This window comes from Rana temporaria, chromosome 8, assembly GCF_905171775.1.
Source record: "Rana temporaria chromosome 8, aRanTem1.1, whole genome shotgun sequence".
Lineage (NCBI taxonomy): Eukaryota > Metazoa > Chordata > Amphibia > Anura > Ranidae > Rana > Rana temporaria.
The window spans coordinates 170432264-170504352 of record NC_053496.1 but is presented as its reverse complement, the minus strand read 5'-3'; the positions used below and the strand labels follow the sequence as shown (position 1 = coordinate 170504352).

Here is a 72089-nt window from a genome sequence, read left to right as displayed (position 1 = left end):
AGAGACTCTGATGGGAACACAGATGTATGGGGTAGACTTTGGGCACACAGATGTATAGAAGAGACTCTGATGGGAACACAGATGTATGGGGTAGACTTTGGGCACACAGATGTATAGAAGAGACTCTGATGGGAACACAGATGTATGGGGTAGACTTTGGGCACACAGGTGTATGGGGAGACTCTGATGAGGACAAAATTGTGTAAGAAGACTGTGATGAGGACACAGATGTATGGGGGAGATTTTGGGGGCACAGATGTATGGGGGAGACTTTTGGGGCACAGATGTATGGGGGAGACTCTGATGGGGGCACAGATGTATGGGGGAGACTTTTGGGGCACAGATGTATGGGGGAGACTCTGATGGGGGCACAGATGTATGGGGGAGACTTTTGGGGCACAGATGTATAGGGGAGACTCTGATGGGGGCACAGATGTATGGGGAGACTCTGATGAGGACACAATTGTGTAAGGAGACTCTGATAGGGACACAGATATATGGGGGGAGACTTTGGGGACACAGATGTATGGGGGACACTCTGATGGGGGACACTCTGATGGGGACACAGATGTATGGGAGAGACTCTGGTGAGGACATAGATGTATGGGGGAGACTCTGATGGGGACACAGATGTATGGGGTAGACTTTGGGGACACAGATGTATAGAAGAGACTCTGATGGGAACACAGATGTATGGGGAAGACTTTGGGGACACAGGTGTATGGGGAGACTCTGATGAGGACACAATTGTGTAAGGAGACTCAGCTGGGAACAGAAATTGTAGGAAGACTGACGGGAACACAGATGTATGGTACGGTGGGAAATTCGAAGTGTTTAGCTCTGGTACACAAATTCTATTCTACATTATTTCATGGCTGAGGATTCATTTCTAAATAACTTTTTGTTTTTCGGCTCGCGAATATCTGTGAAATATATGATGCGGTCCTCGAAGTGAAAAGTTAAATTTTGCTGTTCCATATGTAGCGCCTGTGTACATTCGTACAGGTGCTATATTTAAATTTAGTGGGGGAATGAGAGAGTTATGTTGCTCTCATTCTGTGATTCTGTTAAATTTGGCTGTCGCCAAATCTGGATTGTTCTGTGGGTCAGTCTGTGCCCCAGAAATGCAGTTTCATCTCTGGGCGGCAGATGGAGCCAGAGGGGGTCCAGGCGGAGCCGCTTCTTCTCAGCAGCCAATTAGAGGAGTTTTCCCTCGCGGGGCATGGTGGGGAGGGGTTCTTTTCCGGGGGTTCCTCGTTCCAGGTGCGGCACCCACCTTTAGGGTGTGCGCACATCACGGCCCCACGACTATGGCCTACCAGGGGCCGCGTGCTACGCGGAGTTCCTGACTTTGGGCTCTCATAGCCTGGAGCAACTGATGCTGCCAGGGGACCCCAGTGACTTACTGGGTTCCCATACCTAATGAGAAGATCCCAAGCTGGGTGCTGTTCGGTGGGGGATCGGCCTGAGGAGAACCCGGAGGCAGGTGATCCAACAGGGCTTGAACAAACCATCGGGGATCTGGGTGACCGGACGCTGGCAGGTTGCATTCAGACTGTCAGTCGGTGACCCCAAAAGACATACTGGGAGGATTTGCTCTATCGTTCAAACTTTCAAGCACTAGGCCTGTGGCAGAGGCCTCACGTTAACATCCCAATTTAATTAGAGCCAAGTCGGTGGCAGAGACTTGTTCCTCCCAGAAGCTTTAAGTGGCGCTCTGGCTGCCAGGCCGGTGAGAGAGGTCTGTCCAGGGGCACTTCACCCACTCCGGCCGGAGTGGCGACGAGACGAACACAATTACAGAAGGCAGGACTGCCTTTACTATCTATAGCCTGACTCTGCGAAGTTGCTCTTCCTTCATCAACCTATCCTGTCGACCTCAAGTTGACATGTTGGTCGTGTTTGACCGAAGAATAAAGCATTGAAAACGTCAACCAACGGTTCTGGACATTCTGTTATTGCTCTCAACACTACAGTCACCCCTAGACACAGTGGGCTAGATTCAGAGAGAGTTACGCCAGCGTATCAGTAGATACGCCGCCGTAACTCTGAATCTACGCCGTCGTAAATTTAAGCGTATTCTGGAAACCAGATACGCTTAAATTAGGCTAGGATACGAGCGGCGTAAGTCTCTTACGCCGTCGTATCTTAGTTGCATATTTACGCTGGCCGCTAGGTGGCGCTTCTGTCATTTTCGGCGTAGAATATGCAAATGACCTCGATATGCCGATTCACAAATGTACGTACGCCCGGCGCTATTTTTTTACGTCAGGTTTTTTCGGCGTAAGGTTGCTCCTGCTATTATGAGGCGTACGCAATGTTAAGTATGGCCGTCGTTCCCGCGTAGAAATTTGAAAAAGTTACGTCGTTTCCGTAATTCGTCCGTGAATGGGGCTGGACATCATTTACGTTCACGCCAAAATCAATGACGTCCTTGCGGCGTACTTTGGAGCAATGCACACTGGGAAATTCCACGGACGGCGCATGCGCCGTTCGGGAAAAACGTCAATCACGTCGGGTCACAGTACATTTACATAAAACACGCACCCCCTGATCCAAATTTGAATTAGGCGGGCTTACGCCGGCCGATTTACGCTACGCCGCCGCAACTTACGGAGCAAGTGCTTTGAGAATGCAGCACTTGCCCGTCTAAGTTGCGGAGGCGTAACGTAAATTGGATACGTTACGCCGCCGCAAAGATACGCGGTTCTAGGTGAATCTAGCCCAGTATAGACGTAACTTAAATACGCCGATCCCAAATCTAACCAGCGGCTCCTCCGGGGGTAGCGATACACATAGAATAAAACACATCAGAAAGCTCCCGCCGGATATTCTATAAGGCCCCGTACACACGACAGAGAAACTCGACGTGCTTGGCACGTCGAGTTCCTCGTCGAGTTTTGGGATGAAGCCGCCGAGGAGCTCGGCGGGCCTCCTTCTCCCATAGAACAACGAGGACAACGAGAAAATAGAGAACATGTTCTCTATTTTCTCGTCGAGTTCCTCGGCGGCTCCATCGAGCCAAAAGTGTACACACGACAGAGATTCTCGGCAGAATCCGGGTTTTGACCGAGTTTCTCGGCGAATTCTGCCGAGAAACTCTGTCGTGTGTACGGGGCCTAAGAGATTCAACTTTGTGGCATCCCGACGTGTGATTTTCCTTTAGCATGTTAATGTGGTCATAGAATAGAAGTCAGTGGGCCAGATTCACAAAGGACTTACGGCGGCGTATCTCCACGAACGCCGTCGTAAGTCCGAATGTGAGCCATCCTATCTATGCGCCTGATTCTTAGAATCAGTTACGCATAGATTTGGCCAGGATTCGAGCGGCGTAAGTCTCCTACGCCGTCGTATCTTGGGTGCATATTTACGCTGGCCGCAAGGGGCGCTTCCGTAGATTTCCGCGTCAAATATGTAAATTAGGTAGATACGCGGATTAACAAATGTACTTGCGCCCGCTACGCTGTTTACGCTAGGCTTAAGTCCGGCGTAAAGTTACCCCTGCTATATGAGGCGCAGCCAATACAAAGTATGGCTGTCGGCAAGCGTATCTTTTTACGTCGTTTACGTAAGTCGTACGTGAATGGGGCTGTGCGTAGGTTACGTTCACGTCACAGGCATTGGGCCTGGCATATCTTTTTACGTCGTTTACGTAAGTCGTACGTGAATGGGGCTGTGCATAGGTTACGTTCACGTCACAGGCATTGGGCCTGGCGTTTCTTATGGAGTAAATTCGACGTGATACTGAGCGTGCGCGCATGCGCCGTTCGTTAGGCGCGTCATTTACGTGGGGTCACGATTCATTTACAGACAACACGCCCACCTCTTCCACATTTGAATTACGCGGGCTTACTCCGGCCCATTTACGATACGCCGCCGCAACTTACGGAGCAAGTGCTTTGTGAATACTGCACTTGCCCGTCTAAGTTGCGGAGGCGTAGCGTAAATAGGATACGCTACGCCCGCACAAAGATACGCCAGGATACGTGAATCTGGCCCACTGTGTCCTAAAAATACCCATTTTTGGTCCCGGTGAAATACAGTTTTTGTGTAATAATCAATGTTTTTTATGTAACGATAATAACTGTATCTTCTCCCAGGAGAGATGCCGATGAAGATGAAGTTGTAGAAGAAGAAAAAAGAGGTCTCTGGGAAACTATTAAGAATTTTGGGAAGAAGTTTACGCTGAATATATTGCATAATCTAAAATGTAAAATTGGTGGAGGATGCTAAGCCTGAATCGGAAGTCATCTGATGCTGAATATCATTTGGCTAAATCTTTAAAGTCTTATTGAAAAAAAAAAAAAATATTCACATACACTGTGTTTTCTTCTTTTTATATACTGTATATATTTTTATTTGATGATCCTATTGTAGTTGGGGGGAAAATATAGTCCTTAGAGAACTTTCCAGGGAATATAATCACTTCTCAACTTTCAATTGGATCCATCAGCCCCACCGATCCGGATAAATCCTCCAGTTTATCCAATCAAGATGAAAGCATACAGAATACACTATTAGCTGGATTCAGAAAGGGCGTCCTAACTATGCGGCGGCGTAGTGTATCGTGTTTACACTACGCCGCCGTAAGTTAGCGAGGCAAGTACATGGGGCCAAATCCTCAAAAGGGATACGCAGGCGGAACTGCTGTTCCGCCTGCGTATCCCTGTGCCTATCTTTGGAACTGATCCTCAGAAGCAGTTTTCCAAAGATAGGCAGAAGATCCGACATCTGTAAGAGACTTACACTGTCGGATCTTAGGATGCAGTACCGCATCCGCCGCTGGGGGCATTTCGTGTCGAAATGCCGCCTAGCGTATGCAAATGAGGACTTATGGAGATCCACAAAGCTTTTCAGCTTTGTGTTTTCTGCGTAAGTTTACGTTTGCATACATAAAATTTGTTCTGCTTTTACAAAGTGTAAACTAGTTACACCTTGTAAAAACAGACCTTTTTTTCGATCGCCGCAATTTTTTTAAAATTTTTAATTTTATTTTTCGGCGCGTAACTTTTTTTTTACCCGACGCAACTTTATTGTCCCGTCGCAATCCACAAAGCCCGGCGTAACGTAATTTCGCGCGCTGCCAGTCGGGAAAATTACGTCACGAGCATGCGCAGTACAGCCGGCGCGAGAGCGCGCCTCATTTAAATTGTCATCGCCCCCTGCAGAAGAGGACCGCCTTGCGCCGGAGACATTTAAGTTACACGGCCTGAAATTTCTAGGTAAGTGCTTTGTGGATCGGGCACTTAGGTAGAAATTTTAAGGCAGTGTAACTTAAATGGGAAAAGATAAGTTAGGCAGGATCTTTGAGGATTTGGCCCATGATTCACAAAGTACTTGCCTGCTAAGTTACGGCGGCGTAGCGTAAATCGGGCGGGCGTAATGGCGCCTAATTCAAATTGAGCTGAGGGGGCGTGTTTTATGGTAATGGGGGGTGACCTTACGTGATTGACATATTTTACGAACGGCGCATGCGCCGTCCGCCTACATATCCCAGTGTGCATTATGGCAAAGTACGCCGCACGGTCGTATTGGTTTCGACGTGGACGTAAATGACGTAAATCCCTATTCACGGACGACTTACGCAAACGACATAAAATTTTCGAATTTCGACGCGGGAACGACGGCCATACTTAACGGCCGGGCATACGTTCGTGAATAGGCGTATCTAGTGATTTACATATTCTACGCCGACCGCAATGGAAGCGCCACCTAGCGGTCAGCCTAAATATTGCAACCTAAGATATGACGGCGCAAGCCGTCATATCTTAGATAGGTTTAAGTGTATCTCTGTTTGAGAATGCACTTAAACTTAGGACAGCGCAAATTCCGAGTTAGGTCGGCGTATCTACTGATATGCCGGCCTGTTACTGAATCCAGCTATATATTCCCAAAAGTATTGGGACACCTGCCTTTACACACACGTCTTAGTCCGTAGGGTTCAATATTGAGTTGGCCCACCCTTTGCAGCTATAACAGCTTCAACTCTTCTGGGAAGGCTGTCCACAAGGTTTAGAAAAGTGTCTACGGAATGTTTGACCATTCTTCTAGAAGCGCACTTGTGAGGTCAGGCACTGATGTTGGGGAGAAGGCCTGGCTCACAGTATCCGCTTTAATTCATCCCAAAGGTGTTCTATCGGGTTGAGGTCGGGACTCTGTGGAGGCCAGTCATGTTCCTCTACCTCAAACTCACTCATCCATGTCTTTATGGACCTTGCTTTGTGCGCAGTCATGTTGGAACAGGAAGGGGCCGTCCCCAAACTGTTCCCACAAAGTTTGGAGCATGAAATTGTCCAGTATGCTGATGTCTCAAGAGTTCCCTTCACTGGAACTAAGGGACCAAGCCCAACCCATGAGAAAAAACCTCACATCCCAATCCCCCCTGCACCAAATGATTTGGACCAGTGCACAAAGCAAGGTCCATAAAGACATGGGTGAGCAAGTTTGGGGTGGAGGAACTTGACTGACCTCCACAGAGTCCTGACCTCAACCTGATTATTCATCCCAAAGGTCTTCTTAAGGTGTAAACACAGAGCTCCACGTCCTGTCAGGGAGAGGAGACTGATGCTGTGTCCCTACATAGGGACACAGCATCGGTCACCTCCCCCAGTCAGTCCCCTCCCCCCACAGTAAGAATCACTCCCAGGATCCACATTTAACCCCTTCCTCACCCCCTAGTGTTAACCCCTTCACTGCCAGTCACATTTATACAGTAATCAGGGCGTTTTTATAGCGCTGTTCGCTGTATTAATGTGAATGGTCCCAAAAATGTGTCTGATGTGTCCGCCATAATATCGCAGTCCTGACAAAATTCGCAGATCACCGTATTACTAGTAAAAAAATAACAATAAAAAAAAAATCAGAATTCTATCCCCTATTTTGTAGCCACTATAACTTTTGCGCAAACCAATCACTATACGCTTATTGCGATTTTTTTATTATTTTTTTTTACCAAAAATATGTAGAATACATATCGGCCTAAACTGAGAATTTTTTTTTTTTTTTTTAAATTGGATATTTATTATAGCAAAAAGTAAAAAATAGTGGGGTAGATTCACAGAGGAGATACGCCGTCGTATCTCTGAGTCTGGCCGGTCGTATCTATGCGCCTGATTCATAGAATCAGTTACGCATAGATTTCTATTAGATCCGACCGGCGTAAGTCTCTTACGCCGTCGGATCTTAACTGCATATTTACGCTGGCCGCATTTACGCTGGCCGCTAGGGGCGTGTACGCTGATTTACGCCTAGAATATGTAAATCAGCTAGATACGCGAATTCACGAACGTACGCCTGGCCGATGCAGTACATTTACGCCGTTTACGTTAGGCTTTTCCCGGCGTAAAGTTACCCCTGCTATATGAGGCGTATATGCGGCGCACCAATGTTAAGTATGGCCGTCGTTCCCGCGACGAAATTTGAAAAATTTGCGTCGTTTGCGTAAGTCGTCCGTGAATGGGGCTGGACGTCATTTACGTTGAAACCAATGACGTCTTTGCGGCGTACTTTAGAGCAATGCACACTGGGGAATTCCACGGACGGCGCATGCGCCATTCGTGTAAAACGTCAATCACGTCGGGTCAGGGTTAATTTACATAACACACGCCCACCTCTTCACAATTTGAATTAGGCGGGCTTACGCCGGCCTATTTACGCTACGCCGCCGCAACTTTCTTTTAAGAATACGGCACTTGCCTGTAAAAGTTGCGGAGGCGTAACGTAAATAGGATACGTTACGCCCGCACAAACATACGCCATTCTTCGTGAATCTACCCCAGTGTGTTTTTTTTTCAAAATTGACGCTTTTTTTGTTTATAGCGCAAAAAATAAAATCCGCAAAGGTGATCAAATACCACCAAAAGAAAGCTCTATTTGTGGGAAAAAAAGGACGTCAATTTTGTTTGGGAGGCACGTCGCACGACCGCGCAATTTTAATTCAAAGCGACGCAGTGCTCAAAGCTGAAATTTCGCCTGGGTAGGAAGGGGGTATATGTGCCCAGTAAGCAAGTGGTGGAGACAGAAGGCTGCTGGAGATCAAGGGAGAAAGGGCTTTGGGTAGCTGTGTGTACTACTGTGAGCCTGGGGGGACAGGGATCAGGACTGACAAAACAGGTATTTTTTAAGCACACAAATCAGCTAGACAGCAAAAAAAACAAAACAATTACATTAATAATAAATGACACTTTGTTGGATCTCAAACCTCTCAAGTGACAGAAGATCATTCAGGGGTCAAAGAAGGCCCCTTATCTTTTGCACGTGAGAAACAAGTCAAACTTGGTGGGACATCTCCACTTTGGAAATGTATCTGAAAGACGGTATTCTTAACAGAAGTCTGACATGGGAGGTAGCCCCTTAGGATATTCCCAATGAGTGAATGATTGGCATTTTTTAACCAAGCAGTTAGAGATTTATAGCTAGATTCAGGTACCTGGGTGCAAACTTGCGGCGGTGTAGCTTAGCCTGTTTAGGCTACGCCGCGTAAGTTAGCTAGGCAAGTAATGATGTACTTGCCTGCATATATACGGCGGCGTAGCCTAAAGCGGGCGGGCGTAAGGGCGCCGAATTCAAATGTGTTGGAGGGGGGCGTGTTTTATGGTAATGAGGCTTGACCTCACGGTTTTTACGTTTTTTTTTTTAATGCGCATGCGCCGGGCGCCTACATTTCCCAGTGCGCATTGCGGTTAAGTACGCCGCACTGGCCTATTGATTTCGACGTGGACGTAAATCCGGATTCACGGACGACTTACGAAAACAACGTAAAAAATTCAAATTTCGACGCGGGAACGGCGGCCATACTTGACATTACTATTCCAACTAGGGCCCAGCTCTAACTTTACGCGGCCTATCTCTTACGTAAACGGCGTAAAAGTACTGCGTCGGCCGGGCGTACGTTTGTGAATCGGCGTATCTCCTCATTTACATATTCTACGCCGACCGCAATGGAAGCGCCACCTAGCGGCCAGCCAAAATATTGCAATCTAAGATAGGACGGCGCAAGCCGTCTTATCTTAGATATGTTTAATCATATCTCTGTTTGAGTATACGCTTAAACATAAGTCAGCGTAGATTCTGAGTTAGGTCGACTTATCTACTGATAAGTCGGCCTAACTCTTACTGAATCTACCTAATACAGTCTTTGATATTAAAAAGGAAACAAAAGAAAATGGAAATATTAAATAATAAGATTGGGGATTTACAAAAGAAATTGGAAACCCATTCAGAAACAAACAGAAATAAAAGAATTGAATGAGTCATTGAAGAAAAAAAATTGATAAAGTAGATAAAGAAACACAAAAAAAAGAAAGTATAAATATTTAAGAGAGGTTTAGATGAAATTATGAATTACAAGTCTTATATTTGGTAATCGAATCTCTTGAATACGATGTCTGGGACTGAGGATAGCTCTACCAGTGACTCTGAGGTCCCCACCAGAAATACCTCTGGTACCACTCACCATAAAAGAGGGATGTACAATACAGTTCTAGAGGTGGGTTAATGGTTCGAGCAAAGCAAAAGTTCGGCCCAAACATCGCCTGTTTGCCTGTTCGGTGAACACCCAAATTTGCGAGGCAGGATGTATGCCTGCCCGGTGCCCCGCACTGCGCGCTCCAAAATGCATTCAAAGATTTGCCCAATCAGAGCACAGTTAACCACTTGCCGACCGTGGCAAAGGGGCTCGGCTGTATGGGGCGTGTTCTCGCCGCCAGGGGTGGAGCTCATGACCGTCGGATTTGACCCAGAACCAATTAATCTTTGGGTCCAGGCCAATGATTTATGGCCTGGACCTGCTGATCGGTTCTGGTGAATGAAATCTTCCCCTGCTTGTGTAAGGCATTCCTTTTCATTCCAGAGAGAGGAGAGAGAACATCTTACCGTGAGTTACGCCAACACTACACTAACACCAGTACACGGAGGTACACTTGTCACCCCCCAATCGCCCCCAGTTAACCCCTTCACTTCCTGTCACTGTGTCACCCAATGCAGTTGTCAGATTTTTCACTGATCACTGTACTGGTGTCATATGTGACACGAATCAGCGTTAGGGCAGTTAGTGGTAGGCCCAGGTATCTTTAAGGTACCCCCAAATAAAGGTTTTACCCCTTGATCACCCCCTGTCACCAGTGATTACCATATTAGTGTTACGGGTGACGCTGGTTAGTTAGCTTTTTTTTTTTAGCGCCAGGGTACCCGCCGTATATTACCTTAGTAAAGGTATAACCCCCTGATCACCCGACGGGAGATATCAGTTAGGTTTTAGCATCAGTCAGGGTCTGCGTCACCCCAGGCAGCGTCAGATTAGAGCCAGTAGTGCTAACACCCATGCACACACCATACACCTCCCTTAGTATTATAGTGTCTCAACGGATCAATATCTGATCTGATCAGATCTATACTAGCGTCCCCAATAATTTAGGGTTCCCAAAAATGCACTGTTAGCGGGATCAGCCCATATACCTGCTAGCACCTGTTTTTAGCCCCTCCGCCCAGCCCACCCAAGTGCAGTATCAATCGGTCCCTTAGAAAACACTAAACACATAACTACAGCATTTGCAGAGTCAGGCCTGATCCCTGCGAACGCTAACAGTTTTTTTGGTAGCGTTTGAATCAGTCTTTGACTGTCAGGTGCTCCTTTTCCTGTGAGTCTCACTAGTGTACCAGTAAATTTAGAGGCCAAAATGTCCAATCGAAGGTACACTAGTGAAGAGGCCTACACGTTTATGAGCATGACAGATAGTGAAGAGGAAGTCACCCATCTGTCAGATTCAGACTCAGAATATGATCCAGTAGACAGCAGCGGAAGCCTGACAAATAGCTCTAATGACGGAGTTGTTGTCCCTGCCAAGGTCAGGTGTACCTGACCCCGTTCTTCTGCTGTTGTTGAGGTGCAAGAACCGCAGGGCTCTCGTATGGAGCAGAGAGCCAGTAATAGTGTCGCTCATCCTTCTGATGAACTGACAAGCACCACCAACCTAGTACATCCTGGTCTTAGTCAAACCAGCACTGCAGTGTCATGTGGTGAAGTGGTGAGTCCCATAAGTGCAGTTCAAGCTGGTGAGGTGGCTAGCATAACTAGTTGAGCCCATAGTGCCCTTTCTGCTGCATTTGGCAATCCAAATTGGGAGCCCACCACTTCTGCAGAACCCGTACTTCCCCCATTCACTGGCCAACCCGGAATTCAGGTGGAAACAGTTGATTTTTACGTCACTTGATGTTTATTCACGGTTTTTCACTGAAGATCTCTATAGATCTATTGTGGGCCAAAGCAATTTGTATGCTGGTCAATTCATCGCCGCTAATCCCCAGTTGACCCTTGCTAGAGATTGGAAACCTATTACGGTTTCTGAATTTAAGACCTTCCTGGGCCTATCCCTCCTCATGGGCATTACTAAAAAGTTTGAGTTGCCATCATATTGGTCCACTTACCCAATTCACCATATGCCAGTGTTATCTGCCTCCATGACCAGGACACAATACGAGCAGATCTTGCGGTTCATGTATTTCAATGACAATGAACTCTCTTGTCCACGGGATGACCCTGAATACGATCGGCTCTACAAAATTTGGCCCCTTGTAAACCACTTCAACCAACAGTTTGCAGCCTTGTTTACTCCCAATAAATCTGTCTGCATTGATGAGTCCCTGATTAAGTTTTATGGCCACTTGTCATTCAAACAGTATCTTCCCAGCAAGCGTGCCAGATATGGGGTCAAGATGTATAAGCTCTGTGACAGGGCAACAGGCTATACATATAGTTTTATGGTTTACGAGGGAAGAGATAGTTAGGTAGAGCGGGAGAACTACCCAGACTACATAGGGAGCGCTGCTAAGATTGTGTGGGACTTGGTGTCACCCTTATTTGGAAAGGGGTACCACTTGTATGTAGACAATTATTACACAAGCGTGGCACTCTTTAGTCACTTGTTTGATCATGGAATTGGCGCATGTGGCTTATCCCAGGGGCTTTTAGATTCCCATTTTAGGCTGGGGAGGAGAGAGCCTGCTTGAAGTGTAATAATTTGGTCGCTGTGAAGTGGAGGGATAATAACACGACAGTCCAAATTCCTATGGTGACTGGTGTTGTGGAAAAAACCCCTCTGTGTCCACGAATATAACCTTAATATGGGAGGGGTGGACCTCAACGACCAGTTGTTGGCACTGTACTTAATTGCCCCTAAGGCCAGATGCTGGTACAAAAAAGTGTCTGTACACTTATTCCAATTAGCTCTACTGAACGCTTATGTGCTATACAAAGCTTCAGGATGAACTGGATCCTTCCTTAAAATCCAGGAAGAGATCATCACAGCCCTTCTGTTTCCAGACAGTGCTGTGGCCCAACTTCCCAATGTAAATGCAGTGAGCCGGCTGCATGGGAGGCATTTTCTGTATGTCTTCTCTGGTACCCCTACCAATCAATCACCCCAAAGAGGATGTCGTGTTTGAAGCAAGCGCAGATTTAGCCGTACCACCCGCTATTATTGTCCCTCCTGTCCTGAACATCCTGGTCTTTGCATTGGTGAATGTTTTTAACGCTACCACACACTAGTGGAGTATTAGTGTAGGGTACAGCACTGCACAGACTAGGACACACTTACACAGGGTCTCCAAAGATGCCATTGCATTTTTAGAGACCCAAACCTGGAACCGTTACAACCGTTACAGCTGTTACAGTTAAAAATAAAAGTGTTAAAAAAAACTTGAAAAAAAAAACAAAACAAAAAAAAAGCCAAAAATAGTTGTTGTTTTTGTCTTTCTATATTCTCTCTCTATTGTTCTCTCTCTATTCTGCTCTGTTTGACTGTATTTTTTAACGGCAATATTTTATTGTTATTATGTTTTATCATGTTTGCTTTTCAGGTATGTAATTATTTTATACTTTACTGTTTACTGTGTTTTATTGTTAACCATTGTTTTATTTTCAGGTATGCCATTCAGCTGTAGCACTGATTTATTTAGCTTGACAGCAACAGTGTTTGCTATCACAATACATAAATCAGCGACTCCAGTGCTGTAGGAAGTGATTTCACCACTACAGTTTAAAAAAAAAAGCCTATATGCCGAAGCATGGGGGTAGGGGTGGAGGGCGATTCGCCCCTAACATTAGGGGTGGATTGCTGCCATGCTTTGGCATATATTTTATACTCTTTTTTTTGGCACATATTGTTGTTGTTTTATTGAGTTAATGTTTTATTGTTACCATTGTTTGTTTTTCAGGTACGCAATTAAGCTGCAGTACTGATTTATTTACCTTGACAGCCACAGCGTTTGCTCTCACGATTCAAAAATCAGTGACTCCACTGCTGTAGGAGGTGATTTCACTACCACAGTTAAAAAAAATGGTGCATGTATGCCCATCATTAGAAATGGGTGGGTGGAGGGCTGTATTCTAATGGTGGGCATACCCACCGATCAATCTCTTTTTTTCATTCAGCCCACAGGCTGCATGAAAAAAAATCACAATATATGCTCAACAAGGACCAGCAATGTACTGGTATGTTGCTGGACTTTCAGTGGTTATTCCAGAATGATGCCTGCAGGTTTAGGTATCATCTTGGTATCATTCTTTTCAGTCAGCAATCAGCTTTCATATAAAAGCAATCCTAGTGACTAATTAGCCTCTAGACTGCTTTTACAAGCAGTGGGAAGGAACGTCCCCCCTCCCACTGTCTTCCATGGTTTTCTCAGGCTCTCCTCTCCTGTCCCAGGGGTTCCGCCATCTGACCATAGAGCTGTTCAGAGACCAGAATGGCTCCAATCATCTCTATGGCCTAAGAAACCAGAAGGTATAAGCATTTCATGACTTAGGCCCCGTACACACGTCCGAGGAACTCGACGTGCCAAACACATCGAATTCCTCGTCGAGTTCAGTGTTGAAGCCGCCGATCTCGGCGGGCCGACTTTCCTCATTGAACAACGAGGAAATAGAGAACATGTTCTCTATTTGGCCCGTCGAGTTCCTCGTCGGCTTCCTCGCTGAAAAGTGTACACACGACCGAGTTTCTCGGTAGAATCCAGCTCCGATCGAGTTTCTGGCTGAATTCTGCCGAGAAACTCTGTCGTGTGTATGGGGCCTCAGGTTTCGCCGGATATAAACAGCGCCATTGGGAATTTGGGAAAGCATTTTATCACACCGATCTTGGTGTGGTCTAATGCCTTGAAGGCAGAGGAGAGATCTAGGGTATAATAGATCCCAATATAAAAAAACATACCTGTCACTACCTATTTCTATGTTTGGGAGTATTTATATTCCCTGAGATACTCCTATTGACACCAGAACATTTTCTTCTCCCACTGCCCACAGTCTGGCCCCCCTAAAGTCTGAAGGGCAGTAAACTGGCCCTTTGTTTAGAAAATTTGGAGACCCCTGCTCTAGAACGAATAAACAGTCCTCTTATAGAAGGAGAGGAGTGCACTTTGTAATTACTTTTTCTCGACAATATGATAAAGTGGCAAAGATTGTTAAAAATTACCTTCCTATCCTGTATGCTGATAAGAAACTCTATGACATTTTACAAAAAGGTTGTAGATTTCCAGCATTAAAGCTCCTACTTTAGGTACCATGCTCTCTCCTTCTCTTTTTTATTTCCACAGCCCTCATTCCTCCAAGTCATAGTTGAGAGCTGTGGGATCCTATCCCTGTGGTTTTGTCACATGTAAGCAATGCAAAAGACACAAAAAGTAAAAATGTTACCTCCTTTTCCACAGGGAAATCACATCCACTCAAAAATTATATCAACTGCAATTCTAAGATGGTTGTTTGTATAATAAATGCAGTAGTTGTAGAATGCAGTATGTGGGGTGCACCATTTGCAATTTATATGTGAGAATATCAGAAAATTATAACGATACACAAAATATTAATGCAAAAAAACATCTCAAATGTTTCTAAACATTTTAGAATGGTGTATGGAGGAAACCTTGATTATTTTTTTTCTTTCTTTGGTTTGGAACAGGTTAAAAGATCTATCAGAGTTGGAGATACACATCGCATTTTACGCCAGCATGAAGTATGGTGGATATGAGAATTCTAAGTGGAATGAATAGCATTTCTCTGGGTTTTCTGGTTTCTCTGGCTTCTCTACTACCCCTGACATTTCCAGTTAATTTTAATGAAGATTATACCGCCCTAGGTCAGCAGGTGTTGTGTGCCTCTATAGACAGTGCCTTGAAAAAGTATTCACACCACTTGAAATTTTCCACATTTTTTCATGTTACAACCAAAAACGTAAATGTATTTTATTGGGATTTTATGTGATAGAGCAACACAAAGAGGCACATAATTGTGAAGTGGAAGGAAAATGATAAATGGTTTTCCAAATTTTTTACCAAAAAATATCTGAAAAATTGTGGCAAACATTTGTATTCAGCTCCCTCTACTCTCATACCTCTAACTAAAAACTAGTGGAACCAATTGCCTTCAGAAGTCACTTAATTAGTAAATAGAGTCCACCTGTGTTTAATTTACTCTCTGTATAAATACAGCTGTTCTGTGAATCCCTCAGAGGTTTGTTACAGAACCTTACTGAGCAAAAAGCATCATGAAGGCCAAGGAACACACCAGACAGGTCAGGGATAAAATTGTGGAGAAGTTTAAAGCAGGGTTGGGTTATACAAAAATATCTCAAGCTTTGAACATCTCATGGAGCCCCGTTCAATCCATCATCCGAAAATGGAAAGAGTATGGCACAACCCAAACCTACCAAGACATGGCCGTCCACCTAAACTGACAGCCAGAACAAGGAGAGCATTCATCAGAGAAGCAGCTAAGAGGTCCATGGTAAGTCTGGAGGAGCTACAGAGATCCACAGCTCAGAGAATCTGTCCACAGGACAACTGTTAGGCCTCGTACACACGACCGAACATGTCTGCTGGAAGCCTGTGCGTCGGACATGTTAGGTCATCTGTACGACTCACGGGACATGTCCGCTCGGCCGAAAGCCCTCGCATACGTGGAAGCATTGACCTTCCAGGGTGGCGCACGTCGCCGCGACGGTGCGGCCACGTCACCGTGTTCGCTGTCTGCGGGAAATTTGGTCTGATGGTGTGTACAGCCATCAGACCAAAATCCGGCAGCGGACATGTCCGATGAAAACGGTCCGCGGACCGTTTTCATCGGACATGTCCCGTCGTGTGTACGAGGCCTTATGCCGCGTATACACGACCGTTATTCATGTCATGGAAAAAAACGAAGTTTTTCTTGACGTGATTTCTCTCAAGCCTGCCTTGAATACACACGTTCGTGATAATAAATGCTCGAGCAAAGCGCAGTGACGTACAACACGTGCGACGGCACTATAAAAGGGAAGTTCCATTCGAATAGTGCCACCCTTTGGGCTGATTATGCTAATTTCCCGTCTCATAACTTGCTTCTGAGCATGCGTGTTTTTCCCCCTCGTTAAAGCGTACACACAACCGTTTTTCAGGACAAGAAAAACGACGACGTGAAAAACGACGAGAAAAAATAGAGCAGGTTCTAAATTTTTAATGGCCATTTTTCTCGTAGAGAAAAATGTTCTGGGGCCTACACATAACCGTTTTTCATGACCAATTTAAAAAATTTCATTTTTCTCGTCATAAAAAACGGTCCTGTGTACGCGGCATTAGGCGTGCACTCCACAAATCTGTCCTTTATGGAAGAGTGGCTTTTCTTCAGCAGGGACATGGAAGCTGGTCAGAGTTGATGGGAAGATGGATGAAGCCAAATACAGGGCAATCTTAGAAGAAAACCTGTTATGCCGCATACACACGATCAGAATTTCCGATAACAAAACCGTGGATTTTTTTCTGTCGGATGTTGGCTCAAACTTGTCTTGCATACACACTGTCACATAAATATGGTTCGAAATTTCCGATCGCCAAGAACGCGGTGACGTACAACACTGCAATGAAAGAAAAATGAAGCTCAATGATTCCGAGCATGCGTGGAATTGATTGCGAGCATGCACAGAATTTTTGTGCGTCGGAATTGCATACACACGACTTTTGTTGTCGGAAAATTTGAGAACCAGCTCTCAAATTTTTGTAGTCGGAAATTCCAACAGCAAATGTCCGATGGAGTGCTGCATACACACGGTCGGAAATATCCGTCCAAAAGCTCACATCGAACATTTGTTGTCGGGAAATTCCGATCGGGTGTACGCGGCATTACAGTCTGCAAAAGACTTGAGACTGGGGCGGAGATTCACCTTCCAGCAGGACAACGACCCTAAACATTCAGCCAGAGCTACAATGGAATGATTTACATCAAACCATTTTCATGTGTTAGAATGGCTCTAAGTCCAGACCTAAATCACATTGAGAATCTGTAGGAAAGACTTGAAAATGACTGTTAACAGATGCTCTCCATCCAATCTGACAGAGCTTGAGCTATTCTGCAAATAGGTAAAAAATGTCCCTCTCTAGATGTGCAAAGCTGGTAGAGACATCCCCAAAAAGACTTACAGCTGTAATTGCAGTGAAAGGTGGTTCAGGGGGGTTGAATACAAATGCACACCACACTTTTTACATATTTATTTGCTTGGATGAGTTCTTATACTTTAATTGGGGTAAATATTGTGTTTTGTTGTTTTTTTTTTTTTTATTACATTTTTATTTTTCTAGCAAAAAAAGAGTACATTTATACATGTAGGAGCGAAGTGTCAGAATTGGCCAAGATACAAAGTGGTTAAAGACCACTGCGATTCCACCACATACAGTATATTAACCAGATTCACAAAGAGTTACGCCGGCGTATCAGTAGATACGCCGTCGTAACTCGGAATCTAAGCCGTCGTAAGTTTAAATGTATGCTCAAACTGAGATACACTTAAACCTGCTAAGATACGACGGCCTGCGCCGTCGTATCTTAGGGTGCAATATTTCCGCTGGCCGCTAGGTGGCGCTTCCGTTGAGTTCGGCGTAGAATATGCAAATGACTAGATACGACGATTCGCGAACGTACATGCGCCCGTCGCAGTAAAGATACGCCGTTTACGTAAGGCGATTCCTGGCGTAAAGTTAGTCGAACAAATAGTTGGCCTAGTCAATGTTAAGTATGGCCGTCGTTCCCGCGTGGAAATTTGAAAAATGTACGTTGTTTGCGTAAGTCGTCCGTGAATGGGGCTGGACGTCATTCACGTCGAAACCAATACGTCCTTGCGGCGTACTTTGGAGCAATGCACACTGGGATATGTACACGGACAGCGCATGCGCCGTTCGTAAAAAACGTCAATCACGTCGGGTCACAAGTAATTTACATAAAACACGCCCCCCTCATCCCCATTTGAATTAGGCGCGCTTACGCCGGCCTATTGACGCTACGCCACCGTAACTTAGGAGGCAAGTGCTTTGTGAATACAGCACCTGCCTCACTTACTTACGGCGGCGTAGCGTATATGCGATACGCTACGCCGCCTTAAAAGTAAGCCGCCCTACCTGAATCTGGCTATATGCGTACAGCTGCCATTAATTGGAAAAAAGTTTGAAAGCTGGGCAAAATATAAACTAACATACAAAAAGAAAATAGTTTCCAAACACTGCCAATAGAGATGGGCCGAACACCCCCTTGTTCAGTTTGCAGCAGAACCCCCGAACAGGGGAAAATTTCTAACCCAAAGTCTATGGGAGCCGAACAGAAAAAGTCAAAAGTGCCCATTTAAAAACTTATATGCTTATAATTGGCTAAAAAAAAGGGATATGGGGGTCTGGGTACTATCCTGGGGGATATGTACCAATGCAAACTTTTTTTTATCTGTGCCATGTACTGAGTTTACTATGTTACACTACATAATAGTCACAAATTGTGAGTACATCTGTCCTGTAATGTATACAACTATATACACCCACCTTCTTCCTTCCTGTATATAGAGACAATCCTATCTGTATCTAATATTTAGGGACTCATTAAAGACAGGAATAGTACCACTGGATTGGCGCAGGGCCAATGTGGTGCCCATATTTAAAAAGGGAACAAAGTCTTTACCAAGTAACTATAGACCTGTTAGTTTAACTTCTATAGTTGGGAAGATACTGGAACGTTTAATAAAAGACCACATGGATGAGTTCTTGCTGGAAAAAAACTATTTAAGCAGCAGACAACATGGATTCATGAAAGACAGAAGTTGTCAGACAAACCTGATTTCCTTTTATGAAGAGGTAAGTAAAACCCTGGACAGAGGCGTGGCTGTGGACGTGATATATTTGGATTTTGCAAAAGCGTTCGATACAGTTCCGCACACACGGCTCATGTTTAAGGTAAGGTCTACAGGATTGGATATATCAGTTTGTAAATGGATAGAGAACTGGCTGAAAGACAGAATTCAGAGAGTCGTGGTTAATGATTCTTACTCTGAATGGTCCAAGGTTATCAGTGGTGTACCCCAAGGTTCAGTGCTGGGACCCTTACTTTTCAATATATTTATAAATGATATTGGGTCTGAGATCAAAAGTAACATTTCTGTCTTTGCAGATGACACCAAGCTATGCAGTGGAATAACGTCCTTACAGGATGTCTCCAATTTACAAGCCGACCTCAATGCTCTGTCTAATTGGGCGACTAAGTGGCAGATGAGGTTTAATGTAGATAAATGTAAAGTTATGCATTTGGGGGCTAAGAATATGCATGCATCATACATACTAGGGGGAGTACAACTGGGGGGATCTGTAGTGGAGAAGGATCTGGGGGTTTTAGTTGATCATAAGCTCAATAATGGCATGCAATGCCAAGCTGCGGTTTCCAAAGCGAGCAAAGTCCTTTCTTGTATTAAGAGAGGTATGGACTCCAGAGACAGAGATATAATTTTGCCCCTGTACAAATCATTAGTAAGACCTCATCTGGAATATGCAGTTCAGTTTTGGGCACCAGTTCTCAAAAAGGATATCGGGGAACTGGAGAAAGTGCAGAGAAGGGCAACCAAACTGATAAGAGGCATGGAGGAACTCAGCTATGAGGAAAGATTAGAGGAACTGAATTTATTCACTCTTGAGAAGAGGAGAATAAGGGGGGATATGATCAACATGTACAAATATATAAGAGGTCCATACAGTGAACTTGGTGTTGAGTTATTCACTTTACGGTCAACACTGAGGACAAGGGGGCACTCTTTACGTCTAGAGGAAAAGAGATTTCATCTCCAAATACGGAAAGGTTTTTTCACAGTAAGAGCTGTGAAAATGTGGAACAGACTCCCTCCAGAGGTGGTTCTGGCCAGCTCAGTAGATTGCTTTAAGAAAGGCCTGGATTCTTTCCTAAATGTACAGAATATAACTGAGTACTAAGATTTGTAGGTAAAGTTAATCCAGGGTAAATCCGATTGCCTCTCGGGGGATCAGGAAGGAATTTTTTCCCCTGCTGTAGCAAATTGGATCATGCTCTGCTGGGGTTTTTTGCCTTCCTCTGGATCAACTGTGGGTATGGAGTTGGGTGTATAGGATTTTACTGTGTTTTTTATTTTGTTTTTTAATTTTTTGTGGTTGAACTGGATGTACTTGTGTCTTTTTTCAACCTGACTAACTATGTAACTATGTAATCCTCCATCATCACTGACAGCAGATATACATAATCTGTCCTGTTACTGTATATATAGCTGTATACAGGTTAGATGATGTATATCTGCAGTCAGTGATGATGGAGGAAGGCCTCTACATACAGGAAGAAAGGTGGGTGTATATAGCTAGTTATATACAGGACAGGTGATGTATACCTGCATACCATAGGTGTGCGCAGCCTATTGCATTAGGGTGTGCACACCAAAGCTCAAACACACATGCGTGTGTAATATACCATATATGGCAGTGGGAAAGTCAGTAGGGCTTTGCCAGCATGGCAGAGATCGGTGTCAGTAGTTTATCTTTATTTGTATTATTATTAATATTTTTTTACAATTTTATTTTTATTATTATTATTTTTTTTGTTAATATTAGTTTTTTTAGGAGCCCTGTTTGGGGCTTTGGTGAAATATCAGTGGTCTAAACAGACCCCTGATGTCTAACTTTTGAGGCAGAGAAAGGGACAGAGGACAGAGATTCCCCAGTCCCTTTCTCTGCAGCCAGGCAGCAGGGGGAATCTGCATAGTACAGGGTGATTAGGGTGTGCCCAGGCACACCTTACACCCTATGTGCGCACGCCTATGCTGCATACCCTGATCTGTGAGGCTGAGATATATACCCTGATCTGTAATGCTGAGCTGTATACCCTGATCTGTGAGGCAGCACTATATACCCTGATCTGTGAGGCAGCACTATATACCCTGATCTGTGAAGCTGAGCGATATACCCTGATCTGTGAGGCTCAGCTATATACCTGATCTGTGAGGCTCGGCTATATACCTGATCTGTGAGGCTCAGCTATATACCTGATCTGTAATGCTAAGCTATATACCCTGATCTGTAATGCTAAGCTATATACCCTGATCTGTAATGCTGAGCTATATACCCTGCTCTGTGATGCTGAGCTATATACCCTGATCTATGAGGCTGAGCTATATACCCTGATCTGTAATGCTGAGCTATATACCCTGATCTGTAATGCTGAGCTATATACCCTGATCGGTGAGGCTGAGTTATAAAAAAAAAACATATATCTATCTAAGATATGTCTATCTGCTCACCAGAAATGACTGGACAGGCATCGGCTCAAATAAGTACACCCCACGGCGAACGAGGGGGAATTCTTGTGATACTCTCTAATGAAATAAATAAATTGGTTTAGTACAACTAAACAATGTGAGTAGCATGGTTAGGACCACCACATGAGGATATGGGGGGGGGGGGAGGAAGGGGAAAGAAAGAGGGAGAGGAAGGGATATTTTTTTTTTGACAATTGACTGTATTCATAACGTTAAAATGCTGTAACTTTATATTTACCTTCGTTTGTTTATATTGTTGCTAGTTTGTGTAAACTGTATTGTATATCATACAGATCCTCCTGAAGAAGCGATATTAACCGCAAAACCGGTTGAAGTCTTGGCCTTCTCCACTTTAACAGACATGTGACGGCTCTCTGCTATCTACAATGCTGTTTTTCTATTGTGGGGTTTGGCTCAAATGTTTTTAACATTGTATAGTTTTTATGTCAATAAATATTTTTTATGTTAAATTCTTGTTGTGTTATCAGTGCCTAGAAAAGTCCACACTCTCATGACTGGTGATCATTTACGGGTTAGAGGGCACTAGCTGCTCTCACCCTGTGCTCACCTTCATATGCATAGTTAAGATTTCCCGAACATATGGTATATTGTGTCTTTTCTGATCACAAGTTCTCCTGTAAATTCAATGGGCCATATTCTTATACATCTAAGGCGGCGGAACGTATGTACTTTACGTTACTCCGCTGCAAGTTTAAGTGGCAAGTGCCTGATTCACAAACCACTTACCTGTAAACTTGCGGCGGCGTCGCGTAAAGTCCACCCGCGCAAGCCATCCTAATTCAAATGATCCTGGCAGGGGGCGTGGATCATTTAAATTAGGCGCGCTCCCACGCCGATCTTAATGCGCATGCTCCGTCGGGTAAATTACCCGACATGCATTGCGCTAAATGACGTCTCACGGACGTCATTTGTTTTGACTGTAACGTAAATGGCGTCCAGCGCCATTCACGGACGACTTACGCAAACAACGTTAAATTTTGAAATTTCGACGCGGGATCGACGGCCATACTTAACATTGAGTACGCCACCTAGGGGGCATCTTTATCTTTACGCTGCGTATCGCTTACGGAAACGACGTTAAAACACTACGGCGGGCAAGCGTACGTTAGAGAATCGGCGTGACTAGTCATTTGCATATTCTACGCTGACCGCCACCTATCGGTCAGCGTAAATATTGCAGCCTAAGATACAACGGCGCAAGCCGTCGTATCTTAGGCATGTTTAAGTGTATCTCAGTTTGAGAATACACTTAAACATAGGAAACGGACTTACGTAGGCGTATCTGCTGATACGCCTACGTAACTTGTTTAAGAATATGGCCCAATGTCTATTGATATTACTTTATCATCAATGCTTGTTCCTTTATATAAAAAGTTTGCAAATGGAAAAAAAAGAATGTGACTTTTTTTTTAATTTCCATGTACTCAACTTGTTTTTCTTCTATTATATAATCCAACAACATTCTCTGTAGGGTAGACCTCCTGAAGTCTTCCAGCTGTCTAGATTCTCAGCACCAACTGAACTACCCGGTCAACAATTGGAATGCTTACTGGATGCAATTATTTGACCTACCTGGAGGCTATCGGCTAAATACTTCACTAATTGCACATGGTACCAATTATTTGTTCCTAAGAAAGATGTGACCTATGACACAAACTTTATTGAAAATTTCTACTTACTCAACGTATTTTTCTTCTGCTATATAAGCCAACCCCATTCTCTGTAGAGTAGACCTTTACTGAAGTCTTCCAGCTGTCTACATTCTCAGCACCAACTGAACTACCTGGTAAGTATTTGCTGGGATATCATCATTATATTTGTAACAGTCAGGGGTTAACGCCATTTACGATATGCCATTCCACCAACCCACGACAGCTTATCGACACTCCACAATCCGGCAAACACGATCCATATGGATTTCCCCCAGAAACGAGACACACACAGCTCTGTTCTCTGGTTCAAAACAGATAGATACTTTAATGGTAAACTCAGGCTTTTATACAGTAGAAACCAAGAGTGAACAATTAATCAAATCCACCCACAACATGACACAAGGAGCACAATACACATCTTTAGTCAGACTTGTTGGCACTGAGATAATCTACATGAGTAAATTACTAATCCTTTTACCCAGAAAAGGTGATTCCGAGATAAGCTCTTTTCACCTGCTATACAATACAAATTTCATCAATAGAACCTTTACACAATACAGTGTTAATTAGCATCACACAATGAAAAGGTCTTTAGAAGCCAAACTAGGATTAGTTTACATGACAGTAGCAGACTTAATTACCACCTTAACAGTCTATGTTCCACATTGAATGAGTCACTCTACTATTGACCTGTTGGGTTCAGAATCAACAGCCTTTAATTAGTTATTTGTAGACATTCTTGAATATATTGTGGATTATCATTACTGTCCCATCTCATGTAATCCAAGATATCAGTTCTCAGTCCATTATTTCCTGGCTTAATCTGTGCCCAAAAGTGACTCCCGTTACAATATTATTAATTCTATTATAATTATTTATAAGGAAAGAATCCTTGGTATTCAACTTTCAGATAAAGTTTACGTGACCCCCCTGTTTTACTTTGATTCTAAATGCTGTGATAGGCTGAACACCCCCCAGTTCAGTTTGCACCAGAACTCCCGAACATGGAAAAAGTTTGAACCCAAGCCATGAACCCTATTAAGGTCTATGGGGCCAATACTTGGAAATTCAAAAGTCCCCATTTTGAAGGCTTATATGCAAGTTATTGGCCATAAAAAGGTACGGTGGCCCAGGTACTGCCCTGGGGGACATGTATCAATGCTATATATTTTTTTTAAAGATTTTTTTTAAAGGAGCATTGATTTTGCCTGCTGACACCTGAATGAAAAAAATGTAATTAAATTCAGCACCCAATTTAGCTCCCTGAAAATGCGGATGTTCTCCGAACGTGCAATGTTCAGGCCAGACTTATTCTGAACTGCTTGCCCAACGCTATTCCATATATCATTTTTTCATATCAGTTTATTTTGCACAATGAATGTGAAAATTCAAATTTTTTTCACCACATTCAAATCAAAAAATATCACAATTGGCCAAACTAGATCTATTGTGCATATTACACAATCGTATTTGTAAGCTTAATAAAACATTATGGCCCCATACACACGAGAGGATTTATCCGCAGATACGGTCCAGCGGACCGTATCCGCGGATAAATCCTCTCGAGGATTTCAGAAGATTTCTATGCGATGGCGTGTACACACCATCGCATTGAAATCCGCGCTGAAATCCTCTGGCGATGACGTGTCGCGCCGTCGCCGCTATTATGACGCGGCGACGGGCGCGACGCTGTCATATAAGGAATTCCACACATGCGTCAAATCATTACGACGCGTGCGGGGAATCCCTTTGGACGGATGGATCCGGTAAGTCTGTACAGACGAGCGGATCCATCCGTTGGAATGGATTCCAGCAGATGGATTTGTTGTGCATGTCAGCAAATATCCGATCTGCTGGAATCCATCCCAGAGGAGATTTCTCCGCGGAAACAGATCCGCTGGCGTGTACACACCATAGGATCTATCCGCAGAAACCCATTTGCTGGGATTTATCTGCGGATGGATTCTATCGTGTGTATGGGGCCTAAGATGTGGCTCAAGTAAACTTTTATTTTTGTGTCCTTAATGAGAATTTTTTCCCTTTTACAATTTTTCTGGACATTTTATTAGACTCTAATTCCTAAATATTATGTCCTTATTAGGAAATAGTACAGTAGAAAGCTAGAATTCATAAATTGCAATCCTTATAAAAATGAATTATTTTCACATAATCTCAATACTCTCATTCTTCATCTCTCCAAACCTGAAACCTTACAGATTGAGAATTCAGATACAGAATACTTTATTAATTCCAAGGGGAAATGATTAAATCACAGAGACCATTATCTGAGGACTCTTCTCATTCATACAAGAACCCCCCCCCCTCTAGAAACCATTAGTTCAGTTATTAAAGTAGATAACTGTAAATACATTTTCAATCTAAAATGTTTTAATTCTGAGTAAGTACTATAGCGAGTAACCAACGCTGTATCCTGGCCTAGGCCAACAAGGCCCAGGCCTATGGCAGCACTTTGCAGAGGGGCAGCACAGAAAGAGTCCCCGCCGGCTTACGATACACTGTTAGTGTATCGTCAGTCTTATGGGGCAGACTGGGCAGAGAGGCAAATTAGTCTAGCGCCCCCATAAAGCTGGCTTAAAAGAATGATTCCAAGATAACACCTAAACCCACAGGCATCATTCTGGTATAACCATTCAAGGTCCAGCAACATACCAATAGGTTGCAGGTCCTTGTTGGACATATATTGTAATCTTTTTTTTTCATGCAGCCTGTTGGCTGAACGAAAAAAAGAGATTGATCAGTGGGTATGCCCACCATTAGAATACCTCCCTTCATCCACCCACTTCTAATGATGGGCATGCATGCACCACCAGCATATACCAGCATATATGCTCTTTTTTTTAACTGTGGTGGTGAAATCACCTCCTACAGCAATGGAGTCACGGCTTTTCGTATCGTGGGAGAAAACGCTGTTGCTGTCAAGATAAATAAATCCACGCTGCAACTGAATGGCATACCTGCTAAGAAAATGATGGTTAACATTAACACAAAGTAACATTGCAGTATAACAGTAAGACCTTACCATACCATACCTGCAAAGCAAATACCAAAAAAAACATAGTAAAAAATAAAACATTTTTTAACGCAACCTGTGCCTAAAATATATATATATATATATATATATATATATATATATATATATATATATATATATATATGCCGAAGCATGGGGGCATCCTCCCGCAAAAGTTATGCCGCGTACACATGGTCGGACTTTTCCACGGGCAAGCCTCCGTCTGAATTTTGACCGTATGTATGCGGCATTAAGAGCAAATCGCTCCTTCGCCCCTGCTGCCCCCATGCTTCGGGATATATGCTCTTTTTTTAAATCTCCAACCATGTCACTTCCGGTGACTCTCCAGCAGCAATAATTGGAGATTTCGACAAGTTGGTTGCTTTCACAGAACACGCAGCGCATACACTAAGGTACACAATATAATGAGAGGACATTGTTAGCCTGCTAGTAATCAACAACATGGCTGCCTCCAAGGCGTAGACAACTTTTTTCCTCCTTACCTGATGTTCTGTCCAAATAGCCAACTCGTCTTGTACCCTAGTGTATACATTGACAACGTTCTGTGAAAACAGGTAACTCGTCAAAATCTCCAATTATTGCTGCTGGAGTCTCACCGTAAGTGTGAGACTTACGTTTTGTTGTATTGGAACAACCATTTGATGTGTTCCTAACATTGGAGAGCCTCGTAGTATTTTTGATTGATATTTTCAAATCTGTTTTCTTTTTGCCTTCAATTTATGTTTTCAATGTTATCTTCTTTTTCTTTTCATGAATCCAAATTATCCACAGAACTTTCAAGATGTTCACCTTTAAGAAAACCATGTTAGTCCTTTTCTTTCTTGGGATCGTCTCCTTATCTCTCTGTGAGCAAGAGTAAGTATATATAAGAGTTTTTTTAAATGAAAGTATAGACTTTTAAAACTTAAATCTGGGCAAACAGCTAAACATATACGTGAAATACATGTATGAGGAATGAATTTCTATGTCTGTTTATTCAGTCCCGGGGATTTGCACAGCTCTGCCATATAGCACAGGCCTTATGATTAGTGTTGAGCAGAATATGCCATATTCGATTTCGCGATATATCTCGAATATATATTCGAATATTCGAGATATATTCGCTAAATTCGAATATTCGTGATATTTTATCGAAATTAATTGAATGCGATTTTTCGCTATTGCGAATGCGAAAATAATTGCGATTTTTTAATAACTGCGGTAGGAGCGCTCTGATTGGCTTAGAATATTCGTGATATTTTATCGAAATATCGCAACATGCGAATGCGATATTTATTGCGCAATTTCGAGATATGCTGGAGGAGCGCTCTGATTGGCTCAGAATATTCGTGATATTTTATCGAAATATCGCAACATGCGAATGCGATATTTATTGCGCAATTTCGAGATATGCTGGAGGAGCGCTCTGATTGGCTCAGAATATTCGTGATATTTTATCGAAATATCGCAACATGCGAATGCGATATTTATTGCGCAATTTCGAGATATGCTGGAGGAGCGCTCTGATTGGCTCAGAATATTCGTGATATTTTATCGAAATATCGCAACATGCGAATGCGATATTTATTGCGCAATTTCGAGATATGCTGGAGGAGCGCTCTGATTGGCTCAGAATATTCCTGATATTTTATCGAAATATCGCAACATGCGAATGCGAAATTTATTGCAGATATTTCGAAAACTGCTGTAGCAGCACTCTGAAATCGAATATGTATGATATTTTAACCAAAATACATATTGCGATTGCGATTTTTCGATCGCGCATGCGCAATTGCGCGAACAACACGCGACCATTTCCTGGAGCCTTGCCAGTTTCCCAATATTACAGCAACATGGTGGGAAGCAATTTCTCAAAGTCTGAGGAAAAGTTGCTGATTTGTGTAAGTATTTTGACCACTGTTATTTCATCATCTTCAACTGCATTTAAGTCTAGTTTAAAAGTTAGTATATATGATCAGATATTAGTATTTAACCAAAAATGTGTCTCCTGCTTTTACAAAACTACAAGTCCCAGCATGCCTGGACAGCTGCAGACACCCTGGTTGGCAAATGTGTATTTAGGCACTTTTCCTTGTTATTTAGCATAATGAATTTAAAAATTTTTTGGACATAGGACGTATGCGAACGTCCTGACTTCAGTGTCCTCAAGGCCCAAGGACGTTCGAATACATATTGCCCTTTAGATGTTGCAGAACTACAACTTCCAGCATGCCTGGGAATGCTGGCACTTCTAGTATTGTAAGTTCTGCAGGCCCACATTTTTCAGGCCTTTATGCACGGGTCTCTAAACTGTGGCACCCTAGATGCAGCAAAAGTAAAATTCTTAGCATGCACTGAAAGACCGTGGCTGATGGGAGTAGTAGTTTTGCAACAGCTGGAGGTGGACTGGTCTTGAAACCCAGAGTTAGGTAACAAACCCGTAGTGTTTTGCAACCATTCTGCCTCCAGCTGGTTATTTTCTGTTGAAAAGCCTGTGGCGTGCAAAACACAACCCAAAAACTCCACCCGGTGCAAGGAAAAATTTGCACACACCTAAAGAGTGACATCACAAAAAACTGCGACGGTTGCATACGTCAGTGGTCCTCCGAAAAGGTCCCGTCTCTGACCCCCCGGGGCGTTAGGCTCCTGACAGGGAAAAGAGTTACTGTGGTCCATACAGCCGAAGCCATATGGACCCATCTCGGTCCAAGCAGCGCAATCAACACGCGAACAACACGCGACCATTTCCTGGACCCTTGCCAGTTTCCAACTTTATGATCGCAACGCAATCGCAGAGCAAGATGGTTGGAAGTAATTTCACTGTATCTGAGGAAAAGTTGCTGATTTGTGTAAGTATTTTGACCACTGTTATTTCATTATCTTCAACTGCATTTTAGTCTAGTTTAAAAGTTAGTATATATTCATAATTATGCAAATGATAATGGCTGCTATATTTATGTAAAAAAGGTGGCGACGGAAATGGCAGTATATAAAATCTGTCATGTTACCCCTGTCATTGATTAATAAGGCGAGAATGCTTCCAATTGTTGAATAGCATACATTTATGTCATATATCCATAAGGCTGTCAACAAAAGTATTACAATATACTTTGTTCTTCATCTTGCAGAAGTTCCTGGAAACAGGATACGATGAGCTGCGGAGGCAGCAAGAAAAACAGGGAGTTATAAGCTCCCTGATTGAGGAACTAGGCGAAGAACACACTCGCATGGCGATCCTCAAAAAGTGGTCCGACCTGAAGAGGCGCCAGATGAACCGGGTCAGGCGTATCCGGAATAAATATCATCCTGGTAAGTTATTGGTCACAGTTATGTTTTTTTTTCCCTAAAGTGTATTTTGTGCGTGTACTCGAGAGAGGAGCCGGACTGCAGGAGTTGGGAGTAGGCAGGCCTCCCCCAGAGGTAATCTGCCACCTTTCTCCATGCCCCGGGTGGCAATGGCGGGTGTGAGGGGGTCCTCCCACACAGACCGTCCTACCTGCTCCGCTTCGAAGCCCCACGGGGCAGAGGGACTCCCTATAAGGGAGTGAGAGGATTTGCCCGCTCAACCAGCCCCGTTAGTCCTTCGCCTCTCTTTTTAGAGACCGCATGGTCAGAGTGCGTGCATGTTAACCCAATTGCGAGTGCGTGTGTAAGTGTGGTGGTTTTTGTGGGAGGGAGGTGGGCATACTAAGCGCAGGCTTACCTCGCATAGCACACCCACCGGGGGCCGAGCTGAGACCACCAAACTCAATTCACATGTAGCCGAGAGCGGGATCCGAACCCCTAGCTGCAGAGGTGAATGGCTTGTCAGCGCAGTGGCAATCGCGTTGAGCCAGCCCGGGTCCCTTGGGGACAGTTATGGAAGGTCATATGTAATTAATGTAAGGTCAGATGTTGTTAACCAAGACGCCATGTTGTTGTAACATATATCACCACCAGCCAAGGTATTCATAGTACTGTTGGAAAAAAACATGGGACAGCAGACAGGAACACAGAAGTTATGTGGGAACATACTTTTCCCATTGCTTTGCATGGGACTTTAAACAAAAAGCCCGACCCTCACCAATGGGGTTAGTTAAGGGATAAATTAACGATCCTATACTTTAAGTGGACGTATAGATAACATGTGACCAAGTGTTATCGAAATATCTACAGCTGTTATGAAATAACATGTATTTCCCATAGAGTTGAATGGGACTTTAAAGAAAAACCCTGACCAAGGCAAATGGGGGTGGGTATGGGTTAAACCACCAATCCTATATTTGTGGCTGACATATAAGTAACCTGTGTGCCAAGTTTCATGTAAATATCTTTAGCCGTTTGGACGTGATGGTGGAACATACATACATACATGCACACACACGTTGAGTTTTATATATATAGATTCCCACTAAATTCCTGTGTTAGGCGTGGGGTTGTTATAGTAATCCTGTGTACTCCATCAAGTACTTTTTTTTAACATGAGATCGTCTGAACAAAACAAAGGAGACAAAAACAGCTCATTTTACCATGGTGGCAGCCCAGCTCACGCTCAGTCCCCTGTAGTGCCCACAAGACCCTTTAATATAACATTGTCCCATTGGTTAACTGTCTATATAAATTAATTTGTATTCATATACAATACAGTAGAGTACACAGAATTTGCATACGTCATTAGAAAACATTTTTATAATATATGAACATTGTGTTATTATAGGAGCTCCGCTACCAACTGTGCGCCCCAAGCGCACAAGGCGACAGGCCGCAGAGGAGGAGCAGGAGGAGGATGTGGAAGAGGAGGAGAGGGATGAGGAGGAGCAGCCAGGGCCATCCACATCACCACCCCCAGTTCCTGTGGAGGAGCAAGAGGAGGAGCTGCACCCCCCCCCCGAAACTTCTGGTGGAGTAGTGGGTGACGAGGAAGAGGAGCAGGATGAGACGGTTAATTATACCGTCAATCAGGAGGGTAAATATGTGCACATATATTAATAAAATTTCAACAATAAAATGTAGCTCTAAAAATGGACAGCATTTAAAGCAGGGCTGTGGAGTCGGTAGATAAATTTTTCGACTCCGACTCCTCAGTTTTATGTACTTCAGACTCCGACTCCCCGACTCCCCGACTCCGACTCCTCTGTATTAATATGCAAATGTATTTTATAGATTCCTTGAGGGAAAGAAACGCAAACTACCACAGGACTACTGGCTGGGAAGCCAACAGTCTACTGTATTGCACAGTTTAAGCAAAAGACAAACACAATGAAAACAATCAAGTGACTGGATAGTAGCAGCAGGCTTAAACATCAGGAACATGATCTTTAACAGTTCAAAAATACAGACCACATTATTTGGCTGTTTTAGAACCAAAACAAAGCTTATCTATAATGAACCCAAAAAAAAAAATATGAAAAACCTAGAAATGGTTTATATTAATCTTGAAATGTAGTTCTAGGCTTAGCAAATGCAAATAAATGCAATGTAGAGTTCTAAGGAAGAGAATTGCCTCTGCCAGATCCTCTTTCATAGAGTCTCTTAAGTCAGACTTTATTATTTTTATGGCTGAAAATAATCTTTCGTAACGGTCTTTGAAATCCAAATGTTTTTTTCTTATATCCTAACAGTTCTAAAAAAGCTAGAGGTGAAGCAAGCTGCCATGAAAAACCTCACGAAGAGAGTAATGGCAAATGAGCAGCAGATACTGTTTTTGATGCGCCAAAATCAACAACTGGTGCAACAACTGGCGAAAAACATGGATGAGGTGACAGAGCTTCAGAAGTTAATGTCCTAATTTTTTTTTTTTTTTTTTAATAAAAAATGTTATATTTTGCAAAGGTTTCATTTCTTATTGAAATTGTTAGTTTTTTAAACACATCTAACTTCACATCTAACTTCACATCTAACACATCAACATCAACATCAACACATCTAGCTTAATAATAACCGAAAACATTTTATACTATTACTAGCTGAATACCCGGCGTTGCCCGGTCTTCCTATCTTAACCTTTTGGGGAGGAAAATCATAGTAATATAAATATACCCATCTTTTATATAAGGGTGTTGGTAAGGGTTAATTTAACTGTTATATATTTTTATTTGGCATATAAGTAATATGTATAGCGGGTATTATTGAAATATCTCCAGGCGTACAGAAGTTATGTGGGAACATACATTTTCCATTGATTTGCATGGGACTTTAAAGGAAAACCCCGACCCTCACAAATGGGGGTAGTTAAGGGATAAATTAACTATCAGTGGTATCAGTGAACAGCAGTGGTAATAGGAGTATATATAGAGTGGGAATTAACTTTTTACATAGGTGTCTTGACAGAGCAGCAGCAGCAGCAGTAGTAGTAGTAGTAGTAGATACAGAGTCATATCACTTGGGCAGGAGGTGCCATGATGAACAGCAGTGGTAATAGGAGTATATAGAGTGGGAAATTACTTTTGACATAGTTGTCTTGACTGAGCAGCAGCAGCAGCAGCAGCAGCAGCAGTAGTAGTATTAGCAGTAGTAGTTGATACAGAGTCATATCACTTGGGCAGGAGTTGCCATGATGAACAGCAGTAGGAATAAGAGTATATAGAGTGTGAAACAACTGCTGACATAGGTGTATTGACTGGGCGGCAGCAGCAACAGCAGAAGCAGCAGTAGTAGTATTAACAGTAGTAGTTGATACAGAGTCATATCACATGGGCAGGAGTTGCCATGATGTACAGCAGTCTTAATAAGAGTATATAGAGTGTGAAATAACTGCTGACATAGGTGTATTGACTGGGCGGCAGCAGCAGCAGAAGCATCAGTAGTAGTATTAACAGTAGTAGTTGATACAGAGTCATATCACATGGGCAGGAGTTGCCATGATGTACAGCAGTCTTAATAAGAGTATATAGAGTGTGAAATAACTGCTGACATAGGTGTATTGACTGGGCGGCAGCAGCAGCAGCAGAAGCAGCAGTAGTAGTATTAACAGTAGTAGTTGATACAGAGTCATATCACATGGGCAGGAGTTGCCATGATGTACAGCAGTCTTAATAAGAGTATATAGAGTGTGAAATAACTGCTGACATAGGTGTATTGACTGGGCGGCAGCAGCAGCAGAAGCAGCAGTAGTAGTATTAACAGTAGTAGTTGATACAGAGTCATATCACATGGGCAGGAGTTGCCATGATGTACAGCAGTCTTAATAAGAGTATATAGAGTGTGAAATAACTGCTGACATAGGTGTATTGACTGGGCGGCAGCAGCAGCAGAAGCAGCAGTAGTAGTATTAACAGTAGTAGTTGATACAGAGTCATATCACATGGGCAGGAGTTGCCATGATGTACAGCAGTCTTAATAAGAGTATATAGAGTGTGAAATAACTGCTGACATAGGTGTATTGACTGGGCGGCAGCAGCAGCAGAAGCATCAGTAGTAGTATTAACAGTAGTAGTTGATACAGAGTCATATCACATGGGCAGGAGTTGCCATGATGTACAGCAGTCTTAATAAGAGTATATAGAGTGTGAAATAACTGCTGACATAGGTGTATTGACTGGGCGGCAGCAGCAGCAGCAGAAGCAGCAGTAGTAGTATTAACAGTAGTAGTTGATACAGAGTCATATCACATGGGCAGGAGTTGCCATGATGTACAGCAGTCTTAATAAGAGTATATAGAGTGTGAAATAACTGCTGACATAGGTGTATTGACTGGGCGGCAGCAGCAGCAGAAGCAGCAGTAGTAGTATTAACAGTAGTAGTTGATACAGAGTCATATCACATGGGCAGGAGTTGCCATGATGTACAGCAGTCTTAATAAGAGTATATAGAGTGTGAAATAACTGCTGACATAGGTGTATTGACTGGGCGGCAGCAGCAGCAGCAGAAGCATCAGTAGTAGTATTAACAGTAGTAGTTGATACAGAGTCATATCACATGGGCAGGAGTTGCCATGATGTACAGCAGTCTTAATAAGAGTATATAGAGTGTGAAATAACTGCTGACATAGGTGTATTGACTGGGCGGCAGCAGCAGCAGCAGAAGCAGCAGTAGTAGTATTAACAGTAGTAGTTGATACAGAGTCATATCACATGGGCAGGAGTTGCCATGATGTACAGCAGTCTTAATAAGAGTATATAGAGTGTGAAATAACTGCTGACATAGGTGTATTGACTGGGCGGCAGCAGCAGCAGCAGAAGCAGCAGTAGTAGTATTAACAGTAGTAGTTGATACAGAGTCATATCACATGGGCAGGAGTTGCCATGATGTACAGCAGTCTTAATAAGAGTATATAGAGTGTGAAATAACTGCTGACATAGGTGTATTGACTGGGCGGCAGCAGCAGCAGAAGCATCAGTAGTAGTATTAACAGTAGTAGTTGATACAGAGTCATATCACATGGGCAGGAGTTGCCATGATGTACAGCAGTCTTAATAAGAGTATATAGAGTGTGAAATAACTGCTGACATAGGTGTATTGACTGGGCGGCAGCAGCAGCAGAAGCATCAGTAGTAGTATTAACAGTAGTAGTTGATACAGAGTCATATCACATGGGCAGGAGTTGCCATGATGTACAGCAGTCTTAATAAGAGTATATAGAGTGTGAAATAACTGCTGACATAGGTGTATTGACTGGGCGGCAGCAGCAGCAGCAGAAGCAGCAGTAGTAGTATTAACAGTAGTAGTTGATACAGAGTCATATCACATGGGCAGGAGTTGCCATGATGTACAGCAGTCTTAATAAGAGTATATAGAGTGTGAAATAACTGCTGACATAGGTGTATTGACTGGGCGGCAGCAGCAGCAGCAGAAGCAGCAGTAGTAGTATTAACAGTAGTAGTTGATACAGAGTCATATCACATGGGCAGGAGTTGCCATGATGTACAGCAGTCTTAATAAGAGTATATAGAGTGTGAAATAACTGCTGACATAGGTGTATTGACTGGGCGGCAGCAGCAGCAGAAGCAGCAGTAGTAGTATTAACAGTAGTAGTTGATACAGAGTCATATCACATGGGCAGGAGTTGCCATGATGTACAGCAGTCTTAATAAGAGTATATAGAGTGTGAAATAACTGCTGACATAGGTGTATTGACTGGGCGGCAGCAGCAGCAGCAGAAGCAGCAGTAGTAGTATTAACAGTAGTAGTTGATACAGAGTCATATCACATGGGCAGGAGTTGCCATGATGTACAGCAGTCTTAATAAGAGTATATAGAGTGTGAAATAACTGCTGACATAGGTGTATTGACTGGGCGGCAGCAGCAGCAGAAGCAGCAGTAGTAGTATTAACAGTAGTAGTTGATACAGAGTCATATCACATGGGCAGGAGTTGCCATGATGTACAGCAGTCTTAATAAGAGTATATAGAGTGTGAAATAACTGCTGACATAGGTGTATTGACTGGGCGGCAGCAGCAGCAGAAGCAGCAGTAGTAGTATTAACAGTAGTAGTTGATACAGAGTCATATCACATGGGCAGGAGTTGCCATGATGTACAGCAGTCTTAATAAGAGTATATAGAGTGTGAAATAACTGCTGACATAGGTGTATTGACTGGGCGGCAGCAGCAGCAGCAGAAGCAGCAGTAGTAGTATTAACAGTAGTAGTTGATACAGAGTCATATCACATGGGCAGGAGTTGCCATGATGTACAGCAGTCTTAATAAGAGTATATAGAGTGTGAAATAACTGCTGACATAGGTGTATTGACTGGGCGGCAGCAGCAGCAGAAGCAGCAGTAGTAGTATTAACAGTAGTAGTTGATACAGAGTCATATCACATGGGCAGGAGTTGCCATGATGTACAGCAGTCTTAATAAGAGTATATAGAGTGTGAAATAACTGCTGACATAGGTGTATTGACTGGGCGGCAGCAGCAGCAGAAGCAGCAGTAGTAGTATTAACAGTAGTAGTTGATACAGAGTCATATCACATGGGCAGGAGTTGCCATGATGTACAGCAGTCTTAATAAGAGTATATAGAGTGTGAAATAACTGCTGACATAGGTGTATTGACTGGGCGGCAGCAGCAGCAGAAGCAGCAGTAGTAGTATTAACAGTAGTAGTTGATACAGAGTCATATCACATGGGCAGGAGTTGCCATGATGTACAGCAGTCTTAATAAGAGTATATAGAGTGTGAAATAACTGCTGACATAGGTGTATTGACTGGGCGGCAGCAGCAGCAGCAGAAGCAGCAGTAGTAGTATTAACAGTAGTAGTTGATACAGAGTCATATCACATGGGCAGGAGTTGCCATGATGTACAGCAGTCTTAATAAGAGTATATAGGGTGTGAAATAACTGCTGACATAATTGTCTTGACTGATCCAAAGGAGTCATGGGAGAAAATCATGTGGTCAGATGAGACTATAATATAATTTTTTGATCATAATTTCACTAACCGTGTTCGGAGGAAGAATAATGATGAGTACCATGCCAAGAACGCCATCCCTAATGTGAAGCATGGGGGTGGTAGCATCATGCTTTGGTGGTGTTTTTCTGTACATGGGACAGGGTGACTGCACTGTATTAAGGAGAGGATGACCGGGGCCATGTATTGCAAGATTTTGGGCAACAACCTCCTTCCCTGAGTTAGAGCTTTGAAGATGGGTCGAGGCTGGGTCTTCCAACATGAGAATGACCCAAAGCACACAGCCAGGATAACCAAGGATTGGCTCTGTAAGGAGCATATCAAGGTTCTGGCGTGGCCTAGCCAGTCTCCAGACCTAAACCCAATAGAGAATCTTTGGAGGGAGCTCAAACTCCGTGTTTCTCAGCGATAGCCCAGAAACATGACTGATGTAGAGAAGATCTGTGTGGAGGAGTGGGCCAAAATCCCTCCTCCAGTGTGTGCAAAGCTGGTGTAAAACTACAAGAAATTTTTGACCGCTGTAATTGCAAAGAAAGCCTACTGTACCAAATATTAACATTGATTTTCTCTGATGTTGAAATAGTTATATTCAGCACTGTAAATACATCAGGTCCGGGGCTTCATCAGGGAATGCATGGCAAGGGACCCTTCAGCGCCCTGAACCGACGACGGGTGCCAGAAAGTCACCGCCGATCCAGGACTCATTCATCTTTATGAATGTGAGTCTGTCCACGGACTCTGTGGACAGACGGGTCCTCTTGTCCGTGACCACCCCACCTGCCGCGCTGAATGTCCGCTCAGATAGTACGCTGGAGGGGGGGCAAGACAATAACTCCAGCGCATACTGAGCGAGCTCGCGGCAGGTGTCCAATCTGGCAACCCAGTACTCCATGGGGTCGTCGGTGCTCATACTGTCAGAAGCACCGACGGACGCCATGTAGTCTGCCACCATGTGGGCCAGCCGCTGGTGGTGACTGCTGCTGCTGCTGCTGGTGGTGGTACTGGGTCGCTCGGTTTGGAAGAACATCCTCATCTCTTCCATTAGGTCCCCTGCTCGGCTGCAGCTGGGTGCAGCCACCTGCTGGGTGAGATGAGGGGGGACAACTGGAGGCCGGGGAGTTGCCTGCTCCAACCGTCTGACAATGGCTGCCTGCAGTTCCTCCATCCGGTGCTGCCTCCGGCTGGCTGGGATGAACTGCTCCAGTTTCCCCTTGCACCTGGGATCCAAAAGGGTGGCCATCCAGAAATCATCCCTCGTCTTGATGGTCTTAACCCGGGGGTCCCTCCTGAGGCATCTGAGCATGTGGGCAGCCATGGGGAAGAGCACAGCCCGCTGTGACTCCTCAATGCTGGCCAGGTGAATGAGGTGCGACTCTTCTTCCCTGAGGCGCTGCTGGTCAAACTCAGACATGCCCAACCCCCGGACTATCGGTGCCCCCAACACCGGCTCTCCCTCCTGACCAGGCCCTGACTCCGGGACGACACCAGCAACCACCTCCTCCTCCTCTTCATCATCATCCTCCTCCTCCTCCTCCTGGTCCTGGCCCTGGTCTCGGTGGAGCATTGCTGACTCCTCCTGCTCCACCAAGGCACTCTCCCCAGCCTCGAGCAGGCGATCTAGTGTCCTCTCCAGCATGAACAGTATTGGCAGCACGCTATTGAGGCCAATTTGCTCACTGCTGACCATCTTGGTCGCCTGCTCGAAGGAGGACAACACTTGGCAGACCTGGTTTATCTGCCCCCACTCCGCACAGGCGATGAAAGGGAGTTGTGGTGAAGCCCTCTGAGTGCCTAGTTCCATCAGGTACTCCCTCACCGCCCTTTGCTGCTCCCACAACCTCTTCAGCATGTGGAGGGTGGAGTTCCACCGCGTCACACTGTCCACAATCAGCCTGTGAAGGGGCAGATTGTACTTCCGCTGCAATTTGGACAGGGACGCGGTAGCGGTTGGGGAGCGCCTGAAGTGGCTGGCAATCCTACGCGCCTTTGCCACAATGTCACTCAACCCTGGATAAGTGCGCAGGAACTTCTGCACCACCAGGTTGAGGACATGTGCCAGACAGGGCACGTGCGTCAGACTGCCAGCATGGAGGGCGGCGAGTAGGTTGCTGCCGTTATCGCAGACAACCATACCTGGCTGGAGCCTTCGGGGTGTCAGCCACTTCTGGACCTGAGCTTGAAGTGCTTTCAGCACTTCTTCTGCAGTGTGTCTCCGGTCCCCTAAACTAACAAGCTGGAGCACGGCCTGACAGCGCACGTGCCCCACACTTGAGTAGCTACGGGGGCGCTTGCTGGGAGGCTCAGCAGCTGCGGAGACAGTGGCTTGAGGGAGACCAGCAGTTCTCCCCTGGACACCCCGGGGCGGCACCACAAGATCGGTTGCCGACGATCCCTCACCGACGCCTCGGAGGGAAACCCAATGGGCCGTGAAGCTGATGTAGCGTCCCTGCCCATGCCTGCTGGTCCAGCCATCCATTGTCAGATGAACCCTGTCGCTGACAGCGTGATCCAGCGACAGGGTTACATTCTGAACAATGTGCTGGTGTAGGGCAGGGACACCAGTCCTGGCAAAGAAATGGCGGCTGGGGACACGCCATTGGGGTTGGGCCTGCTCCAACATCTGCCTGAAGGGGTTGCTGTCAACTATGTTGAAGGGCAGCAGATGTTGGGCAATAACCCTTGCCAGGAGCCCATTGAGGGAACGCACACGTCGGTCTCCAGGGGGGAAGGGAGTGGTGCGGTCAAAGGCGTCTGAAATCGACGCCTGGCGCCGGACGGCAGTGCGGGACACAGACGTGGAGGGTGCTGTGGAAGTAGAGGTCTGGCTGCCGGTACCAGTACCTCTACTAGAGGGAGCGGGGGGGCATGACCTGCTGGAAACAGATGAAGATGTGGCAGGGGCTGCTGTACCCTGCTCACTTGTGGTGGTGGCGCTGCTACCACCACCACGCTTCATCTCCTCATACAACGCCCAGTGGTTTATCCTGAGGTGCTGGTTCAGGGCTGTGGTACCCACCCGAGCCAAACACTTCCCTCTCTTCACCCTCACTTTACAAATCCGGCAGATGGCCACGGTAGGGTTGTCTGCCACCAGGGTAAAGAAATTCCAGACAGGTGACTTCAGCACCGCCCTCCTGTCAGATGGGGTGACGCTTACTTGCACCTGCTGGGATTCGGTGCGCACAGGTGGAGCTGCCTGCTGCTGCTGCTGCTGCTGCTGCTCCTCCTCCTGACACCTCCTGCTGCCATCACCAGTGGAGACCCTGACGATGGTCTCCCTGGTGGTGACCTGGCGCACCGTTTCACCAGGGTGCCTACCTTCCCCGTCGTCACTGACGTAGTGAGCCGACGCGTCAGATGGCAACCATGATGGGTCACCCTCTTCGCCCCCAGAGATGTCAGACCAAGGGCTGAGATGTGTTGGTCTGAGGGAACCACGTGACATGGAGCCTCTAGCCTGGCTCCGCTGTCCCCTCACCCACGCCTGGGTCTGACTAGGTGCTGCTGTTTCCTGCACCAAAACAGCAGCACCAGTTTGAAGGGATGTCTCTGGGATACTGCCAGCAGGTATCCCATCCTCCTCATCCATCCCTTCAAAAAGGTCCTGACCATCAGGACAGAGCTGGAGGTCTGCCTGATGCATGGCCTCCCCCAAGAGATCCCTATCACTGTCGCTGTCGAACAGTAAGATGCTGGACTCTTGGGGGCTGGGGGGGGGTAGTACAGGCAACGGTGTAATGGTGGTACTACTGTGAGTCGGGACCGACGACTCAGTGGCACTGCTGTGCCCCATGTAGTCCACCACTACTTGAGCCTGAGATGGCAATATCGGGCGGCTGCCCGATGGGAAGAACTCCCGGATCAGGCGTACTCCCCTTGCACCCGATCCTCTACCACTAGTAGGGGCACGAGAGGTACCCCGTGCTGGCAGCGATCCAGCACTGGGAGTAACTCCCCTACCCCTACTGCCACGGCCACGGATGCCGCTCATAATTGCTGATATGTGTGTGGGGGGGTTAAACTTTATTGGGGGGGAAAATGTGAACAAAATGTGTTTTTGTGTTTTTTTTACAAGACAGGCACGCAGACAAAGACGTACACAGACAGCTACTAAACTATAAGAAAAGTAGTACACCAGACAAGGACTACAAAATTAAAGAAAAAAAAAAAAAGCACTAAACAAACACTAACTTTTTTTTTTTTTTTTTTTTTTTTAAACACAAAACACAGACACTAAACACACACTAAGCTAAGCTAGATGAAATAAATGTACACTAACAGTGTGTACACTTACTACACAAAATTTAACTAAACTGAACACAAAACTTAGCTTTTATAAAAGCTCTTTAGGGAAAACTAAACAAAATTTGAACTGAGATGCCTATCAAATATCACTGAACAGTGAACCTGCAAGATCTGACAGTAACACAAGATGAACAAAACTTAGCTTTTAGAAAAGCTCTTTTATAAAGCTCAGATCAATATGTGTTCTGAAATCTCTTGCAAATATAACTGAACAGGGAGGATTGCAGGATCAAACAGTAACACAAATGAAAAAAACAGCACAAAACAGCACAAAACGTAGCTTTGAAAAAAGCTCTTGGGTCTATTGCTTTGAAAAAAGCAGTTGATATACTGGAAAAGATCCACTGGAATCACTAAATAGCAATGCTGGTGATGATCTAAATCAATCAAGAACAAAGACACAGGAAACCAGGAAACCAGGAACACAGAAACAGCCTCCACACTCTATAGCAAGCTTCTGAATCTGCAATGAAATGGTGCTGGGAGTGAGCTTATATAATGTCCATGCAGGCAGGTTCCTATTGGTTGCTAACCTGTGACGAGTGTGGAAGGAGAACTCTGATTGGCTCTGATGCAAAAGGGCGGAGCAAATAATCGCGCAATATTCCTATTGCCGAATATTCGCATTGCGATTATTCGGCAATATAAAATGATCGCTTCAGCTACTCGGCCCAATGGCTCTAATCATACCAGCAATGCTTTCAGACGTCTATGGAGATCACTAGGATGTGATCTGTTTTAAAAATGAAACTGTAAAAATCGCTCTGATGCGGAAGATCGGGGCGAGGAAAATAATCGCGCGATATTGCGTTTGCCGAATAATCGCATTGCGATCTTTCTGGAAAATTCAATGAACGCTTCAGCTACTCGGCCCAGGGTCTCTAATGATACCAGCAATGCTTTTAGACGTCGATGGAGATATCTAGGATGTGATCTGATTCAAAAAAAAAATTGTAAAAAATCGAATATTCGGAATTGCGAATATTCACCGCGAATTTCGAAATATAGCGCGATTTCTCGAATATGCTATATTCGAGTCGAATATTCGCAATGCGAATATTCGTGAGCAACACTACTTATGATCATCTCATCAATGACTTTAATTTTAAAAACACATTTGTGTTCGTGGGACAGTAAGTGAGGGGGGATTCTTTTTGACTGGGACAACAACAAAAACCTGACAGAGTTGCTAACCCTAGAAATACAAAAAAGGAGTGTAAGACTGAAATCGTATAAAAAAAGTCCAAGACAATTTTACTTGTTAGTAAATAGATCATGTAAGAAAACAGCCAACATGTTCGGGGCAACAACACTCTCCCCTTATCAGGGTTCAACCCTTGGATGGCCACCAGTATTGGATGGAATTCAGCATGACAGTTGCAGAGCACATTGTTACTCCACAAAGGGAGTCTAATATTGATTCTAATATAGATTTTTAAGGTTACTATTTTATATTAGTCCATCCATGGTTTATTCTGTCTAGAGCCCAGATTAATGGGGAGGTTGTGTTGTTCCAAAACACATTGAGTATATGTATATGACTTGTTTATTAACAGCTTAGTTTCCAGCCGATGAAAGAGCACAGGAGGGAAGCCAACAGCACTGTGTGGGGGACACATAGGGGGAATCTGATCTTCAGCCTGCTCTGATGGTGGGTCAGAAAGTGAAGGGGGTGGCACAACTGCAACCAATCCCTCTGTGTGGCTCTTCCTGCAGCAGCTGCAGCCAGCAGAAGAGAGAGGAGAGGAGCTGGAAATGCTGTAAAGGGAGGAAGGCACACAGGGGGATCAGAAAGGTGGGGGGATAGCGGTAATCATAAAGGCACAGGGGCGCTGGGTGTAGATACAATGCAGCCAGTGGGAGACTGAGAGGGAGAGGCCGGTTGTTAAACAAGTTAACAATCAAACAATTTGAGCACACAAGCTCAGCATGGGGAAATCATATGAATAACTGCAAGGGCTGCCACTTCTGAAGGCTAACTATGAGTAAAGGATGACTCAGGTGTTATTAACCGTCTGTCAGATATCAGAGATACAGTGTAGAGGTGTTCCGTTAGAGGGTTCACCCCCTGGAGGTGGGGATAGTCCTCAATTGTGAAGTTGTTTCAGGCCTTGTTTAAGGTAGTAATATATTGACAGACTTGCCTGGGAAGGTGACAATGAGCTTTGTAGAAAAACCCTATTTATAGGTGATGTTATGTTCCCTTAGGGTGGATGTGACTGGGGTAAGCTAATTTTATTTTTGAGCAGTGGCTGCAGGGAGGTCTCCATAGAGTAGTAAGGCCATATAAGGCTCTGAGAAGGTTGACACTTTGGTTGTTAGTAGGATAGGCTTCTTAGCCTGGAAAAATTAAGGTGGGCAAGCACATTGTGTGGCTTATCTGCAGGGATGTGCGGTGGCTTGTATATTCTGTGTGCCCTATCAATAGTAAGATCGGTGAGCGAGGGGACCAGGATTTTAAAGAATTGTTGCAGATAGGAAAAGAGCTCTGCAGGAGAAGCATATTCAGGGATGCCTCTGATTTTTATGTTGTTCCTGCGAAAGCGGTCCTCTAAGTCTGCAAGTTTAGCAATGATATGCTGTATTTCTTCAGCCTGGGTTTGATGTGCATCCACCAATTCATTGTAGGCGCTGACACAGTTGGCACTCAATTGTGTCTGTACGCTGCTCCCCAAGATCATCTCTCTGGTTTTGCAAATGAAAGATAAGAGCATGTGTTCGAACAAATTTTCAGAGACTGGATTACCAGAGGTTGGTACAGCTGCTAAAGTAGTAGAGCTATCCTCATTAGAATCAGTGTCATGGTCCTGGTCAGTAATATGATAATAGGTATAAGGTGTTTCTTGCTCACCGATGCCTGGTATGATGACGAGGGGTGTGGAGAGGAGACTTCTCTCTTGTGTCCATCCCGAAACAGTTATTTTTTGGGGCTGTGCAGTCCATGGCTTCTGGGGCTGCCTGTGAGGAAGAATGCTGAGAAGCCGAGGTGCTTCTCTTTGCAAGGAATCAGTGCCATCTTGGTTACCCCGGGGCTGTGAGCCACTGAGGAACTCACCGAGCTTTCGGCAACTGGCAGGGTGTCCCGGTGTCGCAAGGCTGTAGAAGCCAAAGAAATTCCGACTATGTCGGGTGCAAGGACTGAATGATTTCCTCATGTCGGCGGAGAGGAGAGATTAGGTGGCCATCTCTGTGAGGCCAAGCTCCTCACTTCCACAATTTTTTAAAATACTGTCATCAGTGCAGTACAGCGTCATCATATAACTGGTGTGGCAGTGATTAAGGACACTGACTGGTGACAATATGTAAAAAAAAAAAATCTTAATAATTTTGATACCTTTTTTTAAATATTGTTTTTCTTTTTTATTACTTTTTTATGATTTTTTTTAACATAGTGTGACCATAGCAATACAGTGTTACCATTGTAACATTGTACTACTCTGGGGAGGTGATAAGTATATATATTTGTTTTACACAGTATGATTGCTTATAGCCCCGTACACATGGCCCGGATTCTCGTCAGAAAAAAAACGTTCTTTTTCCTGACGAGATTCTTGGCAAGAATCTCTTGCCGGCCGAGTGTACACACGTACGATTCAGAAGAACCAACGTTCTTTTGAATGGCACGAACGCGGTGACGTCATCGACTACGACTAACATGCGCTCGTCACATTCGATGCCGTCGCCGCCATCTTGCTTCACTCTACCTATGCCTTGGAAGCTACTGCGCATGCGTCAAAGTCATTTCGAGCATGCGTGGGTTTCCATGGAGACAGGTAAGTATACACACGCTCGGGTTTCTCGGCAGGAAAACGCTGCCGAGAATCACGACGAGAAAATAGAGAGCAGGTTCTCTATTTTTCTTGTCTAGATTCTGGGCAGTTTTCTCAACGAGAAACCTCAAAGCCTCTGAGCTCCAGCCCCTGATTCTTGAACTACAAAACCTTTATAAAGATGAAAACCCATCTTGTTCCTCTGAAAATTTACATTCTGGACATCATGGGCCAGATTCACAAAGAGATACGACGGTGTATTATCTCCTGATACACCATCGTATCTCTGACTTAAACTGGTCCTATCTATGCGTCTGATTCATAGAATCAGTTACGCATAGATATGGCTAAGATCCGACAGTGTTACACTGTGTTACACTGTGGGATCTTATTTTCAATTTGAAAATGGCGCCGGGGGCGTTCCCGCTGATTTACGTTGAATAATATGTAAATCAGCGAGATACGCAAATTCAAGAACGTACGCGGACCCGACGCAGTGTTCTTACGACGTTTCCGTAGCGGCTTTCCCGGCATATACTTACCCCTGCTTCTATGAGGCGCAGCCAATGTTAAGTATAGCCGTCGTTCCCGCGTCGCTTTAAATTTTTTTTACGTTGTTTGCGTACGCCGATTCAGAAACCTGCGCGTCGCTAGTTACGCTCACGTCGAAACCACTGACGTCCTAGTGACGTCAGTGGGAGCAATGCACACCGGGAAATTCCGCGGACGGCGCATGCTCATTTAAATCGGCGCGGGAACGCGCCTGATTTAAATAGTACACTCCCCCTAGCCGCGGAATTTGAATTCCGCTGGGGGATTTACGATCCGCTGCCGCAAGTTTGGAGGTAAGTGGTTTGTGAATTACCCACTTGCCTGGCAAACTTGCGGGAGCGGATCTTAAATCAGGTAGATCGAGCGGATCTAAAGATCCGCTGATCTACGTGAATCTGGCCCCATGTGTCCATTTCTCCTGTGTTTTCTCCCAGGCAGGGCCTCACACCGCCACATTACACACATATATGGTATATAACATTATATATAGTTATACTGTAGTGTGTTTTAGGCCCCATTCACATCTGAGCAATGCAGAATCGTTGACAGAATTGCGCAATTCTGGTCGCGAATCCAATTTGAGCATTAAAGGTGTCAAAATACGCACATCGCTTTTGGGTGCCATTTATTGTTAATGGAACCCCAAATGCGGTTAGCAGACAATTCTCAAACATTTGACAAACGCGTAGCAAATGCGTCAAAACACGCAATGAAAAACGTACAATGCTCTGTGGCCAAAAAGGTTAAGTTTGTATTTTTGGGCCTTTTTTATGCGGATTTTGGTGCAGTTTTTTAGTGCACATTTTTTTACTTTTTTCAGCACACATTTTGGTGTGTTTTTTTAAACGAATTTTAGAGCATTTTATACACATTTGGGTTCCTTTTTTTTTACTCAGCGTAACAGCATCTTTAAAATTTTACCAAACAATTGAGTATTATATTTGTGCAATAAAATTCATAAAATACCATGTGGCATAAAAAATTGCAACATCCCCAACTTTAGTCTCTAGGGCCTCTGGTTTAAAAAAAATAATTATACAAGTGCCTCTCCAAAAATCTTAAACATCATCAAAAAGTTTATTGATTTCAGTAATTAAATTTAAAAAATAAAACGCATATATTATATAGATTTATTAACCACTTGCACTTAAACCCCCCCTCCTGCCCAGACCAATCACTCTTTGAATGACAATTGCACGGTCATACAACACTGTACCCAAATGAGATTTTTATAATTTTTTCCCGGTATTTGATAACCTCAGGAGGTTTTTATTTTTTGTTAAAAAAAATAGAAAAGACAGAAAAATAAATAAATAAATACAAAGCCGTTTTATATTTTGTTATAAAATTTTGCAAACTGGTAATTTTTCTCCTTCATTGATGTACGCTGATGAGGCTGCATTGATGGGCACCGATAGACTGCACTGATGGGCAATGATGGGCTGCACTAATGGGCACCGATAAGGCAGCACAGGTGGGCACTGAGAGGCGGCACTGAGAGGTGGCACTGATGGGTGGCACTGAAGGGCATTGATAGGTGGCACTGGTGGGCACTAAGAATTGGCACTAATAGGCGGCATTGATAGGTGGTGATGATGGGCACTGATAAGTGGCAGTGATGGGCACTGATGGGTGGCAATGCGGGGGCACTGGTCAGCACTGTTAGGTGAGACTGATAGACAGCACTGCTAGGGAGCACTGATGGCACCACTGGTGGGCATTGATAGGTGGCACTGATGGGCACTGATAAGTGGCACTTTATTTTACTGGTGGTCACTGTGGGCATTGACAGGGGGCACTGGCAGGCGGTACTGGTGGGCACTAATGAGGCTGATGTGCCTCTTCCACTGGGGACCGATGTCCCTTACACAAGAGCCGGTGATCTGCTTTTTTTCTCCTCATGCTATTAGCGTGAGGAGAAAAAAAAAAACAATTGCCGAGCTTTGTTTACATCACGTGATCAGCTGTCATTGGCTGACAGCTGATCACTTGGTAAGGGGCTGGGACGGGCCCCTTACTCGGATCCGTGATCACCCGAGTCTCAGTGATGCAGTGATCACAGCAGGTGCCCTGCAGCGGGTGTGAGGGGCGCGTGCAAAGGGGAGGACGTCTATTGACGGCCTCCCGGCAATTGGGGTCCGCGCTGTAGCCGTCATTCAGCTATAGCGCAGACGCCTAGTGGTTAAACACAGAATGATATATTTCAAGCATTTCTTTCTTTCAATTTTGATGATTATGGCTTACAGCAAGTGAAAACCCCAAAAATTCTGTATCTCAGAAAATTAGAATATTGTGAAAAAAAGTTCAATATTGCAGACTCATGGTGTCGCACAATCAGCTAATTAACTCAAAACACCTGTAAAGGTTTCCTGAGCCTTTAAATGGTCTCTCAATTAGGTTCAGTAGGTTACACAATCATGCGGAAGACTGCTGACGTCAGAGAACAATCCACAGAAGAACTGGCATATCTATCAATGGCCAGCAGAATCAAGGATTGGCAAACATAAATTTGCCAATGCTAATGCACGCTCAATCGTCACCGCCACCAGCCCCGCACTTACCCCATCCGGGTTGCAGGCAGCTTCGGTGGCTTCCATCCTGTGTCTCCTCCTCTGTGGCTTTCCCACCTGCTTCTACTCCTGGCCAATACGGTCGCTTCTCCTCTTGGCCAGTCGGGTCTTAAGAACCGGATTGGCCCGGGAGGAGAAGCATGTAGACTATAGCGATTAGTAATTCACTATTGTCACACAACTGGGTGGGCTTGCTTATTCCAAGCCCACCCTTTTTTAAGCCAATTGGAGCCAATCATGCGCTTAAAAAACCCCCCAAAAAACATTGAAATCCATGCATCCGGTGCCCTGCATGTAGATTGGGGGCCGGGCGCATGGTTTAGGGAGGCAGCGCCCCTCGCGTCCCTAATGAAGCGGCCACCACTGGTTGATTTTTCAATAAGAAATTCAAGGTTGTGGCATCCCGCTGTGTGATATTCCTTTAGCATGTTTTTTTTAACAAAACAGCATTACAAGATATGCAGTAGTCGACAATCAGGTTTACAATCTAAGGCCTCGTACACACGACCGAACATGTCTGCTGAAACTGGTCCGCCAGTCTGCCAGTTTCCGCGGACATGTCCGACCGTGTGTACGGCCTAGCGGACCGGATTCCTGGCCTAGCGGACAGGTTTCCAGCGTACAAATGTTTCTTAGCATGCTAAGAAACATGTCCGCTGGAAGCCTGTCCATCGGACATGTCCGATGGTTTGTACGATTTATCGGACATGTCCGCTGGGCCGAAATCCCTCGCATTCGTCGAAGTGATTCGACGCATGCGTGAAAGCATTGAACTTCCGGGGTCGCGCACGTCGCCGCATCATCGTCGCCACCACATCGCCGCCACGTCACCGCGTATTCTGTCCGCGGGGATTTTGGTCTGATGGTGTGTACACACATCAGACCAAAATCCGCCAGCAGACATGTCCGATGAAAACGGTCCGCGGACCGTTTTCATCGGACATGTCTGCTCGTCTGTACAAGGCCTTAGAGGTCGTGCCGTAAAACTAACACCACAGTCGACAGAATCAGGCGGCGCCCAGGGCAGAGAGAGGAGGGGGCAACAGGGCCCCATGCCGGGCAGGGGGGGAATCCATCTCTCAGTCCCCCCCCCCCCAGTGCCCCAGCCGTTCGCACCCACCCAAGCCGACCAGACCTTGTCATATTTAGCAGGGCACTGCCTACTCTCATACATGAGTTTATAAAGGGGGCAAGGCCGAGTCCACCGCCTTCCTCCAGGAACTAAGGGTGCGAGGTCCCACCGACTTCCACCGTAGCATTATTTCCCTCCTAGCATAAAACAGCGAGAATGTAATAGCTTATTATATCTGTCTCCCTCCACCTCACCCAAGTGGCTCAGGTGGAGCACCATGGGGTTCCTTTAGCATGTTAATGTGGTCATAGAATAATAGTCAATGGGTCCTAAAAATACACGTTTTTGTTACCAGTGAAATGCAGTTTTTATGTAATAATCAATGTCGCTTTATGTAATAATAACTGTGTCTTCTTCCAGGAGAGAAGCCGATGAAGATGAAAATGGAGAGGAAGTTGCACAGAAAGAAGTAAAACGAGATGCCTATAATGACCTTAAGGCTATGTGCGCGAGGATAAATAATGCACTTCCAATGTGTATGCCGTTCTGGAAGAAGTAAAACTTGAATTGAAAGTCATCTGATGTGGAATATCATTTGGCTAAACGTCTGATAAAAAATAAAAATATCACACACACACTGAGTTTTCTTATTTATTATTTTTATTTGATGATCCTATTGTAGTTGGTGGAAACGTAGTCCTTAGAGAACTTTCCATGGAATGTAATCACTTGGATCCATCAGCCCCACCGATCCGGATAGATCCTCCACTATATCCAATCAACATAAAATAATACAGAATATATCAGCCAATGATTACTCTCAGGCCAGGATTACACCAGTACAGTGCCGCCTAGCGTGTGCAGTTCTGCGTGTTCTTCATGTGTTCCCGTGTGTCACCTTTAGGGCGGCCCATTCATTTCTATTCATTTCTATGGGCCACCATGAGAAACGCAGGGAAATAAGTTCCTAAAACTTTTTTTTAAATTGTGCCATAATAACCCAACAGCAAGGTGCTGGTGAATTATGTGGTTTGGCATGTGGATTCAGCTACATTGGCGTATCTGTCCGCCCGGCGTAACGTTTCTGAGATACGTTACGCCGTTCTAACTTTGGGCGCAAGTTCTTTATTCCGAAAGAACTTGCGCCCTTTGTTATGGCGGCGTAACGTATGTGTTGTGGCGTAAGGCCGCGTAATTCAAATGGGCATGTAGGGGGCGTGTTTTATTCAAATTTGTGTTGACCCCACGTTTTTTACATTTTATTTGAACAGCGCATGCGCCGTCCGTAAAATATCCCAGTGTGCATTGCTCTAAATGACGTCGCAAGGACGTCATTGCTTACGTCCTGCCATATTCGCGAACGACTTACGCAAACGACGTAAAATTTCAAAACTCGGCGCGGGAACGACGCCCATACTTAACATTAGCTACCCCATATATAGCAGGGGTAACTATACGCCGGAAAAAAGCCGAACGCAAACGACCTTAAAAAAAAAGCGCCGGGCGGTCGTTCGTTTCTGAATCGGCGTAAATCCTAATTTGCATATTCCTCGCTTAAAAGATACGGAAGCGCCACCTAGCGGCCAGCCTGAAATTGCAGCCTAAGATCCGACGGTGTAAGACACTTACACCTGGCGGATCTTAGGGATATCTATGCGTAACTGATTCTCTGAATCAGTCGCATAGATACGACCGGCCGAACTCAGAGATACGACGGCGTATCAGGAGATACGACGGCGTATCAGAAGATACGCCGTCGTATCTTCTTTCTGAATCCAGCCCATGTGTGCTTCTAGAGATCTATAGAATTTATGGCACCCCGTGCGTTTTCTAAAATTCAACGAGTTGCTGTGCTTTTTGGGAAATCTTGCGATTTTGTGTACATTCCTGATAGGAATAGATGTGACCCAAGTCTTGTACTTTCACCTTCTTCCTTCTAATATTTATAAAACATTTTCCATCCAGCAAACCGCCATCAGTAATGCTCACTGGAATTCATTGGAGCAATACCGATATTGCCATTCCCGTATAAGATTATCTGTATAGGAGAAAACTGTTCCTCTATTTTCAAAGTGGCGCCACCTGCTGTCCATTAACCGCTTAAGGATCGGGTCTTTTTTTGAGATTTGGGCCGGATTCACAGACATCTTATGCCGACGTATCTGTTGATACGCCGCGTAAGTTCTAGGATGCGCCGTCGTATCTATGCGCCGAATTCACAGTACAAGATACGCCTGAAATTTGACTTCCTACGACCAACGTAAGTCTCCTACGCCGTCGTATCTTGGGTGCATATTTACGCTGGCCGCTAGGGGCGCTTCCATTGATTTACGCGTCAAATATGTAAATGAGCAAGATACGCCGATTCACGAACGTCGCAGTAATCTACGCTGTTTACGTAAGGCGTACGTCCGGCGTAAGTTTACCCCTCATAAAGCAGGGGTACGTCATGTTAAGGTATGGACGTCGGAAACGTCGGAACAGCCGTCGTATTTTACGTCGTTTACATAAGTCATACGTGAATGGGGCTTGGCGTAGGTTACGTTCACGTCACAGGCATTGAGCCAGCGTATCTTAGGGAGTAAATGTGCCGTGATTCTGAGCATGCGCGCGCATGCGCCGTTCGTTCGGCCATGCATTTACATGGGGTCACGGTTAATTTTAATACAACACGCCCACTGCCTTGCTACTTTGAATTAGGCGGGCTTACGCCGGCCATTTTACGTTACGCCGGCGCAAGAAAGGGATCAAGTGCTTTGTGAATACAGTACGAGCCTCTCTATGTTACGTCGGCATAGCGCATATCAGATGCGCTACGCCGCTCTAAAGATACGCCGATCTCTCTGAATCTGGCCCTTGGTGTCTACAAGTTGAAAAAGGTTTTTTTTTTGCTAGAAAATTACTTATAACCCCCAAACATTATATATATTTTTTCTAACACCCTAGAGAATAAAATAGCGATCATGCAAAACTTTATGTCACACCGCATTTGTGCAGCGGTCTTACAAGCGCACTGTTTTTGGAAAAAATACACTTTTTTGAATTAAAACAGTAAAGTTAGCCCAATTTTTTTTAAGATTGTGAAAGATAATTTTACATTGAGTAAATTAATACCCAACATGTCAGGCTTCAAAATTGTGCCCGCTCGTGGACTGGCCACAAACTTTTACCCTTGAAAATCTCCAAAGGCGACATTTAAACATTTCTACAGGTTATCAGTTTTGAGCTACAGAGGAGGCCTGGGGCTAGAATTATTGCTCTCACTCGATCGCGGCGATACCTCACATGTGTGGTTTGAACACCATTTTGATATGCTGGCGCTACACACGTATGCGTTCGCTTCTGCACATGAACTCGTTGGGACAGGCACTTTACATTTTTTTTTTTCTTATTTTACTTTTTATTTTGACATGGTCTTTAAAAAAAAATGGTGTCACTTTTATTCCTATTTCAAAGAATGTAAACATCCCTTGTAATAGAAAAAAGCATGACAGGTCCTCTTAAATATGAGATCTGGGGTCATAAAGACCCCAGATCTCATATTTACACTTAAATGCAATAAAAAAAATCTGTTGAAAAAGAAAAACAGTGGAAAAATCTCCTTTAAGAGATTTCAAACGAGCAGAGACCATCTCCCCTCAGTCGGCAGGCAGGAATCCACCGAAGCTGCCGCTACCGGCAGGTCTGGTAAACGGCGGAGATGACCGGAGCGAGGCGGGAGGGGGGTGGGCCTCTCACACCACCGCCACCGAGCACGATGGTAGGGGGGTCTCCTGACACCGACAAAAGTGATCTTGCGAATCCACCACAGAGACCACTTTTATCTTAAAGAGAACGCACGCCATTTCCGTAGTTACTGGGGTTATGGCAGCTACCTGCTGCCATAACCCTGGTATTTAGCATCAAAGTACCCACGTACGGGTACGGCGATTTACGTGAAGTGATTAAAGTGAGCAAGAAGGTACATACTCATTATTCTTTTCCCAGTTCTGCAAACTTGTTTACAGACCTCCAACAGAGTGAGAAAAACACAGGGGGCCAGATTCACAAAGATGCGCGTATCTTTAGGCGGGCGTAGCGCATCTCATATGCGCTACGCCGCCGTAACTTAGTCAGTCTAGTAGTGTATTCAGAAAGAAGTTGCGCCCGAAGTTACGGCGGCGTAGCATATATGGGCCGGCGTAAGCCCGCCTAATTCAAAGTAGGCTGGTAGGGGGCGTGTTGTATGCTAATGAATTGTGACCCCACGTAAATGACGCACCTAACGAACGGCGCATGCGCGCGCATCCTCAGTATCACGTCGAATTTTATCCGTAAATTACGCCGGCTCAATGTTTAGTCGATGTGAACGTAACCTACGCCCATTCACGGACGACTTACGCAAACGATGTAAAATACGACGCAGTTCCGACGTTTCCGACGTCCATACATAACATGAATTACCCCTGCTTTATGAGGGATAAAGTTACGCCAGTCGTACGCCTTACGTAAACGGCGTATATAGATGCGCCGGACGGAACTACGTTCGTGAATTGGCATATCTAGGTCATTTGCATATTCGACGCGGAAATCAACGGAAGCGCCACCTAGCGGCCAGCGTAAATATGCACCCCAAGATACGACGGCGTAGGAGACTCCTACGCCGCTCGTATCTTGGCCAAATCTATGCGTAACTGATTCTAAGAATCAGGCGCATAGATACGACGGCGCACATTCTGACTTACAACGGCGTACGTGGAGATACCCCGTCGTAAGTCCTTTGTGAATCGGGGCTCGGATGTCTCTGGTTGATTCAGTCTTAAACCTCCATATAAAATGTATGAAAATATATTTTTTTCTTCATAATAGTTCTGACAGCAGCAATACCGATATTGCTATTCCCGTATAAGATTATCTGTATAGGAGTAAACTGCTCCTCTATTTTCAAAGTGGGGCCACCTGCTGTCCATTAAACATAACTGCACACTCTGTATAAAACATTCACTGTACCAATGTGACCAAATGTTTCCATTCTTACTTGTATGCATACATTGTTCCTCACATGTAGCCCCCAGTCCTGTCAAATCACATGCCAAGTTGCAGCCTATTGCCGTTAATGGGCAAAGATACCTCAAACAAGAATTGAAAGACTCTTGGCTGGCTACAAAAAGCGTTTACAAGCTGTGATACTTGCCAAAGGGGGCAGTACAAGATATTAACTCTGCAGGGTGCCCAAACTTTTGCAGACGCCATTTTTTTTGTTTTCTGTAATTCTGAAAGTGTAAATGATGGAAATAAAATCTAACTTTTTTTGACATATTAGGCCTCGTACACACCACCGGATCAGTTCCAGCGGATAAAACCGGTCGTGTGTACGGCCTAGCGGATATTTATCCGCGGAGATTTCTCGGCCGGATCGATTTCAAGCGGATATAAATTTCTTAGCATGCTAAGAAATGTATCCGCTTGAATCGGGTCCAGCGGATTGATCCGGTGGTCTGTACAGACTCACCGGATCAATCCGTCCGCTCCCCTCCCTCGCATACGTCGTAATGATTCGACGCAGGCGTGGAAGTACTTACCTTCCAGCGTCGCGCACGTCGCCACGTCATCATCGCGGCGACGGCGCGACACGTCACCGCGGATGAATTCCGCGTGGATTTTGATCCGATGGTGAGTACAAGCCATCGGATCCAAATCCGGAGGAGGAATCTCCGCTGGAAACGGTCCGGCGGACCGTTTCCAGCGGAGATCTCCTCGTGGGTACGGGGCCTTATATTATTGACATATTATAATAATGTCCAATGCCTTTTGGAGATTTTTCCATCTTTCCATTGGCTTCATTATGCACATTAATACAATTTTTTACCTGGGGTGCCCAAACTTTCGATCCCCACTGTACTTGTTTTGACCTTTATGATCACCTCAATCAAAGTCCCATGGGCAAAACCTTGTACATTGTATATAACGACGGTGGATGGTCGGCAAGCGGTTAACCACTTCACCTCGGGAAGGTTTTTTTTTGTTTCACAAAGTTTTATTAGGTGAACATGAGAACAATAAAAGAACAGCATAGTAATACAGCACACAACTGCACATGTTTACAGTAACAAATAGGTTGTATTGCATATTACATTAATTTGTTAACCAGAAAGGCCAATAAGGTGATCGATATTCAACATATAATCCACCAATTTTATACTAATACGATAATTATTAAAGTAAGTATTTTCCTTACAGGGGACAATAGGGGAGGGGGAGAGAAAAAAAAGGGGGGCGGGGGTGTAAGGTGAGGGGGAGCTTATTGTATACTTTCAGGACTAGGATATTTTATTAGGATAGTTTTTCCAACTTTCCAATGTATTCTATAGCTTAACCCCCTCAGCGGTATTCCCGAGGCTGGCTCGGGGTTGAATTTCAGCACCAAAAGCGGTAACCCCGAGCCAGACTCGGGATCGCCTCGCAGTATCCACAGGCAGGGAATTACTTACCTTGTCTCTGGATCCTGCGATGCCTCCCCGTTGTGTGATCGAGCTGTGTCCTCACGCGATTCACACAGTGCCTGTGTGCCGCCGAGCTCCGTTCCCTGCGACGTTACGACGCACGGGGGCGGAGATCAGCGCCAAATTCAAAAAAGTAAATACATACAGTATATTGTAATCTTATAGATTTCAATACTGTATGAAAAAAATACACCCCCCCTTTGTCCCTAGTGGTCTGCCCAGTGTCCTGCATGCACTTTTATATAATAAAAACTGTTCTTTCTGCCTGGAAACTGGAGATTGTTCATAGCAACCAAAAAGTGTCCCTTTACATCAAAAGTTGTTTTAGACCAGCTAGAAAACAGTGATAATACATTTTTAAAAAATACCGGTTGTTTCAAAGGGCAAAAGGAGTTTCTGCCCCTTGTGTGGGTTTGTGGTCTAAGCAGGTCCCGATATGTGCTTATTATTACAGATGATTTAGCTTGCAACTAAATATTCAGTTAGAAGAGATTGTCTTGTCTTTCTTTCCTTTTCCACTCCTCCTTTTTACTTTTTATTTTTTGTTCTAGCACTCTGGAGCAGCTAGCTAAATAGGTTATCTCAATGATACAGGATTGTACATGAAACATTGAGTACAGGGAAGGAGAAAAGACTATAGTCTGTATATGTATAATAACAAGTTGGATGCCGTGGATTGTAAACTGTGAATCAGTAAGTAGCTGGATTCTATGCATTAAATCAATATTATAGTGAAGTTAGAATAATAGAGGTATAACCTGTAACTTACCGTATTTATCGGGGTATACCGCGCGCCGGCGTATAACGCGCACCCCAAGTTGAGAAGGGAAGTTTTGGAAAAAACATACTTTTTGGATGCTCAGCCTTGTCGTGTCAGTCTGCTATCGGCGTCCATCGGCAGCCTTGTCCGGCATCCGTCTGCGGCCTTGCGCGTGGTCCGTCCAGCCTTGTCGGTGTCCGTCGCGTCCGTCTGCCGTTCCGTCCAGCCTTGTCGGGGGGTGTCCGTCGCGTCCGTCTGCCGGGGGTTGCAGCGTTGAATTTGTCGCCTCGGTCGAGCTTTGCAGAGCCGGATTTCCAGTGTGTTTGGCTCCTCTCGGCTCCTCTCGGCTTCTCTAGGCTTCTCTAGGCTCCTCTCGCGTGGCTGTGGCCGAGCCTAGCCGAGTGTGCAGTACACTCGGCTCGGCTCGGTCTTTGTTGGGCTTTGTCGGTGGCGCTCAGAGACAGCGAGGATCGGCTGTCTCTGAGGAGGATCGGCGTATATCGCGCACCCAAGATTTCCCCCTGATTTTAAGGGGAAAAACTGTGCGGTATACGCCAATAAATACGGTAGGTCATGCATTGTAATACATATATCTGCTAAGAGGATTCAGTAATGTAGTTTTTACTTTCATCCACTAGAGAGAAGCGTTGTGTTGGTAAATTATAGGTTGCTTGCATAACATTACGTTTTTGAGCTATTCCCATTAACTTATTTAAACTGACATACCACATAAAAGGAAGCAGAAAAACAGAACTGTTTAACATGTTTAACACATATAATAATATTTGTTTCTTGTCTCTGATAATTCTCCAGAAAGTTCTGGCCTCCATGTAAGTCATCGTGGTGATCAAGGACGCATAAATAATATCAGAATATCAGATCTAAACGAATGGAATGCAAAAAACCAACTAACTAACTAACTAACTAACTAAGTAATTAATAACAACTAGCTTTTAAATTATACATGATGGAATTTACGTTTTAAATTTGGCTGTTAGTGAACATAACAAATTTATCCAAAGTTATGATTTATCCAGATTAATGAATGAATGAAATGGAATGTAACAAATTCATAATAATAATTTATTATTATTATTATTATTATTATTATTAATATTGATTATTATTAATTTGTTAAGTTCAATTCATTTAGATGTGGCATTCTTTATTTCGGATAATTTTTAACTTTGAATAAATTTGTATTTGTTACGTTCACTAACAGCCAAATTTGAAAGGAAATTGGAATACCTATAATTTAATATTATTAGTTATTATTTCAGATTTTCAAATTTTCGGGTTTTCGAATTTTACGTTTTTTTGTTCTTATTTTTAGGGCCAGATTCACAGATGAAATACGTCGGAGTATCTACTGATACTCCGGCGTATTTTCAAATTTGCCACGTCGTATCTTTAGTTTGAATCCGCAAACCAAGATACGACGGCTTTTGGCTTCGATCCGACAGGCGTACGACTTCGTACGCCTTCGGATCGTAGGTGTAATTCTTTGGCGCCCGCTGGGTGGAGTTCGCGTTGTTTTCCGCGTCGGGTATGCTAATTAGCTGTTTACGGCGATTCACAAAGGTACGCGCGGTCGTCGCATTCTCTTACGTCGTCGCTAGTCGGCTTTTCCCAGCGTATAGTTAAAGCTGGTATTTTGTGGCCTATCTTTAGACTTGCCATGTTAAAGTATGGCCGTCGTTCCCGTGTCGAATTTCACTTTTTTTTTTGCGTAAGTCGTCCGTGAATAGGAAAGGACGTAACTCACGTCGACGTTCATTTCGCGCAAAGCACGGCGGGAATTTTAAAAACGGAGCATGTGCAGGAACGCGCCTAATTTAAATGATACACGCCCCATTTGAATTATGCGGGCTTGCGCTGGACGGATTTACGCTACGCCGCCGCAAGTTTACAGGTAGTGCTTTGTGAATCAAGCACTTGCCCATAAAACTTGCGGCGGTGTAACGTAAATTCAATACGTTAAGCCGCCGGAATTCTATGTGAATCTGGCCCATAGATTTTAGTTCTTTAGAATTTTCGGATTTCCATTCTTATTTTTGGATTTTCGAATTTCTGAATTTTCGGAATTTTCGGATTTAAGAATTTGTTGAATTTTCAACATTTTGAATTTATGAATTTTTGAATTTATGAATTTTCGAATTTCCTGAATTTACGAAATTTCAAATTTTCAAATGTCGGAAATTTCGAATTTCTCAAAAAAACTAATTTGAAACTAATTGTGTCTTTTTTTACAGGAGAGATGCTGATGAAGAGGAAAATGGAGGGGAAGTTACAGAGAAAGAAGTAAAAAGAGGTCTCCTAGGATTTCTCCAGAGTGCCAAGGATATAATAAAGGAGTGCGAGGCCGACAATTATCAGGGATGGCTTTGTGAAAGTTATAAACCGCAATAAGAATTAATCTGATGTGGAATATCATTTGACTAAATGCTAAACGTCTGATAAAAAAATAAAAATATCACTTACACTGAGTTTTCTTCTTCTTTATTATTTTTATATGATGATCCTGTTGTAGTTGGAGGAAATGTAGTCCTTAGAGAACTTTCCATGGAATGTAATCACTTCTCAGCTTTCAGTTGGATCCATCAGCCCCACCGATCCGGATAGATCCTCCACTTTATCCAATCAACATAAAATCATACAGAATAGATCAGCCAATGATTTTTCCCAGGGCAGGATTACACCAGTACAGTGCCGCCTAGCGCGTGCAGTTCTGCGTGTTCTTCATGTGTTCCCGTGTGTCACCTGTAGGGCGGCCCATTCATTTCTATGGAAACGCATGGAAATAAGTTCCTGAAACTTTTGTTTTTAGTTGTGCCATAACCAAACTGCACGGTGCTTCAGAGCCGTGTGGTTTGGCATGTATGCTTATAGATGTCTATAGAATTTGTGGCACCCCATACATTTTCTAAAAAGCAACGCGTTTCTGTGCTTTTTGGGAAAACGTGCGATTTTGTGTACATTCCTTATAGGAATAGATGTGACCCAAGTCTTGTACTTTCACTTTCTTCCTTCTAATATTTATAAAACATTTTCCATCTAGCAAACCGCCATCAGTAATGCTCACTCGAATTCATTGCAGCAAAACCGATATTGCCATTCCCGTATAAGATTATCTGTTTAGGAGTAAACTGTTTCTCTATTATCAAAGTGGCGCCACCTGCTGTCCATTAACCACTTAAGGACCGCCTCCTGCACATATAGGTCGGCAGAATGGCACGGCTGGGCACAAGCACGTACAGGTATGTCCTCTTTAAGTGCCCAGCCAAGGGTCACTGGCGCGCGGCCCTGATCCCTAGTAAATTCCTAGTAAATATAAAAGTTAAAACTGTATTGAGTTAATAAATAACAAATATTTGAATGTTTTAATTTTTTTTAAATTGTACCTTTTTGTAAAAAGGTGAAAACTGAAGGTACGCAAAACTGTAAATAAAAACAATTTACTCTAAAAATCCGGCGGTTACCATTTTTCACTTACAGCTTTCAAAATTTGAAAAGAGCCCTCAAACTAGACATTTCCTGACAGCACATGGCCTGTAGAATAAAAAAAGTGCTACTGATTTTTGGGCACCACAATAATTGCACAAATGTTCATAATTTTTTTCACAAATAATACACTAAGGCCTCGTACACACGACCGAACATGTCTGCTGAAACTGGTCCGTGGACCAATTTCCGCGGACATGTTCGGTCGTCTGTACGGCCGACCGGACAATTTTCCAGTGGATCGCACAGGTTTCCAGCGGACAAATGTTTCTTATGCCGCGTACAGACGAGCAAACATGTACGATGAAACCGGTCTGCCGGACCGTTTTCACCGTACATGTCTGCCCGGGGATTTTCTGTATGGTGGCTGTACTCACCATCATACAGAAATCCGCGTGTAAACAATATGCGGGGCGTGGCCGCGCCGTCGCCGCGACGATGACGCGGCGACGTGGGCGGCCCTGCCAGTTCAATGCTTCCACGCATGCGTCAAAGTCATTCGACGCATGAGAGGGATGGCGGCTGCTCGGACATGTACAGTAGGTCTGTACAGACGACCGAACATGTCCGAGCGGACAGGATTCCAGCGGGCTGTTTTAAAACAAGTTTGGAAATATTTGCCCGCTGGAAAAAGGCCCGGCGGGCAAATGTACGCTGGAATCCTGTCCGCTCGGGCCTACACACGACCGAACATGTCTGCTGAAACTGGTCCGCGGACCAGTTTCAGCAGACATGTTCGGTCGTGTGTACGGGGCCCTAGCATGCTAAGAAACATGTCCGCTGGAAGCCTGTCCGTCGTACATGTTCGGTCGTCTGTACTACTCACCGGACATGTCCGCTCGGCCCAAAGCCCTCGCATGCGTCAAAGTGATTCGACGCATGCATGGAAGCATTGACCTTCCAGGGTCGGCCACGTCACCGCGTTCGCTGTCCGCGGGAAATTTGGTCTGATGGTGTGTACAGCCATCAGACCAAAATCCGCCAGTGGACATGTCCGATGAAAACGGTCCGCGGACCGTTTTCATCGGACATATCCCGCCGTGTGTACGAGGCCTAAAATCATGAATAGTGCACATAAACACAACTTACAAAATTCCTGCTAAATTGCTACTAAAGCATCGTTCACATGTGGCATACTAAAGTGTATGCCCATGTGTGATAGACGTGAAACTAAAATGAAAATTTTATGTTATGATTAGAAATATTAAAGTGTATTTCGGTTAATATTTCTTTAGTATACTGCTTATTTTCCTTAAAGAATTTATATCAGGAATGATATATAATGATTTTTTAAAAGTTACGAGTCCAGCATTGAAAGACTTTTTTTATCAAGCACAAATGTGCTCAAGCCGCCTTCTCATTTCCCTTCTATACACTTTAAAGGCTTGTAACGGACATTAAAGAAGAAGCTTCCCCAGCCCCCCACTGCATTCCTGATAGCTTCAAGAGGAAACTGTGACTTTGCCACATCCTGTATTTTACAGACCTGAAAAGGAATTTGTGACGTCGGAAAGGAACTTAAGTTGAGCTATATGAAGAGGCCCTTCTATGAACTGGCCAATAAAAGACTTACAAGGGTGATGGGGAGGGATTGATGGGTGTGTATTTTGTGACATCATGAAGTCAATAAATCTAAGAGGAGAGGGCCGCCTCCCTCTCTTCTTTTCATTCTTCTGCTGTATTCTCTGTGTGTGCGTCTGTCTCTGTTCTGCTCTTCTCTCATCTTCCTGCTGTGCACTTCAGCTCCAGACCACAAGAAGCTGTGTGTGTGTGTGTGTTCGTTTGTCTTTGCTTATTTCCACAGATTATACCAGTGAATCATTACAAATCTAAATCACATGGAGGGCCATGTTTACCTGCACAGGGATGCACAGGTGTTCCATGCATCCCCGTACAGGCAGTCCCATTTATGTCAATCAGTGCTGGGGGGGAAAATGGGGTGGAGGGGATAGGAGAGGAGAGTGGGGGGGGGGCAGTTTTAGGTGGAAGGGAGTGGGGAAAGGGAAGCTGCAGCGTAGGGAGGGGGGGTCACATTAGAGGGTAATAACTCTGATAAGCTTGTTGTAATCCACTGATCAGAGTTATAGAATTGGTCAACAGAGTCGGCTAAACAATTCTGACATAAGCTTATGGTCATTGAAGTGACCATAAGCTTATAGGAGAGGGAGAAATGAGGTCCGTACAGCGTATAGACTTAGCCACCTACAGGCACTTTTTATGACCTTGCAGTGAAAGGGTTAGAAATAAGGGGGCGCTAATAATAAGTGATAAATAAATTCTAAATTCTAGCGTGAAACAATATGTTAACTAGAAGGTCAACAATACAATACAAACGCCTCAACATACGTTTCATCTATTGATGTCGTCAGGATGAGCTTCCTGACGACATCAATAGATGAAACGTCCGTCGAGGCGTTCCTAGGCACGTTCAGCTACTTCCAGATTTGGCACAGAGAGGCGGTCGAACACATGCTACACCTACCCACGAGTGTGACACAGTGCGGCCGGTGCTCCACGTCACATCTAGCTGTAACACACTTGATTCCTTAGTGCCAAGGTCTCGGCACTTGCACAAGTAAGCGGCCATTTGGCTTTTGTTTTTAATCTGTTTTATAATAAATCGCGGAACTTCACTATGGCCCGTTTTTCTTCATTTTATCCATAGTAATTTCTTCTGTTGGAGTCCATTCCTGGCCAGTCCCATCCAGGTACCAGGACAGATCTTTGGCCACCAACTGTACTAAAGCTCCACCTGATCCTTTTTTTTAAAACAAAGGGTCATGGTGGTCTGGTAAGTAGGAACCTACCTCTACCTCTCTCCGGATGTCGCCAGTTTGATATCTGTTCCGTGGTGATGGTGTCTACTCTCAAGTTAACCATTTGATGCATGGACTTACCAATTGCTTATCACTTAGTGACCATTGCTGCATTTTTTGGACCTGTTTGCACTTATTTTTTTGATGTTGTTATCATTTAAGCACTTGCACTTTAAAACACTATTGTATTGTTGACCTTCTAGTTAACATATTGTTTCATGCAAGAATTTGGACTTTATTTATCACTTATTATTAGCGCCCCCTTATTACTATACACCCCCCACATTGCTAAAGTTGTTTTCACACCACTCTAGGGGAGCAGCTTTCTTAAAATATTTTACATTACCATAGCGCGGAGTTATATTTACTCAGTGAAAGGGTTAAGCAGCAGGACAGATTATTTCTTCCAGAAGCGTGTTGCTCTCTTCCCTGTTGAGATGGAAAGTGCAGTGTGAAAAGGGAGAAAAACGAAATTCCGAATGACTTTAAATTCTGAAGTTGCACCCATACCAATCAACTGGACTGGTGAAGATTGGCCACCAAGGCCTGGGAAGTTTGGTCCCACACATCATTCAATAGAAGGGAGACACAAGGATGCTGGAGACCAATGGAGAAAGCACTCGAGGCAGCTGTGTATATAGGTGAAACTCGAAAAGGTTTTAATATCGTGCAAACGTTTATTTATTTCACTAATGCAACTTAAAAGGTGAAACTAATATATGAGATAGACTCATTACATGCAAAGCAAGATAGTTCAAGCTGTGCTTTGTCATAATTGTGATGATTATGGCTTACAGCTCATGAAAACCCCAAATCCACAATCTCAGAAAATTTGACTATTGTGAAAAGGTGCAATATTCTAGGCTCATGGTGTCCCACTCTAGTCAGATAATGAATCCATAACAAAGGGTTCCTGAGCCTTTAAATGGTCTCTCAGTCCGGTTCAGTAAGAATCACAATCATGGGAAAGACTGCTGACCTGACAGTTGTGCAGAAAACCATCATGGACACCCTCCATAAGGAGGGAAAGCCTCAAAAGGTAACTTCAAAAGAAGTTGGATGTTCCCAAAGTGCTGTATCAAAGCACATTAATATAAAGTTATGTGGAAGGGAAAAGTGTAGAGGAAAATGGTGCAGAAGCAGTAGGGATGACCGCAGCCTGGAAAGGATTGTCAGGAAAAGGCCATTCAAAAGTGTTGGGGACTTTTACAAGGAATGGACTGAGGCTGGGGTCATTCCTTTAAGAGCCACAACACACAGACGGATCCTGGACATTGGCTTCAAATGTCGTATTTCTCTAGTCAAGCCACTCCTGAACAACAAACAACGTCAGAAGCGTCTTACCTGGGCTAAAGAAAACAGACATGGTCTGTTGCTCGGTGGTCCAAAGTCCTCTTTTCTGATGAGAGCAAATTTTGCATCTCATTTGGAAACCAAGGACCCAGAGACATGAGACCGAAAAAATGCAGAAGAGCTGAAGGCCACTATTGAGGCATCCTGGTCTTCCATAACACCTCAGCAGTGCCACAGACTGATAGCTTCCATGCCACGCCGCATTAAGGCAGTAATTGCTGCAAAAGGGGCCCAAATCATCAAAACTTATACTTTTCAGAGGTCCGATATTGCTCTATGTACAATCCTTGTTTCATTGATTGCATGTAATATTCTAATTTTCTGAGATTATGGATTTGGGGTTTTCATGAGCTGTAAGCCATAATCATCATAATTATGACAAATCACGGCTTGAACTATCTTGCTTCGCATGTAATAAGTCTATCTCATATATTAGTTTCACCTTTTAAGTTGCATTAGTGAAATAAATGAACTTTTGCACGATATTTTAATTTTTCGAATTTCACCTGTACTACTGTAGCTCGGGGAGACAAGGGTCGGGACTGACAAAACAGGTTTTTTTCAGAAAATTAACCAGCTAGGCAGAAAAAAAACAATTACATTAATAATAAATGACACTTTGTTGGATCTCAAACATCACAAGTGACAGAAGATAATTCAGAGGTCAATGAAGGCCTTATCTTTTGCACGTGAGAAACAAGTCAAACTTGGTGGGACATCTCCACCTTGCAAATGTATCTGAAAGAAGGTATTTTTAACAAAAGTCTGACATGGGAGGTAGCCCCTCAGGATGGTCCCAATGATCAAGAATCAATGAGTAAATGATTGGCATTTTTAACTAAGCAGGTAGAGGTTTACAGTCTTTGATATTAAAAAGGAAACAGAAGAAAATGGGAATATTAAATAATAAGATTAGTGATTTACAAAAGAAATTGGAAACCCATTCAGAGCTAAACAGAAAAGAAAGAATTGAATAAAAAAAATGATAATGTAGACGAAGAAACACAAAAAAGAAAGTAAAAAAGTTTAAGAGAGGTTTTGATGAGATTAGGAATAACAAGGCATAATCTCTTGAATACGATGTCTGGGACTGAGCAAAGGTTTGTGCCGAACATCGCCTGTTTTCCCGTTCAGTGAACACCCAAATTTGAGGATGGATGTTTACCCGCCCGGTGACCCAAAATGCACTGCGTACTGCACAGTACATTCAAAGCTTTACCCAGTCAGAGCACAGTAAATAGCTGGTTGTTAAGGAGCGGGCTGGGAAGCCGGCCGCCGCATCCTTAACAACGGATGAGTCATCAGCTATCAACGGGCTTCCCCGCTGACAGCTGAATAAAAAAAAATTGCCGGCTATAGAAAACAGTGAAAAAAAATGGCGTGAAGGTGCCCCCAATACATACCAGGCCCTTCAGGTCTGGTATGGATTTTAAGAGGAACCCTGTGTAAAAATTTAAATCAAAACAGCGTGGGGTCCCCCCTAAAATCCATACAGACCCTTTTCCGAGCATGCAGATGTAGAAGTGGTATATGAATAGTGCACATAAACACAACTTTCAAAATTCCTGTTAAATTGCTACTAAAGCATCGTTCACATGTGGCATACTAAAGTGTACGCCCATGGAGGGCCATGTTTACCTGCACAGGGATGCACAGGTGTTCCATGCATCCCAGTACAGGCAGTCCCATTTATGTCAATCAGTGCTGGGGGAAAAAAGGGGGTGGAGGGGATAGTACAGGAGAGTGGGGAGGGGGTGCAGTTTTAGGTGGAAGGGAGTGGCGAAAGTTGAAGCAGGGGTAAGGGAAGCTGCAGCATAGGGAGGGGGGTCACATTAGAGGGTAATAACTCTGATAAGCTTGTTGTAATCCACTGATCAGAGTTATAGAATTGGTCAACAGAGTCTGCTAAACAATTCTGATATAAGCTTATGGTAATTGAAGTGACCATAAGCTTATAGGAGAGGGAGAAATGAGGTCCGTACAGCGTATGGACTTAGCCACCTGCAGGCACTTTTTAAATCCGTACGGCGCACGGACCTTGCAGTGAAAGGGTTAGAAATAAGGGGGCGCTAATAATAAGTGATAAATAAATTCTAAATTCTAGCGTGAAACAATATGTTAACTAGAAGGTCAACAATACAGTACAGTACCAACGCCTCGACATACATTTCATCTATTGATGTCGTCAGGATGAGCTTCCTGACGACATCAATAGATGAAACGTACGTCGAGGTGTTCCTGGTCACGTTCAGCTACTTCCGGATTTGGCACAGAGGGGCGGTGGAACACACGCTACACCAACCCACGAGTGAGACACAGTGCGGCCGGTGCTCCACGTCTCATCTAGCTGTAAGGCCCCATATACATGGACGGACAGTCCGCTGAAAACAGTCCGCCGGACCGTTTTCAGCGGACATGTCCGCCCAGAGATTTCTCTGGGCGGACATGAGAAATCTCTGGGCGGACATGTCCGCTGAAAACGGTCCGGTCGGACATGTCCGGTGAGTCTGTACAGACGACCGAACACGTCCGATGGACAGGTTTCCAGCGGACAGATTTCTTAGCATGCTAGAAAATTTTAGTCCGCTGGAAAAAGTCCCCTCGGCCGGGAATCCGGTCCGGTCGGCTGTACACACGACCGGATCTGTCCGCTTAAAAACTGTCCGTCGGACAAATATCAGCGGACAGATCCGGTCGTGTGTTCGGGGCCTAACACACTTGATTCCTTAGTGCCAAGGTCTCGGCACTTGCACAAGTAAACCGCCATTTGAATTTTGTTTTTAATCTGTTTTATAATTAATCGTGGAACCTCACTATGGCCCGTTTTTCTTCATTTTATCCATAGTAATTTCTTCTGTTGGAGTCCATTCCTGGCCAGTCCCATCCAGGTACCAGGACAGACCTGAGGCCACCAACTGTACTAAAGGTCCACCTGATCCTTTTTTTTAAAACAAAGGGTCATGGTGGTCTGGTAAGTAGGCACCTACCTCTACCTCTCACCGGATGTCGCCAGTTTGATATCTGTTCCGTGGTGATGGTGTCTACTCTCAAGTTAACCATTTGATGCATTGACTTACCAATTGCTTATCACTTAGTGACCATTGCTGTATTTGTTGGACCTGTTTGCACTTATTTTTTGATGTTGTTATCATTTAAGCACTTGCACTTTAAATCACTACTGTATTGTTGACCTTCTAGTTAACATATTGTTTCACGCAAGAATTTGGACTTTATTTATCACTTATTATTAGCGCCCCCTTATTACTATACAGCCCCCACATTGCTAAAGTTGTTTTCACACCACTCTAGGGGAGCAGCTTTCTTAAAATATTTTACATTACCATAGCGCTGAGTTCTCTATTTACTCAGTGAAAGGGTTAAGCAGCAGGACAGATTATTTCTTCCAGAAGCATGTTGCTCTCTTCCCTGTTGAGATGGAAAGTGCAGTGTGAAAAGGGAGAAAAACGAAATATGAATGACTTTAAATTCTGAAGTTTGTACCCATACCAATCAACTGGACTGGTGAAGATTGGCCACCAAGGCCTGGGAAGTTTGGTCCCACACACCATACAATAGAAGGGAGACACAAGGCTGCTGGAGACCAATGGAGAAAGGACTCGGGTCAGTTGTGTATATAGGTGAAACTCGAAAAATTTGAATATCGTGCAAAAGTTTATTTATTTCACTAATGCAACTTAAAAGGTGAAACTAATATATGAGATAGACTCATTACATGCAAAGCAAGATAGTTCAAGCCGTGCTTTGTCATAATTGTGATGATTATGGCTTACAGCTCATGAAAACCCCAAATCCATAATCTGAGAAAGTTTGAATATTGTGCAAAGGTGCAATATTCTAGGCTCAAAGTGTCCCACTCTAGTCAGATAATGAATCCATAACAAAGAGTTCCTGAGCATTTAAATGGTCTCTCAGTCCAGTTCAGTAAGAATCACAATCATGGGAAAGACTGCTGACCTGACAGTTGTGCAGAAAACCATCATGGACACCCTCCATAAGGAGGGAAAGCCTCAAAAGGTAACTGCAAAAGAAGTTGGATGTTCCCAAAGTGCTGTATCAAAGCACATTAATAGAAAGTTATGTGGAAGGAAAAAGTGTAGAAGAAAAAGGCGCAGAAGCAGCAGGGATGACCGCAGCCTGGAGAGGATTGTCAGGAAAAGGCCATTCAAAAGTGTTGGGGACTTTCACAAGGAGTGGACTGAGGCTGGGGTCAGTGTATCAAGAGCCACCACACACAGACGGATTCTGGACATGGGCTTCAAATGTCGTTTTCCTCTTGTCAAGCCACTCCTGAACAACAAACAGCATCAGAAGCGTCTTACCTGGGCTAATGAAAACAGACCTGGTCTGTTGCTCAGTGGTCCAAAGTCCTCTTTTCTGATGAGAGCAAATTTTGCATCTCATTTGGAAACCAAGGAGCCGGAGACATGAGACCGAAAAAATGCAGAAGAGCTGAAGGCCGCTATTGAAGCATCCTGGTCTTCCATAACACCTCAGCAGTGCCACAGGCTGATCGCTTCCATGCCACGCCACATTGAGGCAGTAATTGCTGCAAAAGGGGCCCAAACCATCAAACCTTATACTTTTCAGAGGTCCGATATTGCTCTATGTACAACCCTTGTTCCATTGATTGCATGTAATATTCAAATTTTCTGAGATCATGGATTTGGGGTTTTCATTAGCTGTAAGCCATAATCATCATAATTATGACAAATCACAGCTTGAACTATCTTGCTTTGCATGTAATAAGTCTCTCTCATATATTAATTTCACCTTTTAAGTTGCATTAGTGAAATAAATGAACTTTTGCACGTCAAATTTTTTGAGTTTCACCTGTACTACTGTAGCTCGGGGAGACAAGGGTCAGGACTGACAAAACAGGTTTTTTTTTCAGAAAATTAACCAGCTAGGCAGCAAAAAAACAAAACAATTACACCAATAATAAATGACACTTTGTTGGATCTCAAACATCACAAGTGACAGAAGATCATTCAGAGGTCAATGAAGGCCCCTTATCTTTTGCACTTGAGAAACAAGTTAAACTTGGTGGGACATCTCCACCTTGGAAATGTATCTGAAAGAAAGTATTCATAGCAGAAGTATGAGATGGGAGGTAGCCCCTCAGGGTGGTCCCAATGATCAAGAATCAATGAGTGAATGATTGGCATTTTTTAACCAAGCAGGTAGAGATTTACAGTCTTTGATATTAAAAAGGAAACAGAAGAAAATGGAAGGTCACAGTAGGAAAGAGCCTAGTCTGAAAAAGATTTCAAATAGGGGAGTATTTGTAAAAATGAGATATTAAATCAGCACTCATAGTTAAACGAGTACAGTGGGTTTAAATGAAGAACACATACCTGGTTCAATAATTACAAAATAGAATCAATCAGATTTTCCATAGGTTCAACATAAATGATAGTTGTGAACCTGAAATGGAGTAAAAAACACAATAACTTGAGAAGGAAGTATATATCCAAGATTGGCTGGTGCCTGCTGTGCACACAATGTGCCAATGTGCTGTAAAATAGAAAAAACATACAATCAGACAAAAAAAGGAAAGCCAAAGAAAGGGCCAAGTATCCAAAAGCCGCAATCTCTGTCATTGACCCGGTAAACAGAGAGAGAGCTGGTGTTTTGTCTCCTCTCTCTGCTTGTACTAGCGAGGTTCATACTTTCCAACGCAGGTAATCCTTATGAAATTTATTCTCTCGATTCAATTAGGTTATATCTCAAAATTGCCATTGCATGGGCTGTTTCCTTTTGGATACTTGGCCCTTTCTTTGGCTTTCCTTTTTTTGTCTGATTGTATGTTTTTTCTATTTTACAGCACATTGGCACATTGTGTGCACAGCAGGCACCAGCCAATCTTGGATATATACTTCCTTCTCAAGTTATGGTGTTCTTTACTCCATTTCAGGTTAACAACTATCATTTATGTTGAACCTATGGAAAATCTGATTGATTCTATGTTGTAATTATTGAACCAGGTATGTGTTCCTTATTTAAACCCACTGTACTCATTTAACTATGAGTGCTGACATAATATTTAATTTTTACATATACTCCCCTATCGGAAATCTTTTTCAGACTAGGCTCTTTCCTACTGTGACCTTCTGATTGAACACGGAGGTGGTGAGATCCATGGCTCTAAAACTGGCTATGGCGATATGCGATTTGTCTCTTACTTTGTAATTTTTCTTTTGATTATATTTATATGGATTTGGACTGGCTATTTATGGTGAGTTTTGCCTAATGTTGCCCTATATGCAATATATATGGGAATTTTACACTTATTTATGTGTATTCAGAAATTTTTATATATTTTTCATTTTGACCATTTGCGTTCTAATATCCTGTGCATACTCACCTACTCATGTCAATTTACAAATTTGCTGTTCCATTCTCTGCACATTCTTTTTGTGACTTTCAGCATCAGAATAGGGGAGAGTGGGGAGAAGGGGGCAGTGGCTGTAACTACACCCAAATTATCTCCACTCTAAGGGATTTCCTGGACTATGTCGGTACTGGTAATGACAAGATACAATGTAGTACATATAAAAAAAAACGATTTATTGGAAAAATCAAATATACAATTGACACTATTAAAATTGAACAAACAAGAAGCAGATGCTCAGGTAACCCCCCAAAACCATCTGTAATTGTCGATTGCTAGATTGGTCGAATTCTCGACTAGTTTCGTGGTTGCCCACTTCCTCAGGAGAACCAATCTCCACTGAATAGATAAACAGTGTGTGAACCAAGGACGCCGTACAGGATCCCCTGCGGCGGACAAAGGGGATATGGGTGGATACCCGAACATGTATGTCGGGAAAATGGTGCAGAAAACATGGCGGGATACTGTGGCCATGGGAGCTAAGGAACAGGAGGAGTGTCGCTGATGTGGCTTGCGAGGGGTAGTGGGGGATAGGGATACACATAATGAGTTGCTGGTAACAACCAGCGATGACTCAAGGGGTGCAATTGAACAGATGAGTAGCCTCAGTGGCATGGTAATGCTGATTACTGGGGCAAGGGAGTACATATCCCCAGAAAATACTTCCTCGATAAGCAGCCGCATCAAGCCTGTATATGCCTCACCACGGCCGTCGCCAAAGAAAGGATCCACCATGCCTCCTGAAGAAGCTCATCGAGAGCAAAACATGTTGAGCAATTTCGTTACAGGCCCATAGCTCATGGTTGAGCATGATCTACTTCCATTGGATGGTTTTCTTTTTTTTTTTTTACATTAATTAATTTAATCATTTTCAATAAAGTTGTCTTTTAAGTCCAGAGTGTTCCTTAATAAGGTTTCTTGGTGATCCTCCTCAATTCCCTTTTTTTTTTCAATATCCAAAACAGTCTTTGAACTTTCATCTGTAATTTCAGCTTGTGCTCCTCTGTCCGTAAGTAGTTTTATTGTCTTAGCATTCCCATTTTCAACAGCATAATGTAAGGCTGTTTTATTAAATATATCCTGTTGATCTATGTTTACCATTCCGACAGTTGTGTCCAGGAGCACCTGACTAATGTGTGGGTTCTCTTGAGAAGCTACGTGATGTAATAGAGTTTTACCCTCCTCGTCTTTGATGCTGGGTAGAAAGAAATGAAAGGAGCAAAGGTTTTTTAAACTGCTGATATCAGAACTGTGAATTGCAGCCAGGGATCTTTGAAAAATGTTTGCATTTTCATTGCAGGAATGAACTCTTCTCTCGTTACGAATACGATAGTTGTTTGTGTTCTTTTAATCCTGCCTGTGAATTGCTGTCCAGAGAGTCACATTTTCCAACGTAGATCATGACAATTTGACGTGAGAGCCATTTGTTGCAGGGGAACACATATTTTGTTTTTCCTTTAAATATAGAAACGTCTATGCAATAGCACCTACAATCTTGTTTTTTTTCATTAACTCCCAGCATTATTTTCTTCAGTTCTCCAACATCTTTTGCTTTAACATAGGACGAAACAACCTGTCCAGTACTAGAGGTAGTACTGCTATACAGAGTGTTCTGGAGGAAAAGTGTTTTTGACTTTCCATGATCACCAATTAGACTCATAAACAGAGATGGTTTGGCTTCTTTTGGAGAAATGGCTCCTGTATGGACTATAATTTCATAATTTATATTCTTACTCTTTTCTGTCACCTTTGAAGAGCCCTTCTCTATAGGATGAAACTTTGTAGAACCATAATCCACATTCTCTACATATCGGGTGTGGCTCTCCTTATTCAGAGTTGATGACTCTTTGCTGGAAGGAGGC

General features: G+C 44.1%; 2 long non-coding RNA genes across 2 annotated transcripts in view; both read left to right on the top strand.

The window, feature by feature from the left end:
- Window positions 1-4316, top strand: part of LOC120909351 — a 10841-nt gene extending 6525 nt beyond the window's left edge. The window contains exon 3 of the long non-coding RNA XR_005741256.1: window positions 4101-4316. This is a non-coding gene — a long non-coding RNA (uncharacterized LOC120909351). The remainder of the gene's footprint in view (window positions 1-4100) is intronic.
- An 18984-nt stretch (window positions 4317-23300) lies between these two features.
- Window positions 23301-49540, top strand: LOC120909349. Its single transcript, XR_005741254.1, has 3 exons — window positions 23301-23409; window positions 27099-27182; window positions 49324-49540. It is a non-coding gene; the product is annotated as an uncharacterized LOC120909349 (long non-coding RNA).
- Window positions 49541-72089: the final 22549 nt, after the last annotated feature.